The sequence below is a fragment of the Scyliorhinus canicula genome, chromosome 13 (genome assembly GCF_902713615.1).
Source record: "Scyliorhinus canicula chromosome 13, sScyCan1.1, whole genome shotgun sequence".
Classification (NCBI taxonomy): domain Eukaryota; kingdom Metazoa; phylum Chordata; class Chondrichthyes; order Carcharhiniformes; family Scyliorhinidae; genus Scyliorhinus; species Scyliorhinus canicula.
The window spans coordinates 160,010,765-160,077,448 of NC_052158.1; the positions used below are offsets into that span (position 1 = coordinate 160,010,765).

Sequence of the window (66,684 nt, forward strand, 5' to 3'; positions counted from 1 at the left end):
TTCAGTCACATTAATTTCCCCCAAACCAATCTTGGCTCATACATATTTCTGTCAGCCCCTCGCTGAAGCTTGTGCTTCTCAGAACTTCGGGTACATTATTCATGCCTTCATTTGCGAAGACAGAAGCAAAGTATAAATTTAGTTCCTCAGCCATTTATTTGATCTGCTTTATGAAGGTGGAGCTCATCCTCTTTCTTGAACCGCTGTAGTCCATGCGGTGTAGGTACACCCACAGTGCTGTTAGGGATGGTGTTCCAGAATTTTGACCCAGCGACAGTGAAGGAAAGGTGATATATTTCCGAGTCAGGATGGTGAGTGACTTGGAGGGGAATCTCCAGGCGGTGGCGTTCCCAATTCTCCTTCTACACCCCTGATTGAACCAGCTCTCTCCTTCATTGATCCTCATGGAAGGCTGAGGAATATGATGCTTCAGTAGATTGTGCCAGTGTACAATTCTGCTCAGATTAACGGCCCTCAATGTGTCATTGACAGCTCCATTTTGAATTGCAGGATTTGTTGCTAGTCTGTTCCCCTTCTCAAAGCGATGGTGCAATAGACAATGAAGCATTTCTGCAGATAATTCTCTGCCTTCACACTGAGTGTGTCATGGTCACTCCTAACAATGGCATTCTGGACACACACGTCTGCATCATGCATGTAGGTGTCATGTAAGTCATTGAAATCCAAACAAGAATGTAGTCTACGTCCCTCCTTCACACATAGCTTCTCCCTGGTGATGTGTAATATTGCGAAGCACTGATTAGTTAGGTGAGAGGGGGGGGGGGGGGGAGGGGGAGCAAGTTGTTGTTTTGACCTTGTTTGAATGGAACCCTAGATTCTTCCTGGAATTTGGAGGAAATTATGTGATTCTCAAGGACATTCCCCCAACCCAAACATGTCACCGTCTCTGGTGGTTCTGTTCTGCTGCTGGAACAGGACAGGACAGGACAGGCGTGGGCAGAGAGTGGGTTGGTGATGGGGAGGGAGATTTGTTTGGGTTGGGGGGAGGAGGGGAGTTCGGAGGTGCAGTGGGAGGTGGGATTGGGGTGGGGAGAGAGGGGGGGTTGGGGATAGAGGGGGCTTGGGGATAGAGGAGGGTTGGGGTTGGGATTGGAGATGGGGTTTGGGGAGATAGTGGGCTTGGGGAGAGAGGGAGTTTGGGGACAGAGGAGAGTTGGGTTGGGATGGGAAATGGGGTTTGGGGAGATAGTGGGCTTGGGGAGAGAGGGAGTCTGGGGCGAGGGGAGGGCTGGGGTTGGGATGGGAGATGGGGCTTGGGGAGAGGGGGTTGGGGTGGGGAGAGGGAGTTTGGGGAAATAGTGGGCTTGGGTAGAGAGGGAGTTTGGGGACAGAGAAGGGTTGGGTTGGGATGGGAGATGGGGTTTGGGGAGATAGTGGGCTTGGGGAGAAAGGGAGTCTGGGGCGAGGGGAGGGCTGGGGTTGGGGTGGGAGATGGGGCTTGGGGAGAGGGGGTTGGGGTGGGGAGAGGGAGTTTGGGGAAATAGTGGGCTTGGGTAGAGAGGGAGTTTGGGGACAGAGAAGGGTTGGAATGGGAGATGGGATTTGGGGAGAGGGGGTTGGGATTGGGAGTGGCAGTTTGGGGATATAGTGGGCTTGGGAGAGATGGAGCTTGGGGAGAGAGGAGGATTGGGGTTGGGATGGGAGATGGGGTTTGGGGAGAAATGGGACCTGGAGGTTCCCTGGGATTGTGGAATGATGTTTAAGGGGCTGGTTTAGCACAGGGCTAAATCACTGGCTTTCAAACTAGACCGAGGCAGGTCAGCACCATGGTTCAATTCCAGTACCAACCTCTCTGAACAGGCGCCGGAATGTGGTGACTACGGGCTTTTCACAGTAACTTAATTTGAAGCCTACTTGTGACAATCAATGATTTTCATTTCATTTCATTTCTTGTTTGATTCTCTTTGTGGAGGGTGAATATGGATTGGAAAGAACAAAAGCTCTTTCTGTGGATGAGGAATCCTGTAATTTGGATCAAACCCGCTCAGAAAGCCTTCGAAACCAATGAGGGCAGCACGCTAGCACAGTGGTTAGCACTGTTGCTTCACAACTCCAGGGTCCTGGGTTTGATTCCCAGCTTTGGTCACTGTCTGTGCAGAGTCTGCACGTTCTCCCCGTGTGTGCGTGGGTTTCCTCCGGGTGCTCCTCCCGGTGTGGTTTCCTCCCACAGTCCAGTAATAGAACATAGAACATTACAGCGCAGTACGGGCCCTTCGGCCCTCGATGTTGCGCCGACCTGTGAAACCATCTAAGCCTATAATGTGCAGGTTAGGTGGATTGGCCATGCTAAATTACCCTTAGTGTTCAAAAAAGGTGAGCTGGTGATAATGGGTTATGGGGATAGGATGGGGGTGTGGGGTTACGTAGCGTGCTCTTTTCAAGAGCTGGTGTAGAATTGATGGGCCGAATGGCATCCTTCTGCACTGTAAAATCTATCTATCTATTAAACGGCATTAGAAACATCTATTATCAGGGGGTCATTCTGATGGTGTGACTGTGTCAGTCTGTTACAGAGCCAGGATGTGGGGTCGATTTCTTCATTTGGCCACCAGTTCTCGGCTATTAGTGCAGGACCTTTTTTTTGACATTGTGAGGTTGAGACCTCATTCAGTGGCTGGGCAATTGCTGCAATGTCTGCCTGATTTCTAATCTCCGCTTCTTGTTGATGAAAGAGCTGCACTCTGAGAGCTAATGGTTCGAAACAGAACTGTTGGAATTTAAACTGGTGTTGTTGGACTTCTTACTGTTATAGACATAATAGGGAATGGTGGAAGGGCAATGTTCCGGGTAGAACACATTTCAGCACCTGTATGGAGCACTGGTGTTGTGCAGAACCTACACTGACATTTCCACATGGTGCAAAATCACATCAGATGTTTCAATGGAAACCCGCTTCACAGGGGAAGGCTGGAAGCAGATTTGTGATTTGCAGATTGCTGCTATCATTGACCAGGTTAGACTTTTACCAGTGTCATGCTGGTGTGCAGGTTGATAGATTGCTCTCCTGCAGATTACGGCACTCACAGAGCATGGCTGCATTGGACAGAGCAGAACCCCCTTTAATATCCGTCCATTCATTGTCTCCCCTGCCTTTGAATTCACGGAGGAACTTCCAGCAAAACATTTCCCAGATTTGAGACTGTGACCCAGAGCGATTCCACCCAGAGCTGATTTACAAAGTCACAACTTTGTGTACCTTTGGACACAGACTGGTGTTGAAAACTACCCAAGTTAATTCTGTCCCTTCAGCTACATTGCCCCATCTCCCAGAGAACAAAGTCCAACAAATGGTCCACTTTCAAACAGATTTTATTTCAACAGATTAATGAAAAATAGTGACTCTATCCAGTCACCATTTAAACTGGCCTGCTATTGGACAATTCAAACCAATTGCCTTCTCTTACGTCAATCAAATAGAATATTCACCACATGATTTAATTAGTTAGCTGAATGCCACATTCTGAGAGAGTGGATTGCTATGGAGAATTCGGAGAGTTAACAGAGTGTGAAGGATTTCCAGAAGAGGTTCACACAGCCTGGTCTTCACTCCCTGCGGTTCGGAATATTCGTTTTTTTGATTTTTTTGCGTCTCATGGATATTTGCGGATTCAGATTACGTTCCTCAGTGTCTCTCTGAGCTTCCTTCTTGGCATTTTCCAGTTCGGACAGCAGGAAATATTCTGTAATCTCCTGGGAACAACAACAGAAATAGATTAGGGCAGAAAGTCCCGCCAATGGATGTGGATTTTTAAAAGTGAATGTGGGAAACTTCCGCCAATAAATCTACAATGAGCTCATTCCAATTTTGTGAAATTATCTTCATAAATTTGGAAGCTCCAAATTCGCAATTAGAAAGCTGACAAACTACTCGATTCCCTTCCATCCCCCAATTATGAACCCTTCAAGGGGAGGTTGACTTTGGAAAGAGCGAGAAAACCTCTGGGATGAACCAATCCCGGTGCTCGGAGCTTCATGTCAACATGGAGACAATTTATAACATCATTGGACTGAATATCTCTTTCAAACTAATTATCTTTGCTGCAAGATTTGGTTCACTCTGCCCCATTCTAGATGGCTAATGGAGGTTACTGAGAGAGACTCAGATGCTCCTCGAAAATATTCCATTGATCAAATCAAATGGGTAAACAGTGGTTAGCACTGCTGCCTCACAGCGCCAGAGTCCCGGATTCAATTCCAGGTTCGGGTCACTGTGTGGAGTCTGCACTTTCTTCCTGTTTCTGCGTGGGTTTCCTCCCGGTGCTCTGGTTTCCTCCCATAGTCCAAAAATGTGCAAGTTGGGTGGATTGGTCAGGCTAAATTACCCCTTAGTTTCCAAGGGTAAGGTGGAGTTACAGGGGGTGTGGGCCAGGGTGCTCTTTCTGAAGGTTGGTGCAGACTCGCTGGGTAGAATGTTCTCCTGCTACACTGTAGGGATTCTATGATTCTATGAAACAGGACCAAATGCGTTTGATGATATGGGCTGACAGATGGGGAGAGAGGGATCTGGGGTGAAGATAGAGTGAACGGATTTGGTTGGGGAGAAGGAGGGAGTTGGTGTGGGCAGAGAGAGAGAGTTGGGGTGGGAGATTTTGTTTGGGTTGGGGCGAGGAGGGTGGTTAGGGGGTGCGGAGAGAGAGGGGTTGGGGAGAGAGGAAGGTTGGGTTGGGATGTGAGAGGGGATTTGGAGAGAGGGGGTTGGGGTTGGTAAATATGGGGTTGGGATAGGGAGAGGCAGTTTGGGGAGATAGTGGGCTTGGGGAGAGAGGGAGCTTGGGGAGAGAGGAAGGTTGAGGTTGGGATGGGAGATGGGGTAGGGGAGAGAGGGGATTGGATGGGGAGAGAGGGAGTTTGGGGAGACAGGGGTTGGGGTTGGGGAGGGAGATGGGGTTCGGGGAGAGAGGTGGTGGGGGTTGGGATGGGAGATGGGGTTTGGGAGAGAGGGGATCAGGGTGGAGAGAAGGAGTTTGGGGAGAGAGGAGGGTTGGGTTGGGATGGGAGAGGTGGTTTAGGGTGAGGGGGTTGGGATGGGAGTGAGGGTTTGGGGAGAAGGAGTTGGGGTGGGGAGAGAGGGGCTTTGGGGAGAGAGCGGGTTGGGGTGGGGAAAGTGGATTTGGGGAGAGTGGAGAGTGGGGTTGGGATGGGTGAGGGGTTTTGGGGAGGGTGGGGAGAGGGGATTTTGGTAGAGAGGGGGGTTGGTGTTTGGCTGGGAGAGGTGGGTTTGGGGAGAGAGGGGATTGGGGTTGGGATTGGAGATGGGTTTTGGGGAGAGAGGGGTGTTGGGGTTGGGGTGGGAGATGGGTTTGGGGAGAGAGGGGGTTGGGGTTGGGATGGGAAATGAGGTTTGGGGAGAGTGGGTTGGGATGGGCTGGGATATGGAGTGTGGGGAGAGAGGGGGTTGGGGTGGGGAGAGGGAGTTTTATGAGAGGGGGTTTGGGGTGAGAGGTGGTTGGGGTTGGGATGGGAGAGGGGGTTTTGGGGAGAAAGTAGGGGTGGGTTGGGATAGGAGAGGGAGTTTCAGGAGAGGGGGGTTGGGGTTGGGATGGGAGAGGGGTTTGGGGAGAGAGGAGATTAGGGTTGGGATAGGAGAGGGGTTTGGTGAGAGAAGGGGTTGGGGTTGGGGAGGGAGATGGGGTTCGGGGAGAAGGGGGGTTGGGGTGGGGAGAGGGAGTTTCGGGAGAGAGGGGAATTTGGGGAGAAAGGAGTGGTGGGTTGGGATAGGAGAGGGGGTTTTGGGGAGAGAGGAGGGGTGGGTTGGGATGGGAGAGGGGTTTTGGGGAGAGAGGGGGGCAGTAAATTATCTGGGTTTGTTGAATGATGTTTACTTCTTGTTTGATCCTCTTTGTGGAGGTGAATATGGATTGGAGAGAACAAGAACTCTTTCCATGGATGAGGAATCCTGTAATTTAGATCAACCCACTCAGAATCCCTTCTGAACCAATGAGTGTGGTACATTAGCACAGTGGTTAGCACTATTGCTTCACAGCTCCAGGGTCCCAGGTTCGGTTCCCAGTTTGGGTCACTGTCTGTGTGGAGTCTGCATGTTCTCCCCGTGTCTGTGTGGGTTTCCTCCGGGTGCTCCGGTTTCCTCCCACTAGTCACAAAAGACGTGCTGTTAGGTGAATTGGACATTCAGAGTTCTCCCTCTGTGTACCCGAACAGGTGCCAAAATGTGGCGATGAGGGGTTTTCACAGTAACATCATTGCAGTGTGAAAAGAGGTTACTTGTGACAATAAAGATTATTATTATTAAGTGACCCCAACACTATACAAAGCACATTCACTCTCAACATTATAGTCCTGTCAAAAGTGAGTCTTCTGACCAGATCAGAATTAAATCAGTTATTTCCCAGTCCTGGTATCTATTCGAAATGAACGGGGTGAACACAAACTAATATTTCTATTGAATGTGAATTTTTGCTGCGTCCTTACCGCTTTCCTCCCGCTTACTGTGGCTGCCTTGGCTCTCTGCAGGATTTTGCGATGCCTGTTGTCTGTGAGGCCTGAGCTGACACTCAGTACTGCCAGGGCGATGGAGAGGAGAGCCAGGCTCAACCGAAGGCGGCTGCACCACATCTCCGCACAAGGCGAGGATCAATGGGAGAGACAGCGAGAAGGAGAGCAGTTTCCAAACGCTTTGAAATTGGCGCCGGTTTCAGCACTGGCTCTGTGGACAGCTCCGCTCCTTCTGTCCCTGCAATCGGGGAAGCTCCTTTTAAAGCCGCCCTCACACCAGCTCACACTTTGGGAGGAGGGTGCCAACCAAGTCTCCAATTGGTCTCTCTTCCTGCTCCTAGCGATCTGAGTTTGGTTGCCGCCTCTTCAATAATGTGACACCTCTTGGCCAGCCTGTCTAATTTCTGTTGAAGCACAGCAGATTCTTGGCCAGAATGTGAATGTGATCATCCACTCGCAGCCGCGTTGATCTTATTGTGTTTTTATCATGATGTGGAGATAGAACATAGAACATAGAACGATACAGCGCAGTACAGGCCCTTCGGCTGGATTCTCCGTTTCGGGGACTATGTCCCCATGCCGTCATGAAAACTGTGGCTTTATGCGCTCGGAAAACAAGCATCAAAAGGGCAGCACGGTAGCATGGTGGTTAAAATAAATGCTTCACAGCTCCAGGGTCCCAGGTTCAATTCCTGGCTGGGTCACTGTCTGTGTGGAGTCTGCACGTCCTCCCCGTGTGTGCGTGGGTTTCCTCCGGGTGCTCCGGTTTCCTCCCACAGTTCAAAGATGTGCGTGTTAGGTGGATTGGCCACGCTAAATTGCCCGTAGTGTCCTAAAAAGTAAGGTTGGGGGGGGGGGGGGGTTGTTGGGTTACGGGTATAGGGTGGATACGTGGGTTTGAGTAGGGTGATCATTGCTCGGCACAACATCGAGGGCCGAAGGGCCTGTTCTGTGCTGTACTGTTCTATGTTCTATGTTCTAAAAGGCCACAGATTCACAGGCCTTGCAGGGGTCTAGCAGGGAGCCATCATGGAGCTCACATCTCCAGCTGCTGATACGAGCCTGCGCACTTCCAGGTCAGAGGCGGCACATGTGCATGGCAGCGGCCTGCCAGTCCTGCCATCCCAGCAATCAACCTTTGCTGCACTCTCTCTGTAGCAAGAACATCCTTCCTCAGAAACCGAGACCAAAACTGCAAACAATATTGCAGCAGTGGAATTCTCCATTGGCAGGATCCTCCTGTCCACCAGCAGCGTACCCATGCCCATGGGTTTTGCGACGGTGTGGGGCAGCCACAATGGAAAACCTCATTGGCTGGCTGCGGGAAAGGAGAATCCCACTGTGGCGGAGGCGTGCCAGGCAGGAAAATGCATCTGGCAGACCGGCGAATCCCACCTCAGGTGTAGCCTCACCAACACCCTATACAATCGTAATAAAACATCTCTATTCCCATACTCAAATTCTCTCGCTATGTTGGCCATCATACCATTTGCCTTCTTTATGCCTGCTGCACCTGCGCACTTAATTGCAGTGCCTGATGCATGGGAACGCTGAGGTCTGACTGAGTATCCACCTCTCTCAATTTACTTCCATTCAAATAATAATTTGCTTCCTATTTTTTCTACTGAAACAGATAACCTCACATTTATCCACATTATACTGCATCTGCCATGTGCATGCCCACTCACTCAGCCTGTCCAAATCCCACTGATGCATCTCTGCATCTTCCTCACAGCTCACACCCAACTTTGTATCATCTGCAAATTTGGCGATATTACATTTAGTTCCATCATCCAAATCATTAATATATCAACCAGCAGGGCTGGTTTACACTGTGGGCTAAATAGCTGGCTTGTAATGCAGAACAATACCAGCAGTGCAGGTTCAATTCCCGTACCAGCCTCCTCAAACAGGCACCAGAATGTGCCGACAAGGGGCGTTTCACAGTAACATCATTGAAGCCTACTTGTGACAATAAGCAATTATTATTATTATATAATATATATAACATACAACTCCAATCAGTAAAAGAGCCATTTTATTTTTAAATTTAGAGCACCTAATTCATTTTTCCAACTAAGGTGCAATTTAGCATGGCAAGTCTAGGAAGGTTGCACATCTTTGGATTTTGGGGTTGAGACCCATGTGAACACAGGAAGACTGTGCAAACTCCACATGGACAAAGATCCCAAGCCAGGATCGAACCTGGGACCTCGGTGCCGTGAGGCAGCAGTGCTAACCACTGAACCACTATGTTGTCTAGTAAAAGAACCATTCATTATAATTTGTTGTTTCCTCTCTGCTAATTAACTTTCTATGCATCTCAGGACACAACCCACAATTCCATGCACTTTAACTTTACATGGAAATCTGCTATGTGAGACTTTGTCAAACTTCTTCTGAAAGTCCAAGTAAACCGCATCCACTGGTTCTCCTGGTCACTCTACAAGTTACATCTTCAAATAATTTCATTTTTGTAAATCTATGCTAACTGTGCCTGATTATACCACTGCTTTCTAAATGTGATATGAAATCATAGAACATAGAACAGTACAGCACAGAACAGGCCCTTCGGCCCTCGATGTTGTGCCGAGCAATGATCACCCTACTCAAACCCACGTATCCACCCTATACCCGTAACCCAACAACCCACCCCCCCCCTTAACCTTACTTTTTAGGACACTACAGGCAATTTAGCATGGCCAATCCACCTAACCCGCATATCTTTGGACTGTGGGAGGAAACCGGAGCACCCGGAGGAAACCCACACACACACGGGGAGGACGTGCAGACTCCACACAGACAGTGACCCAGCCGGGAATCGAACCTGGGACCCTGGAGCTGTGAAGCATTTATGCTAACCACCATGCTACCGTGCTGCCCACCAAGAAATCCTTAATAATGGACTCCATCTCCACCTTCAACACCATTATCCCGCCAAGACTAATAACCAAACTCTGCAATTTTGGACTTGACCCCTCACTGTGCAGCTGGATCCTCAACTTCCTCACCAACAGATTGCAATCTGTCAGGTTAGGCAACAGCACCTCCTCCACAATAATCCTCAACTCCGGAGCCCCACAGGGATGTGTGGTCAGTACGCTACTCTACTCCTTATACACACATGACTGTGTGGCAAGATTAACTCCAACTCAATCCATATGTTTGCAGATGATACGACTGTGTTGGGCCGTATCTCAAACAATGATGAATCAGACTACAGGAGGGAGATAAATCACTTGGTTGCATGGTGTACTGAAAACAACCTCTCTCTAAATGTTGGAAAGACCGAAGAACTGATCATCGACTTGAGGGAGCGCAGCAGGACGCACACTCCCGTCTGCATCAATGGCTCCGAAGTGGAGATGGTCGACAGCTTTATGTTCCTGGGAGTCACCGCACTGTAACCAATCACTGTTTGTCACTGTACCATTTGTCAATGTTTTCTGTTGATTATTCTTTTTTCTACTATGTACATACTGTGTACATTCCCTCGGCCGCAGAAAAATATTTTTCACTGTACTTCGGTACATGTGACAATAAATCAAATCAAATCAACGTCTCTACTACCGACTTTTGGCTCACTGGTCTATAATTTCCTGTTTTCTCTCTACCTGCCTCTTTGAATAGCAGAGTTATATGACCGTGATGGGCTATATTTGAAACAACGAAGAATCAGACTACAGAAAGGAGATAGATCATTTGGTTGCATGGTGTACCGAAAACAACCTCTCTCTAAATGTCGGAAAGACCAAGGAACTGATCATCGACTTCAGGAAGCGCAGCACGACACACAGTCCCGTCTGCATCAATGGCTCCGAAGTGGAGATGGTCAATAGCTTTAAGTTCCCGTGGGTCAACATCACCAACAGTCAGTCCTGGTTGTTATGGGCCAGGGTTTAGAGAACCACAAAGTGTATCATGGAGTTCATCTGACCCACGACTTTTAATAGATTGTGTTATAGGGAGCACACGGCCCACTCTACAGGTGTGGTACAGCAGAAATGGAAAAGTATTTTTTAAAGCAAAACAATGTTTATTCTATGAACTCAAGTTAACATTTTTAAGACCTACAGTGAACATCTTAGCAACCATTAATTCAAATACAACCCCCAAAGAATACAACACCAAGTAATCCTAAATAACTTCCCAAACAATATCCAGAAGACAGAAGAAACACCTTTCAACAGAAGCACATAAGGTTTACATTCACTACTGAGAACGTTTATAATTCTGAATTCACCAAATGATCAAGAGTTAGTCTTTTGATGGCAGAGAGAACAGCAGTACACCTGCTTGGTCTGGCTTCAGCTCCAACACTGAAAACGAAACTAAAACACACCCTGCAGCCTGCTCAAAAATGAAAGTAAAAAGCTGACAGACCGCCCAGCGCCACCCACTCTCTAACATCACTGCAGGAGTAAACACCCATTTCTTAAAGGTACTCTTATTACAGATATTTATATACACCCATTTATAAACACCTATTTCTTAAAGGTACTCTCACATGACATGGCCGACTCACGGTGATCCAACAGTCAAGAAATCCCAACAATGTTTCTGATTCCTACGGAAGCTAAAGAAATTTGCCATGTCTGCATTGATTCTCACAAACTTCTACAGGTGTACGATAGAGAGCATCCTATCCAGCTGAATCACAGTTTGGTATGGCGACTGCTCAGCCCAAGATCGCCAGAATCTGCAGAGTGTGGTGAACTCATCCCAACACATCACACAAGCTTGCCATCCCCACACAATGATTCTGTCTACACCTCCCACTGCCTCAGGAAGGAAGACAGCATTATTAGAGACCTCTCCCACCCAGGCATTGCCTTCTTCCAGACCCTTCCATCAGGCAGAAGGTACAGAAGACTGAAGACTAGCACATCCAGACATAGGAACAGCTTCTTCCCCACAGCTACAAGACTCCTCATCGACTCTCTCCCAGACTGATTGGTTCCCTGTAAGAACACTATTCATGATGTCCTATGCGGCACTTGTTCACGTATTTGATTTGTCTGGCCGCACTGTAACCAATCACTGTTTGTCGATGTACCATTTGTCAATGTACTCTGTTGATTATTGTTGTGTCTACTACGTACGTTCCCTCGGCCGCAGAAAAATACTTTTCACTGTACTTTGGCACACGTGACAATAAATCAACTCCAATATTAGCTACTCTCCAATCTGTGGGAACAATTCCGGAGTCCAAAGAATTTTGGAAAATGATTACAAATGGATTTACTATTTCAATGGTCACTTCCTGAAGTACTCTGGGATAATGATTATCAGCCCTGGAGTTTTGTCTGCCTTCAGTCACATTAATTTCCCCCAAACCAATCTTGGCTCATACATATTTCTGTCAGCCCCTCGCTGAAGCTTGTGCTTCTCAGAACTTCGGGTACATTATTCATGCCTTCATTTGCGAAGACAGAAGCAAAGTACAAATTTAGTTCCTCAGCCATTTATTTGATCTGCTTTATGAAGGTGGTGCTCATCCACTTTCTTGAACCGCTGTAGTCCATGCGGTGTATGTACACCCACAGTGCTGTTAGGGATGGTGTTCCAGAATTTTGACCCAGCGACAGTGAAGGAACGGTGATATATTTCCGAGTCAGGATGGTGGGTGACTTGGAGGGGAATCTCCAGGTGGTGGAGTTCCCAATTCTCCTTTTACACCCCTGATTGAACCAGCTCTCTCCTTCATTGATCCTCATGGAAGGCTGAGGAATATGATGCATCAGTAGATTGTGCCAGTGTACAATTCTGCTCAGATTAACAGCCCTCAATGTGTCATTGACAGCTCCATTTTGAATTGCAGGATTTGTTGCTAGTCTGTTCCCCTTCTCAAAGGGATGGTACAATAGACAATGACAAATTTCTGCAGATAATTCTCTGCCTTCACACTGAGTGTGTCATGGTCACTCCTAACAATGGCATTCTGGACACACACATCTGCATCATACATGTAGGTGTCATGTAAGTCATTGAAATCCAAACAAGAATGTAGTCTACGTCCCTCCTTCCCACATAGCTTCTCCCTGGTGATGTGTAATATTGGGAAGCACTGATTGGTTAGTTAAGGGGGAGGTGGGGGGGGAGGGGGGGAGCGAGTTGTTGTTTTGACCGTGTTTGACTGGAACCCTAGATTCTTCCTGGAATTTGGAGGAAATTGTGTGATTCTCAAGGACATTCCCCCAACCCCAACATGTCACCGTCTCTGGTGGTTCTGTTCTGCTGCTGGAACAGGACAGGCGTGGGCAGAGAGAGGGTTGGTGATGGGGAGGGAGATTTGTTTGGGTTGGGGGGAGGAGGGGAGTTCGGAGGTGCAGTGGGAGGTGGGATTGGGGTGGGGAGAGAGGGGGGTTGGGGAGAGAGGGGGCTTGGGGAGAGAGGAGGGTTGGGGTGGGATGGGAGATGGGGTATGGGGCGATGGGGTTGGGGTGGGGAGAGGGAGTTTGGGGAAATAGTGGGCTTGAGGAGAGAGGGAGTTTGGGGCAAGAGGGTTGGGGTTGGGATGGGAGATGGGATTTGGGGAGAGGGGGTTGGGGTGGGGATAGGGAGTTTGGGGAAATAGTGGGCTTGGGGAGAGAAGGAGTTTGGGGACAGAGGACGGTTGGGGTTGGGATGGGAGATGGGGTTTGGGGAGATAGTGGGCTTGGGGAGAGAGGGAGTTTGGGGAGAGAGGAGGGTTGGGGTTGGGATGGGAGATGGGGCTTGGGGAGAGGGGGTTGGGGTGGGGAGAGGGAGTTTGGGGAAATAGTGGGCTTGGGGAGAGAGGGAGTTTGGGGAAATAGTGGGCTTGGGGAGAGAGGGAGTTTCGAGACAGAGGAGGGTTGGGGTTGGGATGTGAGATGAGATTTGGGGAGAGGGGGTTGGGATGGGGAGAGGGAGCTTGGAGAGAGAGGGGGATTTGGGTTGGGATGGGGAGATGGGGCTTGGGGAGATAGTGGGCTTGGGGAGAGAGGGAGCTTGGGGAGAGAGGGAACTTGGGGAGAGAGGGAGCTTGGGGAGTGAGGAGGGTTGGGGTTGGGATGGGAGATGGGGTTTGGGGAGAGAGGAGAGTTTGAGAGGGGAGAGAGAGTTTGGTGAGCTGGAGGTTCCCTGGGATTGTGGAATGATGTTTAAGTGGCTGGTTTAGCACAGGGCTAGATCACTGGCTTTCAAACTAGACCGAGGCAGGTCAGCAGCATAGTTCAATTCCCATACCAACCTCTCTGAACAGGTGCTGGAATGTGGTGGCTAGGGGCTTTTCACAAAAACTTAATTTGAATCCTACTTGTGACAATCAATGATTCTCATTTCATTTTATTTCTTGTCTGATTCTCTTTGTGGAGCGTGAATATGGATTGGAAAGAACAGGGTGCTGGGTTGGATTCCCAGCTTTGGTCGCTGTCTGTGCGGAGTCTGCACGTTCTCCCCATGTGTGCGTGGGTTTCCTCTGGGTGCTCCTCCCGGTGTGGTTTCCTTTCACAGTCCAGTAACGTGCAGGTTAGGTGGATTGGCCATGCTAAATTACCCTTAGTGTTCAAAAAAGGTGAGCTGGGGATAATGGGTTATGGGGATAGGATGGGGGGGGGGGGGGCGCGGGGGGCTTACATAGGGTGCTCTTTTCAAGAGCTGGTGTAGACTCGATGGGCCGAATGACCTCCTTCTGCACTGTAAAATCTATCTATCTATTAAACGGCATTAGAAACATCTATTATCAGTGGGTAATTCTGATGGTGTGACTGTGTCAGTCTGTTACAGAGCCAGGATGTGGGGTCGATTTCTTCATTTGGCCACCAGTTCTCGGCTATTAGTGCAGGACCTTTTTTTTGACATTGTGAGGTTGAGACCTCATTCAGTGGCTGGGCAATTGCTGCAATGTCCGCCTGATTTCTAATCTCCGCTTCTTGTTGATGAAAGAGCTGCACTCTGAAAGCTAATGGTTCGAAACAGATCTGTTGGACTTTAAACTGGTGTTGTTGGACTTCTTACTGTTATAGACATAATAGGGAATGGTGGAAGGCAATGTTCCGGGTAGAACATATTTCAGCACCTGTATGGAGCACTGGTGTTGTGCAGAACCTACACTGACATTTCCACATGATGCAAAATTGCATCAGAATTTTCAATGGAAACCCGCTTTACAAGGGAAGGCTGGAAGCAGGTTTGTGATTTGCAGATTGCTGCTATCATTGACCAGGTTAGACTTTTAACAGCGTGATGCTGGTGTGCAGGTGGATAGTTTGCACATCTGCAGATTACGGCAATCACAGAGCACGGCTTCTTTGGACAGAGCAGAACCCCCTTTAATATCCGTCCATTCATTGTCTCCCCTGACTTTGAATTCACGGAGGAACTTCCAGCAAAACATTTCCCAGATTTCAGACTGTGACCCAGAGCGACTCCACCCGGAGCTGATTTACAAAGTCACAACTGTGGAAAATGACTCCCCTCGCTCTGTACCTTTGGACACAGACTGGTGTTGAAAACTACCCAAGTTAATTCTGTCCCTTCGGCTACATTGCCCCATCTCCCAGAGAACAAAGTCCAACTAATGGTCCACTTTCAAACAGAGATTTTATTGCAACAGATTAATGAAAAATAGTGACTCAATCCAGTCATCATTCAAACTGGCCTGCTATTGGACAATTCAAACCAATTGTCTGCTCTTACATAAATCAAATAGAATCATTCTCCACATGATTTAATTAGTTAGCTGAATGCCACATTCTGAGAGTGTGGGTTGCTATGGAGAATTCGGAGAGTTAACAGAGTGTGAAGGATTTCCAGAAGAGGTTCACACAGCCTGGTCTTCGCTCCCTATCCCCCATGTTTGCGTTTGTTCGGATTTTTGGATATTCTGAGCATCCTGGACTTTGCCCGCTTCAGATTACGTTCCTCAGTGTCACTCTGAGCTTCCTTCTTGGCATTTTCCAGTTCGGACAGCAGGAAATAATCTGGAAACTCCTGGGAACAACAACAGAAATAGATTAGGGAAGAAAGTCCCGCAAATGGATGTGGATTTCAAAAAGTGAATGTGGGAAACTTCCGTCAATAAATCTACAATGAGCTAATTCCAATTTTGTGAAATTATCTTCATAAATTGGGAAGCTCCCAATTCGCAATTAGAAAGCTGAGAAATTACTCGATTCCCTTCCATCCCCCAATCATGAACCCTTCAAGGGGAGGTTGACTTTGGAAAGAGTGAGAAAACCTCTGGAATGAACCAATCCCGGTGCTCGGAGCTTCATGTCAACATAGTAGTAATGTCAGGATTGCTACCAGTGCCACGAGCTATTCAGAGTAGGAATGTCAGGATAGATAGGATGAATGCGTGGCTCGAGAGATGGTGCAAGATGGAGGGATTCAAGTTCCTGGGGCATTGGGACCGGTTCTGGGGGAGGTGGGACCAGTACAAACCGGACGGTCTGCACCTGGGCAGGACTGGAACCGATGTCCTGGGGGGGGGGGGGGGGGGGGGGGTGTTTTCTAGAGCTGTTGGGGAGGGTTTAAACTAATGTGGCAGGGGGATGGGAACCGATGCAGGAAGTTGGAAGGTAGTAAAACAGGGACAGAAGCAAAAGGAAGTAAGGGGAAAAGTGCAAGGCAGAGAAGACATAGTCAAAAATCTAAAAGGGCGACAGTATAAGGTACAGTGACTGAGGGGAGCTCAGTGAATAGGCCCAGTAATAACAAAAGGAATAAAACTGGAGATGTTAAGATTCAAAACAGAGGTAAAAAAACAACCTAAGTGTACTTTACCTGAATGCTCGTAGTATTCGGAATAAAGTAAATGAGTTGATGGCACAAATCATCGTAAATGACTATGATTTAGTGGCCATTACTGAAACATGGTTAAAGGATGGTCACGACTGGGAGTTAAATATCCGAGGGTATCAAACTATTCGGAAGGACAGAGTGGATGGTAAGGGAGGTGGTGTTGCTCTGTTATATAAGGATGACATCCGGGCAATAGTAAGGGATGACATCGGTGCTATGGAGGATAAGGTTGAATCCATTTGGGTGGAAATCAGGAATAGTAAGGCGAAAAAGTCACTGATAGGAGTAGTCTATCGGCCACCAAATAGTAACGATATGGTGGGGCAGGCAATAAACAAAGAAATAACTGATGCATGTAGAAATGGTACAGCAGTTATCATGGGGGATTTTAATCTACATGTCGATTGGATAAACCAGGTCGGTCAAGGCAACCTTGAGGAGGAGTTTATAGAATGTATCCGCGATAGTTTCCTAGAACAGTATGTAATGGAACCTACGAGGGAACAAGCGGTCCTAGATCTTGTCCTGTGTAATGAGACAGGATTGATTCATGATCTCATAGTTAGGGGTCCTCTCGGAAGGAGCGATCACAATATGGTGGAATTTAAAATACAGATGGAGGGTGAGAAAGTAAAATCAAATTCTAGTGTTTTGTGTTTAAACAAAGGAGATTACAAGGGGATGAGAGAAGAACTAGCTAAGGTAGACTGGGAGCTAAGACTTCATGGTGGAACAGTTGAGGAACAGTGGAGAACCTTCCAAGTGATTTTTCACAGTGCTCAGCAAAGGTTTATACCAACAAAAAGGAAGGACGGAAGAAAGAGGGAAAATCGACCGTGGATATCTAAGGAAATAAGGGAGAGTATCAAATTGAAGGAAAAAGCATATAAAGTGGCAACGATTGCTGGGAGATTAGAGGACTTGGAAATCTTTAGGGGGCAACAGAAAGCTACTAAAAAAGCTATAAAGAAGAGTAAGATAGAGTATGAGAGTAAACTTGCTCAGAATATAAAAACAGACAGTAAAAGTTTTTACAAATATATAAGACAAAAAAGAGTGGCTAAGGTAAATATTGGTCCTTTAGAGGATGAGAAGGGAGTTTTAATAATGGGAAATGAGGAAATGGCTGAGGAACTGAACAGGTTTTTTGGGTCGGTCTTCACAGTGGAAGACACAAATAACATGCCAGCGACTGATAGAAATGAGGCTATGACAGGTGAGGACCTTGAGAGGATTGTTATCACTAAGGAGGGAGTGATGGACAAGATAATGGGGCTAAAGGTAGACAAGTCTCCTGGCCCTGATGGAATGCATCCCAGAGTGCTAAAAGAGCATAGAACAGTACAGCACAGAACAGGCCCTTCGGCCCTCAATGTTGTGCCGAGACATGATCACCCCACTCAAACCCACGCATCCACCCTACACCCGTAACCCAACAACCCCTCTGCCCCTTAACCTTACTTTTATTAGGACACTACGGGCAATTTAGCATGGCCAATCCACCTAACCCGCACATCTTTGGACTGTGGGAGGAAACCGGAGCACCCGGAGGAAACCCACGCACACAGGGGGGAGGACGTGCAGACTCCACACAGACAGTGACCCAGTCGGGAATCGAACCTGGGACCCTGGAGCTGTGAAGCATTTATGCTAACCACCATGCTACCCTGCTGCCCCTAGATGGCTAGGGAAATTGCAGATGCACTAGTGATAATTTACCGAAATTCACTAGACTCTGGGGTGGTCCCGGTGGATTGGAAATTAGCAAATGTGACGCCACTGTTTAAAAAAGGAGGTAGGCAGAAAGCAGGAAATTATAGGCCAGTGAGCTTAACTTCGGTAGTAGGGAAGATGCTGGAATCTATCATCAAGGAATAAATTGCGAGGCATCTGGATAGAAATTGTCCCATTGGGCAGACGCAGCATGGGTTCGTAAAGGGCAGGTCATGCCTAACTAATTTAGTGGAATTTTTTGAGGACATTACCAGTGCAGTAGATAACGGGGAGCCGATGGATGTGGTATATCTGGATTTCCAGAAAGCCTTTGACAAGGTGCCACACAAAAGGTTGCTGCATTAGATAAAGATGCATGGCATTAAGGGTAAAGTAGTAGCATGGATAGAGGATTGGTTAATTAATAGAAAGCAAAGAGTTGGGATAAATGGATGTTTCTCTGGTTGGCAATCAGTAGCTAGTGATGTCCCTCAGGGATCCGTGTTGGGCCCACAATTGTTCACAATTTACATAGATGATTTGGAGTTGGGGACTAAGGGCAATGTGTCCAAGTTTGCAGATGACACTAAGATGAGTGGTAAAGCGAAAAGTGCAGAGGATACTGGAAGTCTGCAGAGGGATTTGGATAGGTTAAGTGAATTGGGCTAGGGTCTGGCAGATGGAATACAATGTTGACAAATGTGAGGTTATCCATTTTGGTAGGAATAACAGCAAACAGGATTATTATTTAAACGATAAAATATTAAAGCATGCCGCTGTTCAGAGAGACTTGGATGTGCTAGTGCATGAATCACAGAAGGTTGGTTTACAAGTGCAACAGGTGATTAAGAAGGCAAATGGAATTTTGTCCTTCATTGCTAGAGGGATGGAGTTTAAGACTAGGGAGGTTATGTTGCAATTGTATAAGGTGTTAGTGCGGCCACACCTGGAGTATTGTGTTCAGTTTTGGTCTCCTTACTTGAGAAAGGACGTACTGGCGCTGGAAGGTGTGCAGAGGAGATTCACTAGGTTAATTCCAGAGCTGAAGGGGTTGGATTATGAGGAGAGGTTGAGTAGACTGGGACTGTACTCATTGGAATTTAGAAGGATGAGGGGGGATCTTATAGAAACATTTAAAATTATGAAGGGAATAGATAGGATAGATGCGGGCAGGTTGTTTCCACTGGCGGGTGACAGCAGAACTAGGGGACATAGCCTCAAAATAAGGGGAAGTAGATTTAGGGCTGAGTTTAGGAGGAACTTCTTCACCCAAAGGGTTGTGAATCTATGGAATTCCTTGCCCAGTGAAGCAGTTGAGGCTCCTTCATTACATGTTTTTAAGGTAAAGATAGATAGTTTTTTGAAGAATAAAGGGATTAAGGGTTATGGTGTTCGGGCCGGAAAGTGGAGCTGAGTCCACAAAAGATCAGCCATGATCTAATTGAATGGCAGAGCAGGCTCGAGGGGCCAGATGGCATACTCCTGCTCCTAGTTCTTATGTTCTTATGGAGACAATTTATAACATAATTGGACTGAATATCTCTTTCAAATTAAGTGATTTTGCTGCAAGATTTGGGTTCACTCTGCCTCATTCTAGATGGCTAATGGAGGTTACTGAGGGAGACTCAGATGCTCCTCGAAAATATTCCAATGATCTAATCAAATGGGTAAACAGTGGTTGGCGCTTCTGCCTCACAGCGCCAGAGTCCCGGATTCAAGTCACTGTCTCTGTGGAGTCTGATCTTTCTTCCTGTTTCTGCGTGGGTTTCCTCCCGATGCTCTGGTTTCCTCCCATAGTCCAAATATGTGAAGGTTGGGTGGATTGGTCAGGCTAAATTGGCCCTTATTTTCCAAGGGTAAGGTGGAGTTACAGGGGGTGTGGGCCTTGGTGTTCATTCTGAAGGTTGGTGCAGACTCGCTGGGTAAAATGTTCTCCTGCTATACTGTAGGGATTCTATGAAACAGGACCAAATGCGTTTGGGTAGGAATCCCAGAGATTTGATGATATGGGCTGACAGATGGGGCGAGAGGGGTCTGGGGTGAAGAGAGAGAGAGCGGATTTGGTTGGGGAGAGAGAAGGGAGTTGGTATGGGCAGAGAGAGATAGTTGGGGTGGGAGATTTTGTTTGGGTTGGGGCGAGGAGGGTGGTTAAGGGGTACGGAGGGAGAGGGGTTGGGGAGAGAGGGGATGGGGAGAGAGGAAGGTTGGGTTGGGATGGGGGAGGGAATTTGGAGACAGGGGTTTGGGATGGGTAAATATGGGATTGGGGTGGGGAGAGGCAGTTTGGGGAGATAGTGGGCTTGGGGAGAGAGGGAGCTTGGGGAGGGAGGAAGGTTGAGGTTGGGATGGGAGATGGGGTTTGGGGAGAGAGGGGATTGGGTTGGGGAGAGTGGATTTGGGGTGAGAGGAGGGTTGGGGTTGGCATGGGAGCTGGGGTTTGGGGGAGAGAGGGGATCAGGGTGGAGAGAAGGTGTTTGGGGAGAGAGGAGGCTGGGTTGGGATGGGAGAGGGGGTTTGGGGAGATGGGGTTGAGATGGGAGTGTGGGATTGGGGAGAGGGAGTTGGGGTGGGGAGAGAGGGGGTTTGGGGAGAGAGGGGGTTGTGGTGGGGAGAGTGGATTTGGGTAGAGAGGAGAGTTGGGGTTGGGATGGGTGAGGGGGTTTTGGGGAACATAGAACATAGAACAGTACAGCACAGAACAGGGCCTTCGGCCCACGATGTTGTGCCGAGCAATGATTACCCTACTCAAACCCACGTATCCACCCTATACCCGTAAGCCAACAACCCCCCCCCCCCTTAACCTTACTTTTTTAGGACACTACGGGCAATTTATCATGGCCAATCCACCTAACCCGCACATCTTTGGACTGTGGGTGGAAACCGGAGCACCCGGAGGAAACCCACACACACACGGGGAGGACGTGCAGACTCCGCACAGACAGGGCAGGATAGGGATAGGGTGGGGTAGGGAGGGTGGGGAGAGGTGATTTGGGGAGAGGGGGGGTTGGGGTTGGGGTGGGAGATGGGTTTTGGGGAGAGAGGGGGGCCTGGGTTGGGATGGGAGATGAGGTTTGGGGAGAGTGGGTTGGAATGGGCTGGGATATGGGGTGTGGGGAGAGAGGGGTTTGGGGTGGGGAGAGGGAGTTTCAGGTGAGAGGGAGGTTGGGATGGGAGAGGGGGGTTTGGAGTGAGAGAGGGTTGGGGTGGGGAGAGAGGGAGTTTGGCGAGACAGGGGGGTTGGGGTTGGGGAGGGAGATGGGGTTCGGGGAGAGAGGGGGTGGGGGTTGGGATGGGGATGGGGTTTGGGGAGAGGTGGTTGGGATGGGAGATGGGATTTGGGGAGAGAGGGGGTTGGGGAGGGGAGAGGGAGTTTTGGGAGAGAGGGAGGTTGGGGTCGGGATGGGAGAGGGGGTTTTGGGGAGAAAGGAGGGATGGGTTAGTATAGGAGAGGGAGTTTCAGGATAGAGGGGGGTTGGGGTTGGGATGAGAGAGGGGGGTTTGGGGTGAGAGGGGGTTGGGGTTGGGGTGGGGAGAGAGGGAGTTTGGGGAGAGAGGGGATTGGGGTTGGGATGGGAGATGGGGGCTTGGGGAAAGAGGGAGGTTGGGATGGGAGAGGGGGGTTTGGAGTGAGAGGGGGTTGGGGTGGGGCGAGAGGGAGTTTGGCGAGACAGGGTGGTTGGGGTTGGGGAGGGAGATGGGGTTCGGGGAGAGAGGGGGTGGGGTTTGGGATGGGAGAGGGAGTTTGGGGAGAGGTGGTTGGGATGGGAGAGGGGGGTTTGGGGTGAGAGGGGGTTGGGGAGTGATGGGGGTTGGGGTTGGGGTTGGGATGGGAGAGGGGGTTTGGGGTGAGAGGGGGTTTGGGTTGGGATGGGAGAGGGGGTTTGGGGTCAGAGGGGGTTGGGGTTGGGATGGGAGAGGGGGTTCTGAGGAGAAAGGAGGGGTGGTTGGGATAGGAGAGGGAGTTTCAGGAGAGAGGGGGGTTGGGGTTGGGATGGTAGAGGGGGGTGTGGGGTGAGAGTGGGTTGGGGTTGGGGTGGGGAGAGAGGGAGTTTGAGGAGAGAGGAGATTGGGGTTGGGATGGGATATGGGGTTCGGGGACAGAGGGCGTTGGGGTGGGGAGAGGGAGTTTCGGGAGAGAGGGGAATTTGGGGAGAAAGGAGGGGTGGGTTGCGATAGGAGAGGGGGTTTTGGGGAGAGAGAAGGGGTGGGTTGGGATGGGAGAGGGGTTTTGGGGAGAGAGGGGAGCAGTAAGTTCTCCGAGTTTGTTGAATGATGTTTACTTCTTGTTTGATACTCTTTGTGGATGTGAATATGGATTGGAGAGAACAAGAGCTCTTTCCATGGATGAGGAATCCTGTAATTTAGATCAAACCCGCTCAGAATCCCTTCTAAACCAATGAGTGTGGTACATTAGCACAGTGGTTAGCACTGTTGCTTCACAGCTCCAGGGTCCCAGGTTCGGTTCCCAGCTTGGGTCACTGTCTGTGTGGAGTCTGCATGTTCTCGCCGTGTCTGTGTGGGTTTCATCCGGATGCTCCGGTTTCCTCCCACTAGTCACAAAAGACATGCTGTTATGTGATTTAGACATTCAGAGTTCTCCCTCTGTGTACCCGAACAGGTGCCAGAATGTGGCAACGAGGGGCTTTCACAGTAACTGCATTGCAGTGTTAACAGTCCCGCAGTTGCAGTCCCGTAACAGCCTCCCCGAACAGGCGCCGGAATGTGGCGACTAGGGGCTTTTCACAGTAACTTCATTTGAAGCCTACTCGTGACAATAAGCGATTTTCATTTCATATAGGCTACTTGTGACAATAAAGATTATTATTATTAAGTGACCCCAACACTATATAAAGCACATTCACTCTGAATACTACAGTCATGTCAAAAGTGGGGTTTCTCACTAGATCAGAATTAAATCAGTTATTTCCCAGTGCTGGTTTCTATTCGAAATGAGCGGGATGAACACAAACTATAATTTCTATTGAATGTGACTTTTTGCTGGGTCCTTACCGCTTTCCCCCCTCTTCCTGTGGCTGCCATGGCTCTCTGCAGGATTTCGCCGCGATACCTGTTGTCTGGGGGGGCTGAGCTGACACTCAGTACTGCCAGGGCGATGGAGAGGAGAGCCAGGCTCAACTGAAGGCGGCTGCACCACATCTCTGCACAAGGCGAGGATCAACGGGAGAGACAGCGAGAAGGAGAGCAGTTTCCAAACGCTTTGAAATTGGCGGCGGTTTCAGCACTGGCTCTGTGGACAGCTCCGATCCTTCTGTCCCTGCAATCGGGGAAGCTCCTTTTAAAGCCGCCCTCACACCAGCTCACACGTTCGGAGGAGGGTCCCAACCAAGTCTCCAATTGGTCTCTTTTCCTGCTCCTAGCGATCTGAGTTTGGTTGCCGCCTCTTCAATAATGTGACACCTCTTGGACAGTCTGTCTAATTTCTGTACATGAAGCGCAGCAGATTATTGGCCAGAATGTGAATGTGACCATCCACTCGCAGCCCCGTTCATCATAGAACATAGAACAAAGAACAATACAGCACAGAACAGGCCCTTCGGCCCTCAATGTTGTGCCGAGCCATGATCACCCTACTCAAACCCACGTATCCACCCCATACCCGTAACCCAATAACATCCCCCTTAACCTTACTTTTATTCGGACACTACGGGCAATTTAGCATGGCCAATCCACCTAACCCACACATCTTTGGACTGTGGGAGGAAACCGGAGCACCCGGAGGAAACCCACGCACACAGGGGGAGGACGTGCAGACTCCACACAGACAGTGACCCAGCCGGGAATCGAACCTGGGACCCTGGAGCTGTGAAGCATTTATGCTAACCACCATGCTACCCTGCTGCCCCGTATCATGATGTGGAGATGCCGACGTTGGACTGGGGTGAGCACAGTAAGAAGTCTTACAACACCAGGTTAAAGTCCAACAGGTCTGTTTCAAACACGAACTTTAGGAGCACAGCTGCTTCCTCAGGTGAATGGAGAGTTATGTACCTCTCCATTCACCTGAGGAAGGAGCTGCGCTCCGAAAGCTCGTGTTTGAAACAAACCTGTTGGACATTAACCTGGTGTTGTAAGGCTTCTTACTGTTTTTATCATAGTTGAGAGGGTGAATGGGGCTCATCCGTTCTTTGGGCCTGTGAGTTGCGGCTTTGTCGGGCCAATGGAGGCGTGGGGCTGGCTTTACTAACAAGTGGAAAGGCAGGTAAACACCCTCATTCACAAAACACCTTGAACTTTGAATATACTAGAGCACTGCGGAATGGGTTGCAGTTTCTTCACAGCTCCAGGGTCCCAGGTTTGATTCCAGGCTTGGGTCTCTGTGCAGCGTCTACACATTCTCTGCGTGCCTACGAGGGTTTCCTCCCGTTGCTCCGGTTTCCTCCCAGTCCAACCATGTGCAGTTTGGTAAATCAGACATTCTGAATTTTGCCTCTGTGTACCCAAACAGGCGCCCAAATGTGACGACTGAGGATTATTCACAGTAACTTCATTGAAGTGTTAATGTAAGCGTACTTGTGACAATAAAATATTATTATGAAGAATCTGGGCTGGATTCTCTGTTTCAGGGACTATGTCCCCATGCCGTCATGAAAACTCTGGCCTTTTGCGCTCGGAAAACTGGCATCAAAAGGCCACAGATTCACTGACCTTGCAAGGGTCTAGCAGGGAGCCATTCTGGAGCTCACAGCTCCAGCTGCTGATACGAGCCTGCGCACTTCCAGGTCAGAGGTGACACTTGCGCATGGCAGCAGCCTCCCAGTCCTCCCATCCCAGCAATCAGCCTGGTAAACGTTTGCTGTGCTCTCTCTATAGCAAGAACATCCTTCCTCAGAAAAGGAGACCAAAACTGCAAACAATACTGCAGCAGTGGAATTCTCCATTGGCAGGATCCTCCTGTCCACCGGCAGCGCACCCATGCTCATGGGTTTTGTGACGGCGTGGGGCAGCCACAATGGGAAACCTCATTGGCTGGCTGCGGGAAAGGAGAATCCCGCTGTGGCGGGGGCGTGCTAGGCAGGAAAATGCATCTGGCAGACAGGCAAATCCCACCTCAGGTGTAGCCTCACCAACGCCCTATACAATCATAATAAAACATCTCTATTCCTCCACTCAAATTCTCTTGCTATGAAGGCCAACATACCATTTGCCTTCTTTATGCCTGCTACACCTGCGCACTTAATTGCAGTGCCTGATGCATGGGAACGCTGAGGTCCGGCTGAGTATCCACCTCTCTCAATTTACATCCATTCAAATAATAATTTGCTTCCTATTTTTTCTACTGAAACAGATAACCTCACATCTATCCACATTATACTGCATCTGCCATGTGCATGCCCACTCACTCAGCCTGTCAAAATCCCAGTGATGCATCTCTGCATCTTCCTCACAGCTCCCACCCAACTTTGTATCATCTGCAAATTTGGCGATATTACATTTAGTTCCCTCATCCAAATCATTAATATATCAACCAGTGGGGCTGGTTTTGCACAGTGGGCTAAATAGCTGGCTTGTAATGCAGAACAATGCAAGCAGCCAAGGTTCAATTCCCATACCAGCCTCCCCGAACAGGCACCAGAATGTGCCGACAAGGGGCCTTTCACAGTAACATCATTGAAGCCTACTTGTGACAATAAGCAATTATTATTATTATATAATATATATAACATACAACTCCAATCAGTAAAAGAGCCATTTTATTTTTAAATTTAGAGCACCTAATTCCTTTTTCCAATTAAGGGGCAATTTAGCATGGCCAGTCAAGGAAGGTTGCACATCTTTGGATTTTGGGGGTGAGACCTATGTGAACACAGGAAGACTGTGCAAACTCCACATGGACAAAGATCCCAGGCCAGGATCGAACCTGGGACCTCGGTGCCGTGCTAAACACTGCACCACCATGTTGTCTAGTAAAAGAACCATTCATTCTAATTTATTGTTTCCTCTCTGCTAATTAACTTTCTATGCATCTCAGGACACAACCCACAATTCCATGCACTTTAACTTTACATGGTAATCTGCTATGTGAGACTTTGTCAAAAGTCTTCTGAAAGTCCAAGTAAACCGCATCCACTGGTTCTCCCTGGTCACTCTACAAGTTACATCTTCAAAGGATTTCATTTTTGTAAATCTATGCTAACTGTGCCTGATTATACCACTGCTGTCTAAATGTGATATGAAATCATTGATAATGGACTCCATATCCACCTTCAACACCATTATCCTGCCAAGACTAATAACCAGACTCTGCAATTTTGGACTTGACCCCTCACTGTGCAGCTGGATCCTCAACTTCCTCACCAACAGATTGCAATCCATCAGGTTAGGCAACAGCACCTCCTCCACAATAATCCTCAACTCCAGAGCCCCACATGGATGTGTGGTCAGTACGCTACTCAACTCCCTATACACACATGACTGTGTGGCAAGATTTAACTCCAACTCAATCCATATGTTTGCGGATGATACAACTGTGTTGGGCCATATCTCAAACAATGATGAATCAGACGACAGGAGGGAGATAAATCACTTGGTTGCATGGTGTACTGAAAACAACCTCTCTCTAAATGTTGGAAAGACCGAAGAACTGATCATCGATTCCAGGGAGCGTAGCAGGACACACACTCCCGTCTGCATCAATGGCTCCGAAGTGGAGATGGTCGACAGCTTTAAGTTCCTGGGGGTCACCGCACTGTAACAAATCACTGTTTGTCGATGTACAATTTGTCAATGTTTTCTGTTGATTATTCTTTTTTCTACTATGTACATACTGTGCACGTTCCCTTGGCCGCAGAAAAATACTTTTCACTGTACTTCGGTACATGTGACAATAAATCAAATCAACGTCCCTACTACCGACGTTTGGCTCACTGGTCTATAATTTCATGTTTTCTCTCTACCTCCCTATTTGAATAGTAGTGTTATATGGCCGTGATGGGCTGTATTACAAACAACGAAGAATCAGACTACAGAAAGGAGACAGATCATTTGGTTGCATGGTGTACCAAAAACAACCTCTCTCTAAATGTCGGAAAGACCAAGGAACTGATCATCAAATTCAGGAAGCGCAGCACGACATACACTGCCATCTGCATCAATGGCTCCGAAGTGGAGCTGGTCGATAGTTTTAAGTTCCTGTGGTTCAGCATCATCAACAGTCAGCCCTGGTTGTTATGGGCCAGGGTTTAGAGAACCCCAAAGTGTATCATGGAGTTCACCTGACCCACGACTTTTAATAGATTGTGTTATGGGGAGCACACGGCCCACTCTACAGGTGTGGCACAGCAGAAATGGAAAAGTATTTTTTAAAGCAAAACAATGTTTATTCTATGAACTCAAGTTAACCTTTTTAAAACTTACAGTGAACCACATAAGAACCATCTTAGCAACCATTAATCCAAGTACAACCCCCAAAGAATACAACACCAAGTAATCCTAAATAACTTCCCAAACAACATCCAGAAGACAGAAGAAACACCTTTCAACAGAAGCACATAAGGTTTACATTCACTACTGAGAACATTTATTATTCTAAATTCACCAAATGATCAAGAGATAGTCTTTTGATGGCAGAGAGAACAGCAGTACACCTGCTTGGTCTGGCTTCAGCTCCAACACTGAAAACGAAACTTAAACACACCCTGCAGCCTGCTCAAAAATGAAAGTAAAAAGCTGAAAGGCCGCCCAGCTCCACCCACTCTCTAACATCACTGCAGTAGTAAACACCCATTTCTTAAAGGTACTCTTATTACAGATATTTATATACACACCCATTTATAAACACCCATTTCTTAAAGGTACTCTCACATGACATGGCTGACTCACGGTGATCCAACAGTCAAGAAATCCCAACAACGTTTCTATTTCCTACTGAAGCTAAAGTAATTTGGCATGTCTGCATCGACTCTCACAAAGGTCTACAGAGTTGCGATAGAGAGCATCCTATCCAGCTGAATCACAGTTTGGTATGGCGACTGCTCGGCCCAAGATCGCCAGAAACTGCAGAGTGTGGTGAACTCATCCCAACACATCACACAAGCTTGCCACCCACACAATGATTCTGTCTACACCACCCGCTGCCTCAGGAAGGAAGACAGCATTATTAGAGACCCCTCCTACCCAGTCATTGCCTTCTTCTAGACCTTTCCATCAGGCAGAATGTACAGAAGACTGAAGACTAGCACACCCAGACATAGGAACAGCTTCTTCCCCACAGCTACAAGACTCCTCATCGACTCTCTCCCAGACTGATTGGTTCCCTGTAAGAACACTATTCATGATGTCCTATGCGGCACTTGTTCACGTATTTGATTTGTCTGGCCGCACTGTAACCAATCACTGTTTGTTGATCTACCATTTGTCAATGTACTCTGTTGATTATTGTTGTGTCTACTACGTACGTTCCCTCGGCCGCAGAAAAATACTTTTCACTGTACTTTGGCACACGTGACAATAAATCAACTCCAATATTAGCTACTATCCAATCTGTGGGAACAATTCCGGAGTCCAAAGAATTTTGGAAAATGATTACAAATGGATTTACTATTTCCATGGCCACTTCCTGAAGTACTCGGGGATAATGATTATCAGCCCTGGAGTTTTGTCTGCCTTCAGTCACGTTAATTTCCCCCAAACCAATCTTGGCTCATACATATTTCCTTCAGCTCCTCGCTGAAACTTCTGTTTCTCAGAACTTCTGGTTCATTATTCATGTCTTCATTTACGAAGACAGAAGCAAATTTAGTTCCTCAGCCATTTATTTGATCTGCTTTATGAAGGTGGTGCTCATCCTCTTTCTTGAACCGCTGTAGTCCATGCGGTGTAGGTACACCCACAGTGCTGTTAGGGATGGTGTTCCAGAATTTTGACCCAGCGACAGTGAAGGAAAGGTGATATTTTTCCGAGTCAGGATGGTGAGTGAGTTGGAGGGGACTCTCCAGGTGGTGGAGTTCCCAATTCTCCTTCTACGCCCCTGATTGAACCAGTTCTCTCCTTCATTGATCCACATGGAAGGTAGAGGAATATGGTGCATCAGTAGATTGTGCCAGTGTACAGTCCTGCTCAGATTAACAGCCCTCAATGTGTCATTGACAGCTCCATTTTGAATTGCAGGATTTGTTGCTAGTCTGTTCCCCTTCTCAAAGCGATGGTACAATAGACAATGAAGCATTTCTGCAGATAATTCTCTGCCTTCACACTGAGTGTGTCATGGTCACTCCTACCAATGGCATTATGGACACACACGTCTGCATCATACATGTAGGTGTCATGTAAGTCATTGAAATCCAAACAAGAGTGCAGTTTAAGTCCCTCCTTCCCACATAGCTTCTCCCTGGTGATGTGTAATATTGCGAAGCACTGATTGGTTAGTTGAGGGGGAAGGGAGGGGGGGGGGGGAGCAATTTGTTGTTTTGACCTTGTTTGACTGGAACCCTAGATTCTTTCTGGGATTTGGATGAAATTGTGTGATTCTCAAGGACATTCCCCCAACCCGAACATGTCACCGTCTCTGGTGGTTCTGTTCTGATGCTGGAACAGGACAGGCGTGGGCAGAGAGAGGGTTGGTGATGGGATGGGAGATTTGTTTGGGTTGAGGAAGGAGGGGAGTTTGGAGATGCAGTGGGACGTGGGATTGGGGTGGGGAGAGAGGGGTGTTGGGGGAGAGGGGGCTTGGGGAGAGAGTGGGCTTGGGGAGAGAGGGTGTTTGGGGACAGAGGAGGGTTGGGGCTGGGGTGGGAGATGTGGTTTGGGGAGATAGTGGGCTTGGGGAGAGAGGGAGTTTGGGGACAGAGGAGAGTTGGGGATGGGATGGGAGATGGGGCTTGGGGAGAGGGGGTTGGGGTGCGGAGAGGGAGTTTGGGGAAATAGTGGGCTTGGGTAGAGAGAGAGTTTGGGGACAGAGGAGGGTTGGGATGGGAGATGGGATTTGGGGAGAGGGGGTTGGGATAGGGTGAGGGAGTTTGGGGAGATAGTGGGCTTGGGGAGAGATGGAGCTGGGGAGTGAGGAGGGTTGGGGTTGGGATGGGAGATGGGATTTGGGGAGAGAGGGGAGCTGGAGGTTCCCTGGGATTGTGGAATGGTGTTTAGGGGGCTGGTTTAGCACAGGGCTAAATCACTGGCTTTCAAACTAGACCGAGGCAGGTCAGCAGCATGGTTCAATTTCCGTACCAACCTCTATGAACAGGCGCCGGAATGTGGTGACTAGGGGCTTTTCACAGTAACTTCATTTGAAGCCTACTTGTGACAATCAGTGATTTTCATTTCATTTCTTGTTTGATTCTCTTTGTGGAGGGTGAATATGGTTTGGAGAGAACTAGAGCTCTATCTGTGGATGAGGAATCCTGTAATTTGGATCAAACCCGCTCAGAAACCCTTCTAAACCAACGAGGGCAGCACGCTAGCACAGTGGTTAGCATTGTTGCTTCACAACTCCAGGGTCCTGGGTTGGATTTCCAGCTTTGGTCACTGTCTGTGCGGAGTCTGCACGTTCTCCCCGTGTGTGCGTGGGTTTCCTCCGGGTGCTCCTCCCGGTGTGGTTTCCTCCCACAGTCCAGTAATGTGCAGGCTAGGTGGATTGGCTATGCTAAATTACCCTTAGTGTTCAAAAAAGGTGAGCTGGGGATAATGGGTTATGGGGATAGGATGGGGGTGTGGGCTTACGTAGGGTGCACTTTTCAAGAGCTGGTGTAGACTCGATGGGCCGAATGACCTCCTTCTGCACTATAAAATCTACCTATTAAAAGGCATTAGAAACATCTATTATCAGTGGGTCATTCTGATGGTGTGACTGTGTCAGTCTGTTACAGAGCCAGGATGTGGGGTCGATTTCTTCATTTGGCCACCAGTTCTCGGCTATTAGTGCAGGACCTTTTTTTTGACATTGTGAGGTTGAGACCTCATTCCATGGCTGGGCAATTGCTGCAATGTCTGCCTGATTTCTAATCTCCGCTTCTTGTTGATGAAAGAGCTGCACTCTGAAAGGGAATGGTTCGAAACAGATCTGTTGGACTTTAAACTGGTGTTGTTGGACTTCTTACTGTTATAGACATAATAGGGAATGGTGGAAGGTAATGTTCCGGGTAGAACGCATTTCAGCACCTGTATGGAGCACTGGTGTTGTGCAGAACCTACACTGACATTTCCACATGATGCAAAATCACATCAGATGTTTCAATGGAAACCCGCTTTACAAGGGAAGGCTGGAAGCAGGTTTGTGATTTGCAGATTGCTGCTATCATTGACCAGGTTAGACTTTTACCAGTGTCATGCTGGTGTGCAGGTTGATAGATTGCTCTCCTGCAGATTACGGCACTCACAGAGCATGGCTGCATTGGACAGAGCAGAACCCCCTTTAATATCCGTCCATTCATTGTCTCCCCTGCCTTTGAATTTACGGAGGAACTTCCAGCAAAACATTTCCCAGGTTTGAGAATGTGACCCAGAGCGATTCCATCCAGAGCTGATTTACAAAGTCACAACTTTGTGTACCTTTGGACACAGACTGGTGTTGAAAACTACCCGAGTTAATTTTGTCCCTTCAGCTACATTGCCCCATCTCCCAGAGAACAAAGTCCAACAAATGGTCCACTTTCAAACAGAGATTTTATTGCAACAGATTAATGAAAAATAGTGACTCTATCCATTCATCATTCAAACTGGCCTGCTTTTGGACAATTCAAACCAATTGCCTTCTCTTACATCAATCAAATTGAATATTCACCACATGATTTAATTAGTTAGCTGAATGCCACATTCTGAGAGTGTGGGTTGCTATGGAGAATTCGGAGAATTAACAGGGTGTGAAGGATTTCCAGAAGAGGTTCACATAGCCTGGTCTTCGCTCCCTATCCCCTGCGGATCTGCCTCTTCGGTTTTATTAATATTTTGCGTCTCTTTGATCGCTTCAGATTATGTTCCTCTGTGTCTCTCTGAGCTTCCTTCTTGGCATTTTCCAGTTCGGACAGCAGGGAATATTCTGTAATCTCCTGGGAACAACAACAGAAATAGATTAGGGCAGAAAGTCCCGCCAATGGATGTGGATTTTAAAAAGTGAATGTGGGAAACATCCGCCAATAAATCTACAATGAGCTCATTCCAATTTTGTGAAATTATCTTCATAAATTTTGAAGCTCCAAATTCGCAATTAGAAAGCTGACAAACTACTCGATTCCCTTCCATCCCCCAATTGTGAAACCTTCAAGTGGAGGTTGACTTTGGAAAGAGCGTGAAAACCTCTGGAATGAACCAATCCCGGTGCTCGGAGCTTCTTGTCAACATGGAGACAATTTATAACATCATTGGACTGAATATCTCTTTCAAATTAAGTGATTTTGCTGCAAGATTTGGTTCATTCTGCCCCATTCTAGACGGCTAATGAAGGTTACTGAGTGAGACTCAGATGCTCCTCCAAAATATTCCAATGATCAAATCAAATGGGTAAACAGTGGTTAGCGCTGCTGCCTCACAGCGCCAGAGTCCCGGATTCAATTCTAGGTTCAGGTCACTGTCTGTGTGGAGTCTGCACTTTCTTCCTGTGTCTGGGTAGGTTTCCTCCCGGTGCTCTGGTTTCCTTCCATAGTCCAAATATGTGCAGGTTGGGTGGATTGGTCAGGCTAAATTGCCCCTTTGTTTCCAAGGGTAAGGTGGAGTTACAGGGGGTGTGGGCCAGGGTGCTCTTTCTGAAGGTTGGTGCAGACTCACTGGGTAAAATGTTCTCCTGCTACACTGTAGGGATTCTATGATTCTATGAAACAGGACCAAATGCGTTTGGATAGGAATCCCAGAGATTTGATGATATGGGCGGACAGATGGGGAGAGAAGGGTCTGGGGTGAAGAGAGAGAGAGCAGATTTGGTTGGGGAGAGAGGAGGGAGTTGGTGTGGGCAGATAGAGAGAGTTGCGGTGGGAGATTTTGTTTTGGTTGGGGCGAAGAGGGTGGTTCGGGGGTGCGGAGGGAGAGGGGTTGGGGAGAGAGGGGGTGGGGAGAGAGGAAGGTTGGGTTGGGATGGGAGAGGGAATTTGGAGACAGAGGGTTGGGGTGTGTAAATATGGGTTTGGGGTGGGGAGAGGCAGTTTGGGGAGATAGTGGTTTGGGGAGAGAGGGAGCTAGGGAAGAGAGGAAGGTTGAGGTTGGGATGGGAGATGGGGTTTGGGGAGAGAGGGGAGTGGGGTGGGGAGAGTGGATTTGGGGTGAGAGGAGGTTTGGGGTTGGGATGGGAGATGGGGTTTGGGGAGAGAGGGGATCAGGGTGGAGAGAAGGAGTTTGGGGAGAGAAGAGGGTTGGGTTGGGATGGGAGAGCGGGGTTTGGGGAGAGGGGGTTGGGATGGGAGTGAGGGTTTGGGGAGAGGGAGTTGGTGTGGGGAGAGAGGGGGTTTGGGGAGAGAGGGGGTTGGGGTGGGGAGAGTGGATTTTGGGAGAGAGGAGAGTTGGGGTTGGGATGGGTGAGGGGATTTGGGGAGAGAGGGGGGTTGGTGTTGGGCTGGGAGAGGTGGGTTTGGGGAGAGAGGGGATTTGGGTTGGGGTGGGAGATGGGTTTTGGGGAGTGAGGGGGGCTGGGGTTGGGATGGGAGATGAGGTTTTGGGGAGAGAGGGGTGTTGGGGTTGGGGTGGGAGATGGGTTTTGGGGAGTGAGGGGGCCGGGGTTGGGATGGGAGATGAGGTTTGGGGAAAGTGGGTTGGGATGGGCTGGGATATGGGGTATGGGGAGAGAGGGGGTTGGGGTGGGGAGAGGGAGTTTCGGGAGAGAGGGAGGTTGGGATGGGAGAGGGGGGTTTGGAGTGAGAGGGGGTTGGGGTGGGGAGACAGGGAGTTTGGCGAGATAGGCGGGTTGGGGTTGGGAGGGAGATGGGGTTCGGGGAGAGAGGGGGGTGGGGGTTGGGTTGGGAGATGGGGTTTGGGGAGAGGTGGTTGGGATGGGAGATGTGGTTTGGGGAGAGAGGGGGTTGGGGAAGGGAGAGGGAGTTTCGAGTGAGAGGGGGTTTGGGGTGGGATGGGAGAGGGGGGTTTGGGGTGAGACGGGGTTGGGGTTGCGATGGGAGAGGGGGGTTTGGGGTGAAAGGGGGTTGGGGTTGGAATGGGAGAGGGGGTTTTGAGGAGAAAGGAGGGGTGGTTGGGATAGGAGAGGGAGTTTCAGGAGAGAGGGGGGTTGGGGTTGGGATGGTAGAGGGGGGTTTGGGGTGAGAGTGGGTTGGGGTTGGGGTTGGGAGAGAGGGAGTTTGAGGAGAGAGGAGATTGGGTTGGGATGGGATATGGGGTTCGGGGAGAGAGGGGGTGGGGGTTGGGATGGGATATGAGGTTTGGGGAGAGGGGTTTGGGATGGGAGATGGGGTTTGGGGAGAGAGGTTTGGGATGGGTGATGAGGTTTGGGGAGAGAGGGGGTTGGGGTTGAGAGAGGGAGTTTTGGGAGAGAGGGGAATTTGGGGAGAAAGGAGGGGTGGGTAGGGATATGAGAGGGGGTTTTGGGGAGAGAGGAGGGGTGAGCTGGGATGGGAGAGGGGGTTTTGCGGAGAGAGGGGAGCAGTAAGTTCTCTGGGTTTGTTGAATGATGTTTACTTCTTGTTTGATTCTCTTTGTGGAGGTGAATATGGATTGGAGAGAACAAGAGCCTTTCCATGGATGAGGAATCCTGTAATTTAGATCAAACCCGCTCAGAATCCCTTCTAAACAAATGAGTGTGGTACATTAGCACAGTGGTTAGCACTGTTGCTTCACAGCTCCTGAGTCCCAGGTTCGGTTGCCAGCTTGGGTCACTGACTGTATGGAGTCTGCATGATCTCTCCGTGTCTGCGTGAGTTTCCTCCGGGGGCTCCGGTTTCCTCCCACTAGTCCCAAAAGACGTCCAGTTAGGTGATTTGGACATTTAGAGTTCTCCCTCTGTGTTCCCGAACAGGTGCCAGAATGTGGCGATGAGGGGTTTTCACAGTAACTTCATTGCAGTGTTAATATAGGCCACTTGTTACAATAAAGATTATTATTATTAAGTGCCCCAACACTAAATAAAATACATTGACTCAATACTATAGTCTGGTTAAAAGTGGGTCTTCTCACTCGATCAGAATTGAACCAGTTATTTCCCAGTCCCTGTTTCTATACGAAATGAACGGGGTGAAAACAAACTACCATTTCTATTGAATGTGACTTTTTGCTGCGTCCTTACCGCTTTCCCCCTGCTTCTTGTGGCTGCCATGGCTCTCTGCAGAATTTCGCCGCGATACATGTTGTCTGGGGGGGCTGGGCTGACACTCAGCACTGCCAGGGCGATGGAGAGGAGAGCCAGGCTCAACTGAAGGCGGCTGCACCACATCACTGCACAAGGCGAGGATCAACGGGAGAGACAGCGAGAAGGAGAGCAGTTTACAAACGCTTTGAAATTGGCGGCGGTTTCAGCACTGGCTCTGTGGACAGCTCCGCTCCTTCTGTCCCTGCAATCGGGGAAGCTCCTTTTAAAGCCGCCTTCACACCAGCTCACACGTTGGGAGGAGGGTCCCAACCAAGTCTCCAATTGGTCTCTTTTCCTGTTCCTAGTGATCTGAGTTTGGTTGCCGCCTCTTCGATAATGTGACACCTCTTGGCCAGCCTGTCTAATTTCTGTAAATGAAGCACAGCAGATTCTTGGCCAGAATGTGAATGTGCTCATCCACTGGCAGCCGCGTTATTCTTATTGTGTTTTTATCATGATGTGGAGATGCGGGCGTTGGACTGGGGTGAGCACAGTAAGAAGTCTTACAAAACCAGGTTAAAGTACAACAGGTTTGCTTCAAACACGAGCTTTAGGAGCGCAGCTCCTTCCTCAGGTGAATAGAGAGTTATGTACCTCTCCATTCACCTGAGGAAGGAGCTGCGCTCTGAAAGCTCGTGTTTGAAACAAACCTGTTGACTTTAACCTGGTGTTGTAAGACTTCTTACTGTTTTTATCATAGTTGAGAGGGTGAATGGGGCTCATCCGTTCTTTGGGCCTGTGAGTTGCGGCTTTGTCGGGGCAAGGGAGGCGTGGGGCTGGCTTCACTAACAAGTGGAAAGGCAGGTAAACACCCTCATCCACAAAACACCTTGAACATTGAATATCCTGGATCACTGCGAAATGGGTTGCACAGTTGCTTCAGGAACTCAAGTTTAATTCCCAACTTGGGTCACTGTGTGTGTGGAGTCTCCACGTTCTCCCCATGTCTGCGTGGGTTTCCTCCAGGTGCTCCGGTTTACTCCCACAAGTCCCGAAAGACATGCTGTCAGAGACATGGATAGAGCAGGGACAGGAATGGTTGTTGCAGGTTCCGGGGTTTAGGTGCTTTAGTAAGGTCAGAGAAGGGGGCAAAAGAGGGGGAGGTGTGGCGCTGCTAGTCAAGGACAGTATTACGGTAGTAGAAAGGATGCAAGATGGGGACTCTTCTTCCGAGGTAGTATGGGCTGAGGTTAGAAACAGGAAAGGAGAGGTCACCCTGTTGGGAGTTTTCTATAGGCCACCTAATAGTTCTAGAGATGTAGAGGAAAGGATGGCGAAGATGATTCTGGAAAAGAGCGAAAGTAACAGGGTAGTTGTTATGGGAGACTTTAACTTTCCTAATATTGACTGGAAAAGATATAGTTCGAGTACATTGGATGGGTCGTTCTTTGTACAATGTGTGCAGGAGGGTTTTCTGACACAATATGTTGACAGGCCAACAAGAGGTGAGGCCACTTTGGATTTGGTTTTGGGTAATGAACCAGGCCAGGTGTTAGATCTGGAGGTAGGTGAACACTTTGGAGACAGTGACCACAATTCGGTGACCTTTACGTTAGTGATGGAAAGGGATAAGTATACCCCGCAGAGCAAGAGTTATAGCTGGGGGAAGGGCAATTATGATGCCATTAGACATGACTTAGGATGTGTTGGTTGGAGAAGTAGGCTGCAAGGGTTGGGCACACTGGATATGTGGAGCTTGTTCAAGGAACAGCTATTGCATGTTCTTGATAAGTACGTACCAGTCAGGCAGGGAGGAAGGGGTCGAGCGAGGGAACCGTGGTTTACCAAAGAAGTGGAATCTCTTGTTAAGAGGAAGAAGGAGGCCTATGTGAAGATGAGGCGTGAAGTTTCAGTTGGGGCGCTTGATAGTTACAAGGAAGCGAGGAAGGATCTAAAGAGAGAGCTGAGACGAGCAAGGAGGGGACATGAGAAGTCTTTGGCAGGTAGGATCAAGGAAAACCCAAAAGCTTTCTATAGGTATGTCAGGAATAAAAGAATGACTAGGGTAAGAGTAGGGCCAGTCAAGGACAGTGGTGGGAAGTTGTGTGTGGAGGCTGAGGAGATAAGCGAGATACTAAATGAATACTTTTCATCAGTATTCACTCAAGAAAAAGATAATATTGAGGAGGAGAATGCTGAGACCCAGGCTATTAGAATAGATGGCATTGAGGTGTGTAGGGAAGAAGTGTTGGCAATTCTGGACAAGGTGAAAATAGATAAGTCCCCGGGGCCGGATGGGATTTATCCTAGGATTCTCTGGGAAGCCAGGGAAGAGATTGCTGAGCCTTTGGCTTTGATTTTTAGGTCATCATTGGCTACAGGAATAGTGCCAGAGGACTGGAGGATAGCAAATGTGGTCCCTTTGTTCAAGAAGGGGAGTAGAGATAACCCCGGTAACTATAGGCCGGTGAGCCTAACGTCTGTGGTGGGTAAAGTCTTGGAGAGGATTATAAAAGATACGATTTATAATCATCTAGATAGGAATAATATGATTAGGGATAGTCAGCATGGTTTTGTGAAGGGTAGGTCATGCCTCACAAACCTTATCGAGTTCTTTGAGAAGGTGACTGAACAGGTAGACGAGGGTAGAGCAGTTGATGTGGTGTATATGGATTTCAGTAAAGCGTTTGATAAGGTTCCCCACGGTCGGCTATTGCAGAAAATACGGAGGCTGGGGATTGAGGGTGATTTAGAGATGTGGATCAGAAATTGGCTAGTTGAAAGAAGACAGAGAGTGGTAGTTGATGGGAAATGTTCAGAATGGAGTTCAGTTACGAGTGGCGTACCACAAGGATCTGTTCTGGGGCCGTTGCTGTTTGTCATTTTTATAAATGACCTAGAGGAGGGCGCAGAAGGATGGGTGAGTAAATTTGCAGACGACACTAAAGTCGGTGGAGTTGTAGACAGTGCGGAAGGATGTTGCAGGTTACAGAGGGACATAGATAAGCTGCAGAGCTGGGCTGAGAGGTGGCAAATGGAGTTTAATGTGGAGAAGTGTGAGGTGATTCACTTTGGAAAGAATAACAGGAATGCGGAATATTTGGCTAATGGTAAAATTCTTGGTAGTGTGGATGAGCAGAGGGATCTCGGTGTCCATGTACATAGATCCCTGAAAGTTGCCACCCAGGTTGATAGGGTTGTGAAGAAGGCCTATGGTGTGTTGGCCTTTATTGGTAGAGGGATTGAGTTCCGGAGCCATGAGGTCATGATGCAGCTGTACCAAACTCTGGTACGGCCGCATTTGGAGTATTGCGTACAGTTCTGGTCGCCTCATTATAGGAAGGACGTGGAAGCTTTGGAACGGGTGCAGAGGAGATTTACCAGGATGTTGCCTGGTATGGAGGGAAAATCTTATGAGGAAAGGCTGATGGACTTGAGGTTGTTTTCGTTAGAGAGAAGAAGGTTAAGAGGTGACTTAATAGAGGCATACAAAATGATCAGAGGGTTAGATAGGGTGGACAGCGAGAGCCTTCTCCCGCGGATGGAGGTGGCTAGCACGAGGGGACATAGCCTTAAATTGAGGGGTAATAGATATAGGACAGAGGTCAGAGGTGGGTTTTTTACGCAAAGAGTGGTGAGGCCGTGGAATGCCCTACCTGCAACAGTAGTGAACTCGCCAACATTGAGGGCATTTAAAAATTTATTGGATAAGCATATGGATGATAAGGGCATAGTGTAGGTTAGATGGCCTTTAGTTTTTTTTTCCATGTCGGTGCAACATCGAGGGCCGAAGGGCCTGTACTGCGCTGTATCGTTCTATGTTCTATGTTCTATGTTCTAATCGGACATTCTGAATTTTCCCACTGTGTACCTGAACAGGCGCCGGAGTAACTTCATTGCATTATTCTAAAGATTCTGGGCTGGATTCTCCGTTTCAGTGACTATGTCCCCATGCCGTCGTGAAATCTGTGGCCTTTTACGCTACAAAGACTGCTATCAAAAGGCCACAGATTCACAGGCCTGCAGGGGTCTATCAGCGAGCCGTTGTGGAGCTCACAGCTCCAGCTGCTGATATGAGCCCGCGTACATCCGCATCAGAGGCCGCACATGCGCACAGCGGTGGCCTCCCAGTCCTGCCATCCCAGCAATCAGCCTGGTAAACCTTTGCTGTGCTCTCTCTATAGCAACAACATCCTTCGTCAGAAAAGGAGACCAAAACTGCAAACAATACTGCAGCAGTGGAATTCTCCATTGGCAGGATCCTCCTGTCCACCGGCAGCGCACCCACACCTGTGGGTTTTGCGACGGCGTGGGGCAGCCACAATGGAAAACCTCATTGGCTGGCTGCGGGAAAGGAGAATCCCACTGTGGCGGGGGCGTGCCAGGCAGGAAAATGCATCTGGCAGACCGGCGAATGCCACCTTAGGTGTAGCCTCACCAACGCCCTATACAATCGTAATAAAACATCTCTATCCCATACTCAAATTCTCTCGCTATGAAGGCCAACATACCATTTGCCCTCTTTACTGCCTGCTGTACCTGCACGCTTACTTTCCGCGACTGATACACGATGACACCAATGTCTCACTGAGTATCTGCCTCTCTCAATTTACACCCATTCAAATAATAATCTGCCTTCCTATTTTTGCTACTGAAACAGATAACCTCACATTTATCCACATTCTACTGCATCTGCCATGTGCATGCCCATTCACTCAGTCTGTCCAAATCCCAGTAATACACCTCTGCATCCTCCTCACAGCTCACCCTATTATGCATAGAACATAGAAAAATGCAGCACAGAACAGGCCTTTTGGCCCACGATGTTGTGCCGAACTTTTGTCCGAGATTAAGAACAAATGAAAATCACTGATTGTCACAAGTAGGCTTCAATGAAGTTACTGTGAAATGCTCCTAGTCGCCACATTCCAGCGCCTGTTCGGGGAGGCTGGTACAGGAATTGAAACATGCTGCTGGCCTGCCTTGGTCGGCTTTAAAAGCCAGCGATTTAGCCCAGTGTGCTAACTGGCCCCTACATCCCATCATTCTACCGTAATCCATGTACCTATCCAATAGCCACTTGAAGGTCCCTAATGTTTCCGACTCAACTACTTCCACAGGCAGTACATTCCATGCCCCCACTATTCTCTGGGTAAAGACCCTACCTTTGATATCTCCCCTATATCTTCCACCATTCACCTTCAATTTATGTCCCCTTGTAATGGTCTGTTCCACCCGGGGAAAAAGTCTCTGACTGTCTACTCTATCTATTCCCCTGATCATCTTATAAACCTCTATCAAGTCACCTCTCATCCTCCTCCATTGCAATAAGAAAAGGCCCAGGACCCTCAACCTTTCCTCGTAAGACCCACTCTCCATTCCAGGCAACATCCTGGTAAATCTCCTTTGCACCTTTTCCAAAGCTTCCACATCCTTCCTAAAATGAAGCAATCAGAACTGCACACAGTACTCCAAATGTGGCCTTACCAAGGTTTTGTACAGCTGCATCATCACCTCGGCTCTTAAATTCAATCCCTCTTCCAATGAATGCTAGCACACCATAGGCCTTCTTCACAGAGTGGCAACTTTCAAAGATCTATGAACATAGACCCCAAGATCTCTCTGCTCCTCCACATTGCCTAGAACCCTACCGTTAACCCTGTATTCCACATTCATATTTGTCCTTCCAAAATGGACAACTTCACACATTTCAGGGTTAAACTCCATCTGCCACTTCTTGGCCCACCTCTGCATCCTATGTGTGTCTCTTTGCAACCGACAACAGCCCTCCTCACTATCCTCAAATCCACCAATCTTCGTATCATCTGGAAATTTACTGACCCGCCCTTTAACTTCCTCATCCAAGTCGTTAATGAAAATCACAAACAGCAGAGGACCCAGAACTGATCCCTGCGGTACGCCACTGGTAACTGGGCTCCAAGCTGAATATTTGCCATCCATCACACTCTCTGACTTCTATCAGTTAGCCAGTTTGTTATCCAACTGGCCATATTTCCCACTATCCCATGCCTCCTTACTTTCTGCATAACCCTACCATGGGGAACCTGATCAAATGCCTTCCTAAATTCCATGTACACTGCATCCACTGCTTTACCTTCATCCACATGCTTGGTCACCTCCTCAAAGAAGTCAATAAGACTTGTAAGGCAAGACCTACCCCTCACAAATCCGTGCTGACTATCCCTAATCAAGCAGTGTCTTTCCAGATGCTCAGAAATCCTATCCCTCAGTACCCTTTCCATTACTTTGCCTACCACCGAAGTAAGACTAACTGGCCTGTAATTCCCAGGGTTATCCCTATTCCCTTTTTTGAACACGGGCACGACATTCGCCACTCTCCAATCCTCTGGTACCACCCCTGTTGACAGTGAGGACGAAAAGATCATTGCCAACGGCTCTGCAATTTCATCTCTTGCTTCCCATAGAATCCTTGGATATATCCCGTCAGGCCCGGGGGACTTGGCTATCGTCAAGTTTTTCAAAATGCCCAACACATCTTCCTTCCTGCAAGTATTTCCTCGAGCTTACCAGTCTGCTTCACACTGCCCTCTCCAACAATATAACCCCTCGCATTCGTAAATACTGAAGAAAAGTATTCGTTCAAGACCTCTCTTATCTCTTCAGACTCAATGCACAATCGCCCGCTGCGGTCCTTGATCGGACCTATCCCCGCTCTAGTCATTCTCATATTTCTCACATACGTGGAAAAGGCCTTGGTGTTTTCTTTGATCCTACCCACCAAAGATTTTTCATGCCCTCTCTTAGCTCTCCTAATCCCTTTCTTCAGTTCCCACCTGGCTATCTTGTATCCCTCCAGCGCCCTGTCTGAACCTTGTTTCCTCAGCCTTACGTAAGTATCCTTCTTCCTCTTAACAAGACATTCAACCTCTCTTGTCACCCATGGTTCCCTCACTCGACCATCTCTCCCCTGCCTGACAGGGACATACATATCCAACTTTGTATCATCTGCAAATTTGGAGATAATATATTTAGTTTACTCATCCATATCATTATTATATAAACCAGTGCGGCTGGTTTAGCACAGTGGACTCAATAGCTGGCTTGTAATGCAGAACAATGCCAGCAGCGCAGGTTCAATTCCCATACCAGCCTCCCCAACCAGGCACTGGAATGTGCCGACTAGGGGCTTTTCATTGTAACTTCATTGAGGCCTACTTGTGGCAATAAGCGATTATTATTATTATATAATATATATAACATACAATTCCAATCGGTAAAAGAATAATTTTATTTTTAAATTTAGAGTACCCAATTCATTTTTTCCAATTAAGGGGCAATTTGCGGTGGCCAATTTAGGTAGGTTGGATATCTTTTGGTTTTGGGGGTGAAACCCATGTGAACACAGGGGGTATGTTCAAACTCCACATGGACAGTGAACCAGAGCCAGGATCAAACCTGAGACCTCGGTGCCGTGAGGCAGCAGTGCTAACCACTGCACCTCCGTGTTGTCTAGTAAAACAACCATTCATTCAAACTTGTTTCTTCCTGTCTGCTAATTAGCTTTATAAGCATCACAGTTCCCTGGGTTTTAACTTTACTTGGCAAACCTTTACTTGGTAATCTGCTATGTGAGACTTTGTCAAAAATCTTCTGAAAGTCCAAGTAAACCGCATCCACTGGTTCTCCCTGGTCACTCTACAAGTTACATCTTCAAATGTTTCATTTTGAAATCCATGCTGACTTTGTCTGATTACACCACTGCTTTCCAAATGTTGTGATATGAGATCCTTGCTAATTGACTCCAACAACTTCCCGACTACCAACGTTAGGCTCACAGGTCTATAATTCCCTGTTTTCTCTCTACCTCCCTTTTTTAATAGCATGGTTATATTAACTACTCTCCAACCTGTGGGAACAATTATGGAGTTCGAAGAATTTTGGAAAATGACTACCAATAATGTGGGAGTGGGGTAACAGTAGCATCCGCATGGTGATGATGAGGGGCTGGTTTAGCTCACAGGGGCTGGTTTATCTCACTGGGCTAAATCGCTGGTTTTTAAAGCAGACCAAGCAGGCCAGCAGCACGGTTCAATTCCCGTACCAGCCTCCCCGGACAGGAGCCGGAATGTGGCGACTAGGGGCTTTTCACAGTAACTTAATTGAAGCCTACTCGTGACAATAAGCGATTTTCATTTCATTTCATGTAAAGGGTGTCTCATGGCTCATCGTAGTCTGGATGGAGATAGCTCATGGCTTTGATTGAAGAAGCCTACCTTCTTGTGTATATTTGGATATGGTTACGTTCTACACTAAATAGTTACTGTTTGGACTAAATGCCACTGAACCTCTTCCTGAGAGAACCATGATGTGGAGATGCTGACATTGGACAGGGGGGGGGGGGGGGGGAGACTGCACAGTAGCACAGTGGTTAACACAGTTGCTTCAAAGCTCCAGGGTCCCAGGTTTGATCCCTGTCTGTGCGGAGTCTGCACATTCTCCCCGTGTCTGCATGGGTTTCCTCCGGGTGCTCCGGTTTCCTACCACAGTCCAAAGATGTGCAGGTTAGGTGGATTGGCCATGTTAAATAGCCCTGAGTGTCCAAAAAGGTGAGGTGGGGTTACAGGGTTAGGGTGGAGGTGTGGGCTTAGGCACTGTACTCTTTTCGAGGGCCAGTGCAGACTCGATGGGCTGAATGACCTCCTTCTGCACTGTAAATTCTATGATTCTATGATACTATGATTCAATGGATCTACTATTTCCATGCCACTTCCTCAAGTACTCTGGGATAATGCTTATCAGGCCCTGGAGATTTGTCCACCTTCAGTACCATTATTTTCCACAAAACTATTTCTTTGCCAATACTAATTTCCTTCAGCTCCTCACTGGAACTTGTGTTTCTCTGAACTTCCAGTACATTATTCATGTCTTCATTTGTGAAGACAGAAGCAAAGTATAAATTTAGTTCCTCAGCCATTTCTTTGTTCCCTGTTATGAAGGTGGATGCTAATCCACTTTCTTGAACTGCTGTAGTCCTTGAAGGAACGGTGATGTATTTCCAAGTCCGGATGGTCAGTGACTTGGAGGGGAACCTCCAGGTGGTCGGGTTCTCATTTTTCCTTCTGCAGCCCTGATTGAACCAGCTCTCTCCTTCATTGAGCCTCATGGAAGGCTAAGGAAAATGCTGCATCATCAGACTGTGCCGGTACACAATTCTGCTTAGATTAACGGCCCTCAGCATGTCATTGACAACTCCATTTTGAATTGCAGGATTTGTTGTTCGTCTGTTCCAATCCTCAAAGCGGCGGTGAAATAGACAATGAAGAGTTTCTGCAGGTAATGCTCTGCCTTCAGAGTCTATGTCCCTCCTTCCCACATAGCTTCTCCCTGGTGATGTTTAATATTGTGAAGCACTGATTGGTTAGTTGAGGGGGGGATGCAAGTTTTTGATTTGACCTTGTTTGAAGCCAGATTCTTCCTGGAATTTGGAGGAAATTGTGTGATTGTCAAGGATATTCCCCTAAAGGGTAGATATCATTTCCTCCCCTGGTGGTTATGTTCTGTTGCTGGAACAGGACAGGTGCCCAAATGGCATTGGAAACATCGATTATCAATGGGTCATTCTGATGGTGCGACTGTGTTAGGCTGTCACTGAGCCAGGATGTGGGATGGCTTTCTTCATTTGGCCACCAGTTCCAAGCTGTTAGTGAGGGACTGTTTTTTTTTAACATTGTGAGGTTGGGCAGTTGCTGAAATGTCCCCCTGATTTCCAATCTTCGCTTCTTGCTATAATGTAGAGATGCTGGTGTTGGACTGGGGTGAGCACAGTAAAAAGTCTTACAACATAAGGTTAAAGTCCAACAGGGTTGTTTCGAATCACTAGTATTCGGAGCACAGCTCCTTTCTCAGGTGAATGAAGAGGTGGGTTCCAGAAACACAGATATCAACAAACAAAGACCAACGAACAAAGGAAATTACAGCACAGGAACAGGCCCTGCGGCCCTCCCAGCCTGCGCCGATCCAAATCCTTTATCTAAACATGTCGTCTATTTTCCAAGGATCTACTTCCCTCTGTTCCCCGCCCATTCATATATCTGTCTAGATGCATCTTAAATGATGCTATTGTGCCCGCCTCTACCACCTCCACTGACAGAGTGTTCCAGGCACCCACCACCCTCTGCGTAAAAAACGTTTCACACACATCTCCCTTAAACTTTCCCCTCTCACCTTAAAATTGTGACCCCCTTGTAATTGACACCCCCACTCTTGGAAAAAGCTTGTTGCTATCCACCCTGTCCATACCTCTCATAATTTTGTGGACCTCAATCAGGTCCCCCCTCAACCTCCGTCTTTCCAACGAAAACAATCCTGATCTACTCAACCTTTCTTCATAGCTAGCACCCTCCATACCAGGCAACATCCTGGTGAACCTCCTCTGCACCCTCTCTAAAGCATCCACATCCTTCTGGTAATGTGGTGACCAGAATTGCACGCAGTATTCCAAATGTGGCCTAGCCAATGTCCTATGCAACTGTAACATGACCTGCTGACTCTTGTACTCAATACCCCGTCCGATGAAGGCAAGCATGCTGTATGCCTTCTTGACCACTCTATCGAGCTGCGTTGCCACCTTCAGGGTACAATGGACATGAACTCCCAGATCTCTCTGCACATCAATTTTCCCCAGGACTCTTCCATTGACCGTGTAGTCCGCTCTTGAATTGGATCTTCCAAAATGCATCACCTCGCATTTGCCTGGATTGAACTCCACCTGCCATTTCTCTGTCCAACTCTCCAAACTATCTATATTTTGCTGTATTGTCTGACAGTCCCCCTCACTATCTGCTACTCCACCAATCTTAGTATCCTCTGCAAACTTGCTAATCAGACCACCTATACCTTCGTCCAGATAATTTACGTATATCACAAACAACAGTGTTCCGAGCATGGAACCCTGTGGAACACCACTAGTCACCCTTCTTCATTTTGAGACAGTCCCGTCTACCACTACTCTCTGTCTCCTGTTACCCAGCCAGTTCTTTATCCATCTAGCTAGTACACCCTGAACGCCATGCAACTTCACTTTTTCCATCAACCTGCCATGGGAAAGTTTATCAAAAGCCTTACTGAAGTCCATGTATATGACATCTCCAGCCCTTCCCTCATCAATTAACTTTGTCACTTCTTCAAAGAATTCTGTTAGGGTTGTAAGATATGACCTTCCCTGCACAAAACCATGCTGCCTATCACTGATAAGTCTATTTTCTTCCAAATGTGAATAGATCCTCTCCCTCAGTATCTTCTCCAACAGTTTGCCTCCCACTGATGTCAACTTACAGGTCTTTAATTCCCTGGATTATCCCTGCTACCCTTCTTAAACAAAGGGACAACATTAGCAATTTTCCAGTCCTCCGGGACCTCACCTGTGCTCAAGGATGCTGCAAAGATATCTGTTAAAGCCCCAGCTATTTCGTCCCTCACTTCCCTCAGTAACCTGGGATAGATCCCATCCGGTCCTGGGGACTTGTCCACCTTAATGCCTTTTAGAATACCCAAAACTTCCCCCTTCCTTATGCTGACTTGAGTATTTAAATATCCATCCCTAACCTCAACATCCGTCATGTCCCTCTCCTTGGTGAATACCGATGTAAAGTACTCATTAAGAATCTCACCCATTTCCTCTGACGCCAAGCATAAATTCCCTCTTTTGTCTTTGAGTGGGCCAATCCTTTCTCTAGTTATCCTCTTGCTCCTTAACCCTGTTAGCCAAAGATATTTCATGTCCCTTTTTAGCCCTCTTTATTGCGCGTTTGAGATTTGTCCTACTTTCCCGATATTCCTCCAAAGCTTCATCAGTTTTAAGTCGCATAGATCTGATGTATGCTTCCTGTTTCATTTTAGCTAGTCTCACAATTCCACCCGTCATCCATGGTTCCCTAATCTTGCCATTTCTCTACCTCGTTTTCACAGGGACATGTCTGCTCTGCACTCTAATCAAACTTTCCTTAAAAGACTCCCACATTTCAAATGTGGATTTACCCTTAAACAGCTGCTCCCAATCCACTTTCCCTAGCTCCTTCCAAATTTAGTTATACTTGGCCTTTCCCCAATTTAGCACTCTTCCTTTAGGACCACTCTCGTCTTTGTCCATGAGTATTCTACAATTTAAGGAATTGTGATTGCTATTCCCAAAGTAATCACCGACTGAAACTTCAACAACCTGGCTGGGATCATTCCCCAATACCAGGTCCAGTATGGCCACTATGGCCACTAGGTGGGATATTAAAGGGTGTGGGGAGAGTGGGATTAGACTGGGTGGGATATTAAAGGGTGAGGGGAGAATGGGATTAGACTGGGTGGGATATTAAAGGATGCGGGGAGTGAGGGGGAGAGTGGGATTAGACTGGGTGGGATATTAAAGGGTGCGGGAAGTGAGGGGGAGAGTGGGATTAGACTGGGTGGGATATTAAAGGATGTCTGGAGTGAGGGGGAGAGTGGGATTAGACTGGGTGGGATATTAACGGGTGCGGAGAGTGAGGGGGATACTGGGATTAGAATGGGTGGGCTATTAAAGGGTGTGGGGAGAGTGGGATTAGACTGGGTGGGATATTAAATGTTACGGGGAGTGAGGGGAGGGTGGGATTAGACTGCATGGGATATTAAAGATTAAAGATTAAGAAAGGCGACCTTAATAATCGCCATATTTAATGGAATATTAAAGTTTGTGGGGAGTGAGGGGGAGAGTGGTATTAAACTGGGTTGTATATTAAAGGGTTTGGGGAGTGAGGGGTGAGTGGGATTAGACTGGGTGGGATATTAAAGGGTGCGGGGAGTGAGGGGAGAGAGGGATTAGACTGGGTGGGATATTAAAGGGTGTGAGGTGTGAGGGGGAGAGAGGGATAAGACTGGGTGGGATATTAAAGGGTGCGAGGAGTGAGGGGGAGAGAGGGATTAGACTGGGTGGGATATTAAAGGGTGCGGGGAGTGAGGGAAGAGTGGGGTTAGACTGGGTGGGATATTAAAGGGTGCGAGGAGTGAGGGGGAGAGAGGAATTAAACTTGTTGTGAATATTAAAGGGTATGGGAGTGAGTCTGGCAATGAAAGAAAGCATAAATGTGCATTGATATAGAGCCATGACCTCAGGATGTCCCATCGTGCTTTCGCAAATGTGTTTTTTTCTGCATTGTCACTGTTGTAATGTTGGAAACTCAGCTACCAAATTCTGCACAGCGTGAACCCATTGCAGCAATGTCATATGTGACCAGATAATCTGTTTTGGTATTTTTATTTGAAGAGTAAGGACTGATCGGGTCACACGTGAAAATTCCTCGCTGCTGTTTTTCAGATGGTGCCCTTTGCTTCATACCAGAAAGGTAACTTGTTTGGAGGTGGAAAATGTGGGAATGTGTATCATTGGTGCCTATCTTCACAAAAAGTGGAGATTGTAGTTCAGGAAGAGTGAAAAAGTGGATAACCATGGTGAAGGTGGAAATATTAAGGGTTCAGCATCTATGAAAGTGGATTTATCATCAGTCAGTACATGTGTTATGTCAATAATGTTAAACTGTGTCAAAACTGTGTACCCAAACTTTATTCTTCCTTTTTGCTATTTTAAAATGGACTTCTGCTGCACTTATCTCATCATGCAAATTTCTGCCCATGTGATGTTTACGTGTAGAGCATCCAACTGGACCATACTCACTTCAAGTCCCTGCTTTCACACCTAACCCTTTGATGCCCTCAACTTTGTAGACACTCACTACCCAGCTTAATGAAATTAGTCATGTCCATACCTGCTTCACAGAATACCACAGTTGAACCTCGAAATACAAAAAAACTCTTCACAAATAGCAGATGACCATCGTCTGGCTTCAGGCTTGGTGCTGGAGTATTGGAAAATGTACATGTTGTACCTTTGTCTAAAAAAGGAGGAAGACATAAAAACATGTATTTGTCTGTCACTGGTGTTAACAGTGGCTCAGGTGAAAAGGGCTGATGCTTCAGGCCCTACTGGGGTTTAATAGGCCCAGCCATGAACAGACGGAAATCAGTATGTTTACAGATGTTCCAGAGACAGAGAAAGCATGAATGTTATAAACTAGGAGGTGTGTTATGCTGAGGACAAGTTCCTTTCTGATTAGAACACTGATAACTGACTCTAAACCAGTTTTTCCTGCCACTTGTCAGCATTCATCGAAATCAAAATAAATGAGCATCCAACTGCAGATCAGCAGAGCACCCACAAGTGTGTTTGGACAAAACAAATTTTAAACAATTGAATTTTGTTCCCCCTCCATTTGCCTGACTCACATCCCCTCCCCCCTCGGAGAAACATTTTGCAACATGCAAACCACCGGTGATGGTAGTGGGACTGTGGGCAAAGTTTTCATCCTGGAATCAGACCTAACCAGTTCCACTCCTGCTCTGAATGTTTTTGAAAGGTGCAGTAACTGGCATGAGATCGAGGCACAGATACACTTTCCACATTTTGCCACGTATGCATTCCAGGCTTTGAGGACACTGGGGCAACCCATCCCACACTTTCTAACCTTCCCGTTGAAAGCTGAGCTAGGGGGTAATCAAGGACTTTCTACTGTTGGTCACATTTCCTGTTTGGATCTGGGATCCTTGATCCTCCTTTGACTGTCCTCACTGTATGAATGGTTTAAATTGAGCTCACACCTTCAATCAGAACTCAAATACGATAAATCATTAACCCTTCAAGGACAATGGATTTCTTATTTCCCTTCTCTCTGCCTCCAAGGCATTGTTCTCCACACACACACACACACACACACACACATGCGCACATACCTTCTGAAGCTCATCTGGTTTTTATTAGAATTAATTTTGGGATGTGGTTGTCACTGGTCAGCCACCATTTCACCTCGTTACCCAGAGAATTTGGTGCTGAACCTCCTTCTCAAACTGTTTTGAATCAAGCTGGGTGTCTCCCTGCACCATTACACAATACACTTCCTCATCAGCCATGTTGGTGTGGGACTGGAGTCACGTACAGTCCAAACCGAGTATGTACGGGAGGATAGCGTCCTTGAAACTACATTCGTGAAACAGTTGAGTTTTTACAGCAATTTACCAGATTCTTCAGCACCTTTACTGATTTCGAATTTTATTTCCAGATTAAAAAAAAACTAAGTTCAGATAAATACCAAAGCTCGGATGAGATATAACCCAAGCTGCTGTGGCAGGTAAGGCAGGAGATTGATAGGGGGGGTTGAAGCTGTAACCTTCACAACATTTAAGAGATATTTACAGGAGCGCTTGAAATGCCACAGCGAACAAGGCTACGGGCCAAGAGCTGGAAAAATGGGATTAGAGTAAATAGGTGCTTGATGGTCGGCACTGACATAATGGGCTGAACAGCCTCTTTATTATTCTATCCCATTTTCTGCATATGCTGTACAGTATGAGGTTTACCCCTTATCCTCAAACTATGGCCCAGTAATGAACTCCAATTGGCTTTATTGGTTGGCCAATTGGAGTATGAGCTCCATCAATGATAGCTCATTGAGGGGGCCCATATAATCACCTGTGTAGGCTTTGTGAGCCAGTCTTAAGTTGACTGGACTGGTAGCAGCACTGTTTGTAGCTGCTCCTGTAATATCGTTATTGTAAATAAATATTGGTGTGGTGACGGAACTCCTGCCTCCCGTGGATTACTACAGTGGCGACGAGGTAAACTACGAATTTTGCGGAGACCAGCTGCCGCACTCGGAGGGTAAGCCTTGCCATTTTAAAAATGCCGGTTTTTGGGAGGTTAGAGGCATTCGACCCGGCTATTGAGGACTGGTCCCAGTATGTGGAGAGAGTGTGTTACTTCTTCCGGGCAAATGATATACTGACGGACGAAAGGAGACGACTTATCCTGCTGTCGGTGTGCGGACCCTCAGCTTTCGCCATTATACGTAGTCTGACTTATCCCGATGCGCCGGACACAAAAACTTTCCAAGAAGTAACGGAATTGGTGAAAGAGCACTACGACCCAAAACCACCCCTCATTTTGCGTAGGTACAGATTCTACACAGCGAAGCGGGAAGACAGGGAGTCAGTCACGAATTTCTTGACCCGCCTGAGAAGGCTGGCAGAAAAATGTGAGTTCGGCCCAACGCAAAATGAAATGCTTTGGGACCGGTTAGTGTGTGGTATAAACAACCTCACAATACAGAAACGCCTGTTGGCGGAAACGGAGCTAGACTGCAGGCAGGCGTTTCAGCTTGCACTGTCCCTAGAAAAGGCAGCAACTGGGGCGCCGGAACTACAGGGCACGCCAATGGAGGTAGATACCTGTGAGAGGGACTACCACAACGGGTCCTGCTACCAGATAGCCACCCTCAGGAAAAACCTGAGGAATAGAGGGAAAAAGGAAAACCCCAGAACTGCCCCCAAGTCTGCCAGGACTAACTGGAGACAGAGCGAAGTACCGGCTGAGGCCCCCCCAACAGAGAAGGACCGTTTCTGGCACCAGACAGAGTGGGGTAACAATGACAGAAACCCTAGAAGGAGATGGCAAAAGAGGAATAGCAGGTTGGGACGCAGGGAAGTACACAACCTAGACGCCCTATCCTCCTCCGAAGGGGAACAATTATATAATATTGCAACGATGAAAGGAGAACCCATTAGGATTACCCCACGGGTGAACGGGCGGTCGACAATAATGGAAATAGACACGGGTGCGGCCGTATCAGTAATGGGAGTGGCAGCATTTAGAAATATCAACGATGGACTCCAGCCACTAACCCTAAGAAAAACATTGACGAAACTTAAAACCTACACGGGGGAACCCCTGGAAGTTCTAGGCACGACTCATGTACCCGTGGAATATGAGAAACAATTGCTCAGATTACCGTTGACGATAGTAGAGGGCTCCGGACCGAGCTTAATTGGACGGAACTGGCTGAAAGACCTAAAATTAGATTGGATGAAAATTTTCCAGAGTGGAAGCGGGCAGTTGAGTGGAGTACTCCAAAAATACCCGGAGGTCTTCCAGGAAGGTTTGGGGGAAGTCATAGGCGCCAAAGCAACTTTGCACGTGGACCCAGAAGCCCTTCCGAATTTTGTAAGGCCAGGCCGGTACCTTTTGCATTAAGGAAGAAAGTAGATGACGAAATAGAAAGGTTACGGCGCGACTGCATTATCAGACCAGTACAGTTCTCGGAATGGGCAGCGCCGGTGGTACCAATTTTGAAGCCAGACGGCTCCATACGTCTCTGTGGAGATTTCAAACAGACAGTAAACAAATACGCACTGCTGGACAAATACCCAATCCCGAAAATAGACGACCTATATGCCAAATTGGCAGGTGGGCTTTTGTTCACGAAACTGGACATGAGCCATGCCTACCTGCAGTTAAAACTGGACAAGGGCTTCCAGAAGTTCGCTACGATCAACACCCTGAAGGGCCTTTTTCGTTATACTAGGCTACCTTTCGGAGTGTCATCAGCCTGCGCTATATTCCAGCGTACGATGGAAAATATTCTGCAGGGACTACCGCAGGTGGCGATTTATTTGGACGATGTCTTAATCACGGGTAGGACAAACTGGAAACACTTAAGGAACCTGGAGGAAGTGCTCAGGCGTTTCGCAAAGGCAGACGTATGGCTAAAAAAGGAAAAATGTGTTTTTCTGGCCCCACAAGTGACGTACCTGGGATATAAAGTAGACGAGTCAGGCTTACATCCATTAGAAGACAGAGTAAGGGCAATAAAAGAAGCCCCAGCTCCCACCATGGTCCAGGAGTTACGATCATTTCTAGGGTTGGTAACCTATTATGGAAAATGTATTTAAAATAGTGCGTCCATCCTAGAACCCCTCCACCAGCTACTAAAAAAGGGGCAAGAATGGAAATGGTCCACCCGCCAAAACCGAGCATTTAGGGACATTAAGGAACAGCTGTCATCCAAAAATGTCCTAGAGCATTATGACCCAAGGAAGGAGTTGGTGGTCACTTGTGATGCATCCCCATATGGGGTAGGAGCCGGTTTAGCCCATAGAGGAAGGAATGGGGAAGAACGGCCAATAGCCTAAGCTTCGAGGACCTTGGCGATGGCTGAGAGGAAGTACGCTCAAATCGAAAAGGAAGGACTGGCTGTGATATTCGCAGTAAAAAAATTTCACCAGTATCTGTACGGGTGGAAATTCACCATAGTGGCGGACCATAAGCCATTATTAGGGTTATTAAATGAAGACAAGTCAATACCCCCGATTGCATCAGCTAGAATCCAACGCTGGGCGTTACTACTGGTGACGTATAGATACGTTCTGGAGTACAGACCGGGAACACGAGTAGCACATGCAGATGCTTTGAGCAGACTTCCCCTCCCGGACACTCCGCCGCAAATACCAAAAGTAGAGGAGACAGTAATGACTCTAAATTTTTTGGACACCCTACCAGTAGACGCACAACATATTCGGTTGTGGACGCAAAAAGACCCAGTTTTAGCCAAGATGAAGCATTTACTGCTAACAGGGGAACTGGAAAGACCAGTGGAGCCCCAGATGCACCCATACTGGAGCAGAAGGGACCAAATAACCGTAGAAGACGGTATCCTATTATGGGGAGCCCGGGTAATAGTCCCAGCTCAGGGCCGTCAGGCAATCTTAACTGAGTTACATCACGGACACCCAGGGGTGTCTAAAATGAAGATGCTAGCTCAAAGCTACGTTTGGTGGCCAGGTTTGGACACAGACATAGCAGCCTTGGTACGTCGGTACCAGGAGTGCCAACAGGGGCAAAGAGTGCCACCAGTGATAGTTTTTGGCTTTATAAACAGTTACAGACATCATCAGAAAGAAAGCAAAAACAAAAGGGCAGAAATGTGCAAACATCCATGTACTTTCAATACCTCAATCATAACATATTGCACAAGCCCGCTCCTCTCCCACCGGTACTACCCGCCATATTTTCCCTCCTACTCTACTCTACCACCCCCCCCCCCCCCACCCCCTGCTGACGCTCACTCTCCCGCAAAGAAGTCAATAAATGGTCCAGCTGAACTCTTAATGGGAAGGCGGCTGCGAACGAGGCTGAGTCTCCTTTTCCCAAATTTAACGGGGAAAGTGGAGAAACAACAGGAGGCCCAACGCAGGGGGCATGATAATAGTCGGCAGCAGAGACCTTTCCAGGTGGGGGCACCGGTTTGGGTCAAGAATTATGGGAATGGACCAACGTGGGTTAAAGGCACGGTAGAGTCCCAAACAGGGCCCATATCGTATGAGGTTTCAATAGGAGGTAAGGTGCTGAAGAAACACCTAGACCAAATAAGGGCAGCGGAACCACACCTGGAGGCAGGCGAAGTAGGACCGTCTCAAGCTGGGATAGCCCAGACGGAAAGGATACCCACACCCCAGCCCCGAGCAATTTCTCCAGACCCCGTCAGCCAGACGTCAGAGTCGGAGATGGACACACTCGACGAGGCCGCCGCGACACCTCTCCCCGAGGAGCAGGAAGAACAACTTCCAAGGAGGTCGTCAAGGAAAAGACAGGCATCTATAAGGTACACCCCGTCCACTTCGGAGAACGACCCAGCGGACGACACAGAGGTGACAGACCCAGACATGAGGAGCAGGAAGAAGCTCAGAGGAATGCCAGCTGGCAGGAATTCCCCAGACCTTGGGGGGGAGGGGTGTAAAGAACTCCAATTGGCTTTATTCGTTGGCCAATTGGAGTATGAGCTCCCTCAATGACAGCTCATTGAGGGGGCCCATATGATCACCTGTGTAGGCTTTGTGAGCCAGTCTTAAGTTGACTGGACTGCTAGCAGCACTGTTTGTAGCTGCTCCTGTAATATCGTTATTGTAAATAAATATTGGTGTGGTGACGGAACTCCTGCCTCCCGTGGATTACTACAGACCCCTAGTTCTGGACTCCCCACCATTGGGAACATTCTTTCTGAATCTACCCTGTCTCATCCTGTTAAAAGTTTGTAAGTTTCTATGACATTCCCTCTCAGTCTTCTAAACTCCAATGAATATAATCCTAACCAACTTTGTCTCTCCTCATATGACAGTCCTGCCATCTCAGGAATCAGTCTGGTAAACCTTCAGTGCACTCCCTCCATAGCAACATCATCCTTCCTCACATAAGGACACCAAAACAAACATAATACTCCAGGTGTGGCCTCACCAAGCCCTATGCAATTGCAGCAAAACATCCCTATTCCTATATTCAAATCCTCGCGCTGTGAAGGCCATCATACCATTTGCCTTCTTTACTGCCTGCTGAACCTGCATGTTTACTGTCAGCGACTGATGTACGAGGACACCAAGGTCTTGCAATTTACATCCATTCAAATAATAATTTGCCTTCCAGCACGGTAGCAGAGTGGTTAGCACAGTTGCTTCACAGCTCCAGGGTCACAGGTTCAATTCCCGGCTTAGGTCACCGTCTGTGCGGAGTCTGCACATTCTCACCGTGTCTGCGTGCGCTTCCTCCAGGGGCTCCGGTTTCCTCCCACAGTTTAAAGATGTGCTGGTTAGGTGAATTGGCCATGATCAATTTCCCTTAGTGTCCAAAAAAGGTCAGCTGGGGTTAATGGGTTTTGGGGAAAGGGTGGACCCGTGGGCTTAAGTCGGGTGCTCTTTCCAAGGTCGGCGCAGACTCGTTGGGCCGAATGGCATCCTTCTGCACTGTAAATTCTATGATGATTTCTATTTTTGCTACCAAAGTGGATAACCTCTCATTGATCCACATGATACTGCATCTACCATGCATGCACCCACTCACTCAGCCTGTCCAAATCCTGCTGAAGCATGTCTGCACCCTCCTCACAGCTCACCCTCCCACCCAACTTTGTATCATCTGCATATTTGAAAACGATACATTTAGTTCCCTTGTCCAAATCATCAATATATAATGTGAACAGTTGGGGTCCTAGCACAGATCCCTCTGGTACCCCACTAGTCACTGCCTGCCAATCAGAACAAGACCCGTTTATTCCAACTTTTTGCTTCCTTTCTGCTAACCAGCTTTCTATCCAACTCAAGACATTACCCGTATCCCCATGCACTTTAACTCTACATAGTAATCTGCTTTGTGAGACCTTGTCAAAGGCCTTCTGAAAGTCTAAATAAATCACATCCACTGGTTCTCCCTTGTCAACACTACAGTACTAGTTACATCTTTCAACAAATTCCAGTAGATTTGTCAAGCAAGATTTCCCTTTCGTAAATCCATGCTGACTTTGTCTGATTACACCACTGCTTTCCAAATGCTGTGCTATGAAATCCTTGAGAATGGGCTCTAGCAATTTCCCTAATACCCGCGTTAGGCTCAGTGGTCTACAGATCCCTGTTTTCTCTCTACCTCCCTTTTTGAATAGTGGGATTACATTAGCTACCGTCCAATCTGTAGGAACAATTCCACAGTCCAAGGAATTTTGGAAAATGATCACCAATGGATTGACTATTTCTAGGGCCACTTCCTGAAGTACTCCAGGATGGAGATTATCCAGCCCAGGAGATTTGTCCACCTTCACTCCCATTAATTCCCCCAAAGCCATTTCTTTACTAATACTAATTTCCGCCAGCCCCTCACTAAAACTTGTGTTTCTCAGAACCTCTGGTACATTATTCATGTCTTCCTTTGTGAAAACAGAAGCAAAGTACAAATTCAGGTCCACAGCTATTTCTTTGTTCCCTGTTATGAATTCCCCCGTTTCTGACTGTAAGGGTCCTGCATTAGTTTTTATCAATCTGTTTCAATTTACATTCCTATGGAAGCTTTTACAGTAAGTTTTTATGTTCCCCACTAGTTTACTTTCAAATTGTATTTTCCCCTACTAAATCAATCCTTAGGCCTATTGCTTTTTCGTGATAGTCTGCATGCTTCTTCTTTGAATCTAATACTATCTGTAATTTCCCTTGTAAGCCATGGTTTGGCCACAGTTCCCTTTCTACTCTTGCGCCAAATAGGAATATAATGAAAAATGAAAATCACTTTATTGTCAAGAGTAGACTTCAATGAAGTTACTGTGAAAAGCCCCTAGTCACCACATTCCGGCGCCTGTCCGGGGAGGCTGTTACGGGAATCGAACCGTGCTGCTGGCCTGCTTGGTCTGCTTTCAAAGCCAGCAATTTAACCTGCACGTTAACATTAAGAGAATCATGAATAGGGCCTCCCAAATCCCTTTGTGCTTCTGATTTCCTAAGATTTTCCCCATTTAGAAAATAGTCTATGCCTCCATTTCTCCTTCCAACGTTCATAACCTCACACTTTTCCACATTGTACTCCATCTGTTGTATTCTGCTATTGCAGAAAATACGGAGGCATGGGATTCAGGGTGATTTAGCAGTTTGGATCAGAAATTGGCTTGCTGTCAGAAGACAGAGGGTGGTACTGATGGGAAATGTTCAGCCTGGAGTTCAGTTACTAGTGGTGTACCACAAAGATCTGTTTTGGGGCCACTGCTGTTTGTCATTTTTATAAATGACCTGGAGGAGGGCGTAGAAGGATGGGTGAGTAAATTTGCAGAGGACACTAAAGTCAGTGGAGTTGTGGACAGTGCGGGAAGGATGTTGCAGGTTACAGAGGGACATAGATAAGCTGCAGAGCTGGGCTGAGAGTTGGCAAATGGGGTTTAATGCAGAAAAGTGTGAGGTGGTTCGTTTTGGAAGGAGTAACAGGAGGACAGAGTACTGGGCTAATGGTAAGATTCTTGGTAGTGTGGATGAGCAGAGTGATCTCGGTGTCCATGTACATAGATCCCTGAAAGTTGCCACCCAGGTTGAGAGGGTTGTTAAAAAGGCGTACGGTGTGTTAGCTTTTATTGGTAGAGGGATTGCGCTTTGGAGCCATGAGGTCATGTTGCAGCTGTACAAATCTCTGGTGCGGCCGCATTTGGAGTATTCAGTGCAGTTCTGGTTGCCGCATTATAGGAAGGCTGTGGAAGCATTGTAGGGTGCAGAGGAGATTTACCAGGATGTTGCCTGGTATGGAGGGAAGATCTTATGAGGAAAGGCTGAGGGACTTGAGGCTGTTTTCGTTAGAGAGAAGAAGGTTAAGAGGTGACTTAATAGAGGCATACAAGATGATCAGAGGATTAGATAGGGTGGACAGTGAGAGCCTTTTTCCTCGGATGGTGATGTCCAGCATGAGGGGACATAGCTTTAAATTGAGGGGAGATAGATATAGGACAGATGTCAGAGGTAGGTTCTTTACTCAGAGAGTAGTAAGGGCGTGGAATGCCCTGCCTGCAACAGTAGTGGACTCGCCAACATTAAGGGCATTTAAATGGACATTGGGTAGACATATGGATGAGAATTGAATAGTGTAGAAATGAAAATGAAAACCACTTATTGTCACGAGTAGGCTTCAATAAAGTTACTGTGAAAAGCCCCTAGTCACCACATTCCGGCGCCTGTTCGGGGAGGCTGGTATGGGAATTGAACCGTGCTGCTGGCCTACCTTGGTCTGCTTTAAAAGCCAACGATTTAGCCCAGTGTGCTAAACCAGCCCCTGATGGGCTTTTGAGGGGTTTCACAGGTCGGCGCAACATCGAGGGCCGAAGGGCCTGTACTGTGCTGTAATGTTCTATGTTCTATGTTCTATGCGTGCATTTAGGTACAACACCCTCAATCTTGCATTGACCACCTCCCTTTTCACACTTTTCACCTCTTTTGCTCCGCCTGCGGGTGATGTTGTTCTCTTATTTTGGTTCCGTATTTTTCTTTCAGTTATTACACCTTCTAAACTCACATTCTGGTTCCCATCCCCCTGCTAGTTTAAATCCTCCCGACTGACTCTAGGAAACCTCCCAGCCAGGATGTTGGTGCCTCTCCAGTTTAGATGCAGGCCCCACCTACCCTGGAAGAGATCCCAATGGTCCAAAAATCTGAAACCCTCCCTCCTACACCACCAGTTTAGCCACGTGTTTAGCTGCACTATCCTCCTATTTCTAGCCTCACTGCCACGTGGCACAGGGAGTAATCCTGAGCTTAAAGCACTAGATGTCCTGCTTTTTAGCTCACTGCCTAACTCCCTGAACTCCTTCTGCAGAACCTCATCACTCTTCAAAATGAAATGAAATGAAATGAAAATGAAAATTGCATATTGTCACAAGTAGGCTTCAAATGAAGTTACTGTGAAAAGCCCCTAGTCGCCACATTCCAGCGCCTGTTCGGGGAGCCTGGTACCGGAACTGGTTGGTACTCTTCCTATGTTGTTAGTATCTCTGTGTACTCCGACCTCTGGCTGTTCACCCTCCCCCTTCAGGATGTTCTGTGGTCATTCAGAGACATCCTTGATCCTGGCACCAGAGAGGCAACATAATTCCTCGCTGCTGTTTTTCAGATGGTGCCCTTTGCTAGTTACCAGAAAGGTAACTTGTTTGGAGGTGGAAAATGTGGGAATGTGTATCATTGGTGCCTATCTTCACAAAAAGTGGAGATTGTAGTTCAGGAAGAGTGAAAAAGTGGATAACCATGGTGAAGGTGGAAATATTAAGGGTTCAGCATCTATGAAAGTGGATTTATCATCAGTCAGTACATGTGTTATGTCAATAATGTTAAACTGTGTCAAAACTGTGTACCCAAACTTTATTCTTCCTTTTTGCTATTTTAAAATGGACTTCTGCTGCACTTATCTCATCATGCAAATTTCTGCCCATGTGATGTTTACGTGTAGAGCATCCAACTGGACCATACTCACTTCAAGTCCCTGCTTTCACACCTAACCCTTTGATGCCCTCAACTTTGTAGACACTCACTACCCAGCTTAATGAAATTAGTCATGTCCATACCTGCTTCACAGAATACCACAGTTGAACCTCGAAATACAAAAAAACTCTTCACAAATAGCAGATGACCATCGTCTGGCTTCAGGCTTGGTGCTGGAGTATTGGAAAATGTACATGTTGTACCTTTGTCTAAAAAAGGAGGAAGACATAAAAACATGTATTTGTCTGTCACTGGTGTTAACAGTGGCTCAGGTGAAAAGGGCTGATGCTTCAGGCCCTACTGGGGTTTAATAGGCCCAGCCATGAACAGACGGAAATCAGTATGTTTACAGATGTTCCAGAGACAGAGAAAGCATGAATGTTATAAACTAGGAGGTGTGTTATGCTGAGGACAAGTTCCTTTCTGATTAGAACACTGATAACTGACTCTAAACCAGTTTTTCCTGCCACTTGTCAGCATTCATCGAAATCAAAATAAATGAGCATCCAACTGCAGATCAGCAGAGCACCCACAAGTGTGTTTGGACAAAACAAATTTTAAACAATTGAATTTTGTTCCCCCTCCATTTGCCTGACTCACATCCCCTCCCCCCTCGGAGAAACATTTTGCAACATGCAAACCACCGGTGATGGTAGTGGGACTGTGGGCAAAGTTTTCATCCTGGAATCAGACCTAACCAGTTCCACTCCTGCTCTGAATGTTTTTGAAAGGTGCAGTAACTGGCATGGGATCGAGGCACAGATACACTTTCCACATTTTGCCACGTATGCATTCCAGGCTTTGAGGACACTGGGGCAACCCATCCCACACTTTCTAACCTTCCCGTTGAAAGCTGAGCTAGGGGGTAATCAAGGACTTTCTACTGTTGGTCACATTTCCTGTTTGGATCTGGGATCCTTGATCCTCCTTTGACTGTCCTCACTGTATGAATGGTTTAAATTGAGCTCACACCTTCAATCAGAACTCAAACACGATAAATCATTAACCCTTCAAGGACAATGGATTTCTTATTTCCCTTCTCTCTGCCTCCAAGGCATTGTTCTCCACACACACACACACACACATGCGCACATACCTTCTGAAGCTCATCTGGTTTTTATTAGAATTAATTTTGGGATGTGGTTGTCACTGGGAATGCCACCATTTCACCTCGTTACCCAGAGAATTTGGTGCTGAACCTCCTTCTCAAACTGTTTTGAATCAAGCTGGGTGTCTCCCTGCACCATTACACAATACACTTCCTCATCAGCCATGTTGGTGTGGGACTGGGGTCACGTACAGTCCAAACCGAGTATGTACGGGAGGATAGCGTCCTTGAAACTACATTCGTGAAACAGTTGAGTTTTTACAGCAATTTACCAGATTCTTCAGCACCTTTACTGATTTCGAATTTTATTTCCAGATTTAAAAAAAAAACTAAGTTCAGATAAATACCAAAGCTCGGATGAGATATAACCCAAGCTGCTGTGGCAGGTAAGGCAGGAGATTGATAGGGGGGTTGAAGCTGTAACCTTCACAACATTTAAGAGATATTTACAGGAGCGCTTGAAATGCCACAGCGCACAAGGCTACGGGCCAAGAGCTGGAAAAATGGGATTAGAGTAAATAGGTGCTTGATGGTCGGCACTGACATAATGGGCTGAACAGCCTCTTTATTATTCTATCCCATTTTCTGCATATGCTGTACAGTATGAGGTTTACCCCTTATCCTCAAACTATGACCCAGTAATGAACTCCAATTGGCTTTATTGGTTGGCCAATTGGAGTATGAGCTCCATCAATGATAGCTCATTGAGGGGGCCCATATAATCACCTGTGTAGGCTTTGTGAGCCAGTCTTAAGTTGACTGGACTGGTAGCAGCACTGTTTGTAGCTGCTCCTGTAATATCGTTATTGTAAATAAATATTGGTGTGGTGACGGAACTCCTGCCTCCCGTGGATTACTACAGTGGCGACGAGGTAAACTACGAATTTTGCGGAGACCAGCTGCCGCACTCGGAGGGTAAGCCTTGCCATTTTAAAAATGCCGGTTTTTGGGAGGTTAGAGGCATTCGACCCGGCTATTGAGGACTGGTCCCAGTATGTGGAGAGAGTGTGTTACTTCTTCCGGGCAAATGATATACTGACGGACGAAAGGAGACGACTTATCCTGCTGTCGGTGTGCGGACCCTCAGCTTTCGCCATTATACGTAGTCTGACTTATCCCGATGCGCCGGACACAAAAACTTTCCAAGAAGTAACGGAATTGGTGAAAGAGCACTACGACCCAAAACCACCCCTCATTTTGCGTAGGTACAGATTCTACACAGCGAAGCGGGAAGACAGGGAGTCAGTCACGAATTTCTTGACCCGCCTGAGAAGGCTGGCAGAAAAATGTGAGTTCGGCCCAACGCAAAATGAAATGCTTTGGGACCGGTTAGTGTGTGGTATAAACAACCTCACAATACAGAAACGCCTGTTGGCGGAAACGGAGCTAGACTGCAGGCAGGCGTTTCAGCTTGCACTGTCCCTAGAAAAGGCAGCAACTGGGGCGCCGGAACTACAGGGCACGCCAATGGAGGTAGATACCTGTGAGAGGGACTACCACAACGGGTCCTGCTACCAGATAGCCACCCTCAGGAAAAACCTGAGGAATAGAGGGAAAAAGGAAAACCCCAGAACTGCCCCCAAGTCTGCCAGGACTAACTGGAGACAGAGCGAAGTACCGGCTGAGGCCCCCCCAACAGAGAAGGACCGTTTCTGGCACCAGACAGAGTGGGGTAACAATGACAGAAACCCTAGAAGGAGATGGCAAAAGAGGAATAGCAGGTTGGGACGCAGGGAAGTACACAACCTAGACGCCCTATCCTCCTCCGAAGGGGAACAATTATATAATATTGCAACGATGAAAGGAGAACCCATTAGGATTACCCCACGGGTGAACGGGCGGTCGACAATAATGGAAATAGACACGGGTGCGGCCGTATCAGTAATGGGAGTGGCAGCATTTAGAAAAATCAACGATGGACTCCAGCCACTAACCCTAAGAAAAACATTGACGAAACTTAAAACCTACACAGGGGAACCCCTGGAAGTTCTAGGCACGACTCATGTACCCGTGGAATATGAGAAACAATTGCTCAGATTACCGTTGACGATAGTAGAGGGCTCCGGACCGAGCTTAATTGGACGGAACTGGCTGAAAGACCTAAAATTAGATTGGATGAAAATTTTCCAGAGTGGAAGCGGGCAGTTGAGTGGAGTACTCCAAAAATACCCGGAGGTCTTCCAGGAAGGTTTGGGGGAAGTCATAGGCGCCAAAGCAACTTTGCACGTGGACCCAGAAGCCCTTCCGAATTTTGTAAGGCCAGGCCGGTACCTTTTGCATTAAGGAAGAAAGTAGATGACGAAATAGAAAGGTTACGGCGCGACTGCATTATCAGACCAGTACAGTTCTCGGAATGGGCAGCGCCGGTGGTACCAATTTTGAAGCCAGACGGCTCCATACGTCTCTGTGGAGATTTCAAACAGGCAGTAAACAAATACGCACTGCTGGACAAATACCCAATCCCGAAAATAGACGACCTATATGCCAAATTGGCAGGTGGGCTTTTGTTCACGAAACTGGACATGAGCCATGCCTACCTGCAGTTAAAACTGGACAAGGGCTTCCAGAAGTTCGCTACGATCAACACCCTGAAGGGCCTTTTTCGTTATACTAGGCTACCTTTCGGAGTGTCATCAGCCTGCGCTATATTCCAGCGTACGATGGAAAATATTCTGCAGGGACTACCGCAGGTGGCGATTTATTTGGACGATGTCTTAATCACGGGTAGGACAAACTGGAAACACTTAAGGAACCTGGAGGAAGTGCTCAGGCGTTTCGCAAAGGCAGACGTATGGCTAAAAAAGGAAAAATGTGTTTTTCTGGCCCCACAAGTGACGTACCTGGGATATAAAGTAGACGAGTCAGGCTTACATCCATTAGAAGACAGAGTAAGGGCAATAAAAGAAGCCCCAGCTCCCACCATGGTCCAGGAGTTACGATCATTTCTAGGGTTGGTAACCTATTATGGAAAATGTATTTAAAATAGTGCGTCCATCCTAGAACCCCTCCACCAGCTACTAAAAAAGGGGCAAGAATGGAAATGGTCCACCCGCCAAAACCGAGCATTTAGGGACATTAAGGAACAGCTGTCATCCAAAAATGTCCTAGAGCATTATGACCCAAGGAAGGAGTTGGTGGTCACTTGTGATGCATCCCCATATGGGGTAGGAGCCGTCTTAGCCCATAGAGGAAGGAATGGGGAAGAACGGCCAATAGCCTAAGCTTCGAGGACCTTGGCGATGGCTGAGAGGAAGTACGCTCAAATCGAAAAGGAAGGACTGGCGGTGATATTCGCAGTAAACAAATTTCACCAGTATCTGTACGGGTGGAAATTCACCATAGTGGCGGACCATAAGCCATTATTAGGGTTATTAAATGAAGACAAGTCAATACCCCCGATTGCATCAGCTAGAATCCAACGCTGGGCGTTACTACTGGTGACGTATAGATACGTTCTGGAGTACAGACCGGGAACACGAGTAGCACATGCAGATGCTTTGAGCAGACTTCCCCTCCCGGACACTCCGCCGCAAATACCAAAAGTAGAGGAGACAGTAATGACTCTAAATTTTTTGGACACCCTACCAGTAGACGCACAACATATTCGGTTGTGGACGCAAAAAGACCCAGTTTTAGCCAAGATGAAGCATTTACTGCTAACAGGGGAACTGGAAAGACCAGTGGAGCCCCAGATGCACCCATACTGGAGCAGAAGGGACCAAATAACCGTAGAAGACGGTATCCTATTATGGGGAGCCCGGGTAATAGTCCCAGCTCAGGGCCGTCAGGCAATCTTAACTGAGTTACATCACGGACACCCAGGGGTGTCTAAAATGAAGATGCTAGCTCAAAGCTACGTTTGGTGGCCAGGTTTGGACACAGACATAGCAGCCTTGGTACGTCGGTGCCAGGAGTGCCACAGGGGCAAAGAGTGCCACCAGTGATAGTTTTTGGCTTTATAAACAGTTACAGACATCATCAGAAAGAAAGCAAAAACAAAAGGGCAGAAATGTGCAAACATCCATGTACTTTCAATACCTCAATCATAACATATTGCACAAGCCCGCTCCTCTCCCACCGGTACTACCCGCCATATTTTCCCTCCTACTCTACTCTACCCCCCCCCCCCCCCCCCCCACCCCCTGCTGACGCTCACTCTCCCGCAAAGAAGTCAATAAATGGTCCAGCTGAACTCTTAATGGGAAGGCGGCTGCGAACGAGGCTGAGTCTCCTTTTCCCAAATTTAACGGGGAAAGTGGAGAAACAACAGGAGGCCCAACGCAGGGGGCATGATAATAGTCGGCAGCAGAGACCTTTCCAGGTGGGGGCACCGGTTTGGGTCAAGAATTATGGGAATGGACCAACGTGGGTTAAAGGCACGGTAGAGTCCCAAACAGGGCCCATATCGTATGAGGTTTCAATAGGAGGTAAGGTGCTGAAGAAACACCTAGACCAAATAAGGGCAGCGGAACCACACCTGGAGGCAGGCGAAGTAGGACCGTCTCAAGCTGGGATAGCCCAGACGGAAAGGATACCCTACACCCCAGCCCCGAGCAATTTCTCCAGACCCCGTCAGCCAGACGTCAGAGTCGGAGATGGACACACTCGACGAGGCCGCCGCGACACCTCTCCCCGAGGAGCAGGAAGAACAACTTCCAAGGAGGTCGTCAAGGAAAAGACAGGCATCTATAAGGTACACCCCGTCCACTTCGGAGAACGACCCAGCGGACGACACAGAGGTGACAGACCCAGACATGAGGAGCAGGAAGAAGCTCAGAGGAATGCCAGCTGGCAGGAATTCCCCAGACCTTGGGGGGGAGGGGTGTAAAGAACTCCAATTGGCTTTATTCGTTGGCCAATTGGAGTATGAGCTCCCTCAATGACAGCTCATTGAGGGGGCCCATATGATCACCTGTGTAGGCTTTGTGAGCCAGTCTTAAGTTGACTGGACTGCTAGCAGCACTGTTTGTAGCTGCTCCTGTAATATCGTTATTGTAAATAAATATTGGTGTGGTGACGGAACTCCTGCCTCCCGTGGATTACTACAGACCCCTAGTTCTGGACTCCCCACCATTGGGAACATTCTTTCTGAATCTACCCTGTCTCATCCTGTTAAAAGTTTGTAAGTTTCTATGACATTCCCTCTCAGTCTTCTAAACTCCAATGAATATAATCCTAACCAACTTTGTCTCTCCTCATATGACAGTCCTGCCATCTCAGGAATCAGTCTGGTAAACCTTCAGTGCACTCCCTCCATAGCAACATCATCCTTCCTCACATAAGGACACCAAAACAAACATAATACTCCAGGTGTGGCCTCACCAAGCCCTATGCAATTGCAGTAAAACATCCCTATTCCTATATTCAAATCCTCGCGCTGTGAAGGCCATCATACCATTTGCCTTCTTTACTGCCTGCTGAACCTGCATGTTTACTGTCAGCGACTGATGTACGAGGACACCAAGGTCTTGCAATTTACATCCATTCAAATAATAATTTGCCTTCCAGCACGGTAGCAGAGTGGTTAGCACAGTTGCTTCACAGCTCCAGGGTCACAGGTTCAATTCCCGGCTTAGGTCACCGTCTGTGCGGAGTCTGCACATTCTCACCGTGTCTGCGTGCGCTTCCTCCAGGGGCTCCGGTTTCCTCCCACAGTTTAAAGATGTGCTGGTTAGGTGAATTGGCCATGATCAATTTCCCTTAGTGTCCAAAAAAGGTCAGCTGGGGTTAATGGGTTTTGGGGAAAGGGTGGACCCGTGGGCTTAAGTCGGGTGCTCTTTCCAAGGTCGGCGCAGAC

The 66,684-nt window shown here is 47.8% G+C and overlaps 1 protein-coding gene across 2 annotated transcripts; it reads right to left on the reverse strand.

Moving 5' to 3' along the window:
- Nucleotides 1-15,020: 15,020 nt before the first annotated feature.
- On the reverse strand, nucleotides 15,021-49,046 carry LOC119975400 (somatostatin-like). 2 transcript variants are annotated; one of them, XR_005462756.1, is made up of 3 exons: nucleotides 48,901-49,046; nucleotides 35,126-35,556; nucleotides 15,021-15,429 (listed from the first exon to the last, which is right to left on the reverse strand). XR_005462756.1 is itself a non-coding variant. In XM_038815007.1 (2 exons), the coding sequence occupies exons 1-2, from the start codon at nucleotides 23,110-23,112 to the stop codon at nucleotides 15,283-15,285; spliced, it is 294 nt and encodes a 97-aa protein (XP_038670935.1). In that variant the 5' UTR covers nucleotides 23,113-23,246; the 3' UTR covers nucleotides 15,021-15,282. The 2 variants fall into 2 exon arrangements, 1 of the variants encoding a protein (XP_038670935.1); XM_038815007.1 differs by lacking the exons at nucleotides 35,126-35,556; nucleotides 48,901-49,046 and adding an exon at nucleotides 22,966-23,246.
- Nucleotides 49,047-66,684: the final 17,638 nt, after the last annotated feature.

What these genes read in the sequence shown, in the direction of transcription:
- LOC119975400 (XM_038815007.1), bottom strand. Translation starts at nt 23,112, where the DNA reads ATGTGGTGCAGCCGCCTTCAGTTGAGCCTGGCTCTCCTCTCCATCGCC. An exon ending in CAGGAAGAGGGGGGAAAGCG is followed by an intron (nt 15,430 to 22,965) that starts GTAAGGACCCAG and finishes TGTTGTTCCCAG; the next exon opens with GAGTTTCCAGATTATTTCCT.